Here is a 72,089-nt window from a genome sequence, read left to right as displayed (position 1 = left end):
TATAAATAGAGTAGGAAATTTATAAAAGTATCATGTCTCCCCCAAGTCCTTTAGCTGGCTAAATTCCATGTCCGCAGAGAGGGTTTCTTCTTTCGTCTTTGACTCTTTCAGTATGGAGCTGAAATTTAGCTCTTTCACTCTTTGTTCACATCAGCTGACAAGCTCACAGTTGGCTAGAGCCAACTTGATCATATTTTGCTAAAAAAGCTTCCTCTCCACAGCAGTCAGGATGCTGATCACCTCATGAGTTCATCTTGGTAGGCCAGAGGTGTCACAACTGCACTTCCCATCTATTTAACTGTTCCTTCCCAAATAGAAAATTTTATTGTGCCTGGAAGTATTTTGCCTATTCTTTCTGGTAAACCTCCAAAACTCAAAGCTCTTCAGTCCTGTGAAGGCCTCTGCCTCAGTACTAGCCTTAACTACTTTTGCAAAGCTCCAGGTCATTCACATGCCGTTTCCTTCCTTTAGATCTTCATTGATTGCTGCAATCAGTCCCATTTTTTGTTCCACCTCATCTCAACAGGAATATCCCAAGAATATTCTAGTTCAATTTCTTTGCCACCTGTCTCCCCATCAATTTTCCTTAGCTGCCCCTTTCTCCTTGTTCCCTTGGCCATTGTCCCATTGGGCAGGTGTTGTGGGCTGCTGCTTACCAAGACCATCTTCAGACACAGCAATTGCTCCCTCCTGTGCTTCCCATCTCTTGGTGACAAAGATGAAGCCTGCACTGGGACCTGTCCAACCTTTCTGTACTGTGCTTGGAAAGCGTATATTCATGCACATTTTCCAGGGAATCAAAGACAGCTCTTGGAGTCAGACTTCTCAGCAACAGGGCTGTGTGAGGAAGGGCATGCACAGGTCTGCACATTCTGCCCAACATATTTGCATGTGCAACCAAGTGAGGGAAGAGGAAAATGGCTCTGTAGCCAAAGCACTGCAGGCCAGCTATTCTGAATCCCAAATCAAACCAATCCCAAACCAAATCTTTTCTCCTCCCAGGTCATGTCCCAGTCTCTCAGAGGCTGCCTGCTTCCTACACAAACTACGTTTTTGCCCTTGGACATGTGGATCTGCTGCCCATGCAAAGGCTGAATGCAGATGAGTTGAACACGTTGCAGTCCATAGACAATAAGGGTATAACACACCTAAACATAGGACACTCACCCTAGAGAACAGATACATATTCTAAAACACAAAAATACCTAACTGCTGACTGCTGCAAACACCTTTTTATGTTGCCAAATTAAAGCAGCTGTGGGAGCCTTGCATAGAGGCTGCTGGCAAGGCACGAGTCCAGACAGTCACTCCACGCTTCAAAATACTGTGGGGACTGCCTGCCTCAGAAACCAGGATGCAAATGATCAGAGGACACAGGTCAGCCCTTGCACCAGGGCTGGTGGTGAGGAGTTGGCATGGAGTCCTTGGCTACAGCCACACTTATTCGCCAAAGCCAGCTCAGATTAGATGCAAACTTAAACAGTGAGATGATGTCTATACAGCTGGGCATATATGCTCACAGCCAGCTGCACATTCTCTACTGGCCAAAAGAAACTAGGTAGAGCCTATCCCATGGGTACACTCTTCTAGACAGACCACTCCCACACTGCTAAGGCCACCTGGAACCCCTCTGAGTCTGTAAGGCTTCAAGGATATCCATACAAGATGAGACTAGGGCAGATAACCCAGAGAAGGACAGCCTATGTGGTGATCTGGCCTTTAAGGCAATAACCAAAAAGGGTTAGTGTCTTAGCCCTGAGGTGCTCTGCAGAATTTGCAGCACACAGAAATGAGCACCAGTCCCCCAGACTCACTGCGCACCTCCTTGAAAGTCTCTGTCATCACAACATGTACAATTTTAGCTGCAACAGCCTACGCCACAAAGGCAAAAGCAAAGGAAAAATAAATCACTGCCAGAATCCCCTCTCAACCTCCATATCTAGTAGCTTCCTCATTACCCAGATCCACCATTGCCAAGGGATTTCCCTGGGAGATAGCTCTCCATAAAGGCTGAGAATATTATAGATATTTCCTCATCCATCCACCAAAGGTTTCTATCTGTCGGGACACCTTAGGAGATGATGAAATCAGGCAGTAAGAAGCCCAGCATACCCAGATGCTTGGCAGAGATGTGGGGATCATCAGTTTGGTAGCTGGCAACCCCACTGCACGCACAAGCTGCTGAGTGCACTGACCCAATGCCAGGCACGCTGCTCTGCAGACACCCCCGAGGATCCCCATTCCCATTTTCTTTCCAGGCAGCAGCCATCTTGACTCCCTTCTGCTGCAGGAGTTCCCAGTATTGCAGATATGCCATCTGCTCCTCTGCCCCATTCCCCAGGCACATGCAGGAGGTAATGGGTAGCTTACTGCCCTCCTCCATGGGGAAGCAGTGAAGAGAGCTTCGCTGTCCAACAGAGACCATCCACTCTGATCTGATAGCATAAAGGTGGGCTTACAAGTAGGAACAGGTAGTTTCTGTATGCAACCTGAGCCCCATGCACAGATTACAAGTGCTATGTCTTTAAGCAAAAGGGTTCATGCTAAGAAAAGAGGTTAGTACAAGCTTAGGAACAAAACCTGGTCCTAGCAGCGTGCCCTGGGTTTGCCTCCATCCTGCTTGGGTGGCCAAAGGGCAGCACTGTGTTTCAGTGAGACCCTCTAAAAACATCGTTCCTCTTTTCTTCAGGTCTAGGAAATCCCAGTATTGATTCAGAAAAACAACTCATTGTGTCAGGTCTTCCTCTGACAACATGAGTTTCTAGGAGCACATCACCCACAAAATCCCTGCCGTGTGTCATGCTAGCTGGTCTGGCAAAGAGAGACAACAGGGCTGACCAGCAGGCCACAGCACCATCCCTGCACACAGCAGTGGCAGCCTGGGACATGCTCATGAAGGTGTCTTAAAGAACAAACACCAGACATGGCCTCTAATTCCTGCTCTGGTGCTCCCACCAGTGCTGGGACACTGATGAAACTGCACCTCACGGACAAACTGAGGACTGAGTTAAAATAACACTTGATTTAAGTGTTTGTAGAAACTAAGTCTCCACATGCATTTAGATGATACAATATACGTTCTTCTGCAGAATCAAAGAAAGATTTAAGTTTTAAAGAAGAGTTAAAATCTTGAAATAAACTTTACGATATTCATTTTGGCCAGAAGATGAGTTGCCGTAAGTTATTCAAAATGAACATGTGTGAGGAAAGGGAGCATATGCACCCAGGAAAAAAAAAAAGGCATAGACAAAATCTTCATGATCTCATTTGGACCATCTTATGTGAATTACTGCCCTGGAAAAGCAGAGAGTCTTTGCTACTGAATATAGGAGGAAAACATAATTTGCCAAAAAAACCTATTGAAAGATGAAATAAAATTTCTTAAGTTAAAATTATTCAGATGTTAGAGAATTTTAATCCATTGCCTATTTTGGTAATAACTATATAGCTGACTAAAGCTTAAACAAACACTGAAGAAAACAGAATATTTCTTTAAATATTCTCTTTCATGAAAAAAGGGGATTTGTTTCTGTTTGGATCCCCAAATAAACATTTGCCATTGCTTAGCAAACATCTTTTCAGCTGCTTTTGAACAGCTAGGCTTATCCGAGGAATTTATGTCAAGTTATACTTGTCCAAGTTTGCCTATGAAATATCTTCCCTCTTCATATGCCTAGACACAAGAACTGCAATTTGCTTACATGTCCTCCACATTTTCTCACAGGACTAGCTTACCTGCAGAGGTTAGTTTGGTTGTAGGCTCCCAGAATCTGTCCCCTGCACTGAGACATTGATGATTGCCACAGCATATGCAAAGAAAAGCATTGTAGACTCTAGTCCTTGGGAACAGGAGATTAAGTCCATTGCCAGCACAGCCAAATCAGAGAAACAGCACAAGTCACAGCAGGCAGGCCCTTGATGGGCATCAGAGTCTAAGTGGGGACTGGTAGATGGTTAAGGTCACTTATGAGATGGGATCAATGTCCTATTTTTTTCCAAAGTGATTTCACCAAATATAAACAGGAGTATCTCCTCCTCTCAGTCTCAGACATTCTATGGAAGAAAGAAGGTTGTCAGTCTTTAGCTGTTGTATTTCAGTCACATATGACTCTTGAATGATCTCACAGCCTGAATCATTTTTGGTGACTATAGCAGACTTTGTGATAGAGAAATTAAAAAAAAAAAAAAAAAAAAAAGAAAAAAGTTAAAATTTAAAATTCCAGAAAATACTATATTCTCATTTAATTTCATGTTGCAAGATTGGTGAAGGAAGGATTTTCTTTTTTTTTTTCCACATTGTGATGATCATTTAAAATAATCGATCCAACAAACAAGGAATCATCAAAATACTATTAATGTGGAATTCTCTTGCTTTGGGAGCCACTATGATATCTCAGTGATTTTGCTAACTTACTTCACTCTCTACTCCACATGTGGCATGAGCATGTCAAATTTCAGCCCCACTAAAATTTTATACAGCAAAGAACCCCATCTAGGCAACATTGCCTATATCATACTATACCATCCTAAATGAAACCTGAATTACAGATTGCTAAATGTTTCACTTTTCTGGGTAAGGATTTTCCCATTTCATCTCTTCCCTCATCACAGAGGTCATTTATGTCTTCCTGGTGTCTCCTTTGCAAGACTGGAAAATAACTAACTCCTCAATCAGTTCATTTTCTTTATGCTCTGTGAATGGAGACTCCTGAGGGCTGCCAACAAGCCAATGTATCTGCTCCCAGCAGAGGCACTCCTGAAGGGGGCATTTCTGGCCATGCTCATATCCTTCAGGTCTTTCTGCACAGTACCCTTCCATAATGATGTCCTGTCTCCCTTCAGCCACAGTCTCACCCCTTATTTTCTGGTGTTCACCCTTCCAACCCAAAACCAAAACCTCTGTGGAGAGATGGCATAGACAGAAACAGCAGAAGTTCCTTTGCTCACTCTCCAGGCTAGAGCTGACCCAAACTTGGCTACTAACCTCCATCCCTCCTGGGGGATGTGATTAAAGCCAGATACCCTGCCAAGCACAGTTGCCTACCTTGAACTGCACTACCCACTTCCTGTCTGCTTTCCTCTGCCCTCTTTCCAGTCAGCAACAGGACCCTGCCATGGGCTTTCTCAGGAGGGATTTGCTGGCAAGGTACAGCTTGCATGGATAATTTAGGTACTTCTTTAATTAAAAGGGCTCGCAAGTCCACTGACTTCCAGAACAGGCTCCCTCTGGGGAGCACAGTACAGCCTGGGAGCCTGTGGGTTGATGAGTTATTTCTGGGCTTCAGCTTTCCAGCAATTCACTTTCATTCAGAGTCTGTGGTCGTGATGAACTCTGCATTTTGCTTTCTCTTCTGCTGTTTATACTGGGTTTTGTGCTATCCAAAGAATCAGTGACCTGATTTTTGAGAGACAGTGACCTCTCACGGCACTTGTGTTGCCTAGCACCAAAGAAAACGTAGCCACTGAAGTCTGTGAGTTTTATTTACAAAAAATGTGTTCAATCTAAAAGTATACATAATAACTACTTCTGGAGTTCTCTGGCATCCATGTGGCTATGAACTGCTTCTTGCACCTGGAACATGTGAAAATCTGATTTCAAAAGTTACTACTCACGTATGGAGTAGGTTGCTGGTAACAGACTGCCCAATGAATTGCTTCCAGTCCACGCTTCAGCTAAAAATAAAAGATGTCTGGAACAAATTTTTCTTCCACTTGATGTAGATCACTAAGTAGATGTGCTGAGGAATTATGCCTCTCTCTACAGGACCCACCTGAGCCCAGGTGGAGCATATTTTAAATCTTGAGAATGACACCAAAGATTTAAATAGTGTATTATTCCTTAATTTGTTGTAGGACCTCTGAAGACCACCTAACTACATCACTCCCTCCTATTCTGGGACGCCTGTCTCCAGGTGAGACAGGTTCAGAGCCTTTGGATGCTAAGTAGAGAGATAATCAATATAGAATTAGAAGAGACAGGAAACTTCTGAGTGTGAAGTTTACTTATCCTTATCAAAAATGCCTTACATAAACCAGACCTTTGCCCAGAGCTGTGTCTCAATTCATAGTAAGCCCTTAAGAAAAGATATGTGCAGCTAATGGGAAACAAATGTCTGTTTTGGCAGGGCCTGCGGCTAATGTCAGTTATTTTCCCCCCTTTGCTAGAGAAATAAAAAAATCGTCAAAATGAAACAGGCTGACTGAAATGTTCTGGTTTTCTCTTAACCATTTGAGTGCTTCTCTGAGACACAACATATGTGACAGAACTTATCTTTGTGGTTCATGAAGAGGAAAAAGATGCTGAAGGAATCATGTTCATTTTCATTAAAACATATAATGTCCTCGGGAAGGAAGTTCAAAGTTGAAAACACAGATATGCTTCATGGCTTGATAGATCTCAATAAGGACTGTTTTAATTAGAGTGTAACTTCTAGACTTTGTTTTGCTGGAGTTTGGCCAAAAGCAGAACAAGAGCACCAAACAATCTTTAAACTGTTTTCTAAAGAAAACAAAAGCCTAGAGAGGGCAGAATTATTAGCTGTGGCCTAATACCTCAAAGCAAATTAATATGAAGTATAGTTATTGTTCATTTCTCAGGAAAGAGCATTACTGTCAACACAAGCATAGAAACCACCAGAAAATAATTCATCATCAGGATTATGGTCACTAACTCATATAAACCATACCAAACCACAACCCAGAACACAATTAAGAGTCTGACTTTAACTCAGTAATGACATGAATTCCAGGTCACTAAACAGTCTACAGAATGTTGGCTCATACCATGGTTGAGAAATCAGTAATATGGAAATACCAGGGCTGGTAGGATATTCCATGAATTTCACTTAGGCCTGAAGGGTCTGATTCCCCAAAGCTTTGGCTCACCTGAGACAGCAGACTCCAAAGGCTGCAAAGGTGTACAGGAGAAGAATTACTCCACTACCATGCTCCCTTTCTTTAGGCAGCTGCTTGAAACATGATTACAGGGAGACCAGACCAGACCAGACTTGGTTTCATCCAGTGTGGCGATTGTAGTCTTCAGCTTTTCCCCAAATAACTGAGGAGGCTCACGTAATCATAAAAAGGCTCAGTGGTGCAATGGATAGATGCTGCTGAGTAAATCCATTCTCTCGTGTCTTTATGTCATGACTGTGTCTTGTGATGATGTTGAAGGCGGTTATAGCATCTTGTCATTTAGACAGAAAGCACTGTTTCTGGAAATAAGTAGTCAATAGAGGTTGCCTGAAGTCTGAGCACGTATTCTCCTGCCCATGTAATGACACAGGAGATGCTAGTCCAAAATCTGAAATGTGGATATAGGGTCTTGGCATTACCAGTGTGTTAACATCAGTAAAAGAAGCACAGAGAAAGGGTGCAACCATAATCATAGAATCATAGAATCGTAGAATGGCTTGTGTTGGAACAGACTTTAAAACCGTCTAGTTCCAACACCCCTGCTGTGGACAGGGACATCTTTCACTGGACCAAGTTGCTCAGACATCCATCCAACATGGCTGTATACACCTTCAGAAATGGGGCAACCACAACCTCTCTGGGCAACCCGTTCCAGTGCCTCACCACCCTCACAGTAAAGAATTTTTTCCCGATATCTCATCTAAACCTATTCCCTTTCAGTTTGAAACCATTTCCCCTTGTCCTGTCACTACATGGTCTTATAAATAGTCTTTCTCCATCTTTCTTGTAGGCTCCCTTCAGGTACTGGAAGGCCACAGTTAGGTCACTCCCTTCTCTTCTCCAGGCTGAACTAACCCAAGTCTCTCAGCCTTCCCTCACAGAAGAGGTGCTCCATCTCTCTGATCATCCTGGTGGCCCTTCTCTGGAGTTGATCCAACAGATCAATGTCCTTTCTGTGCTGGGGACCCCAGAGCTGGATACAGCACTCGGGGTCTAACCAGAGTGGAGTAGAGGGGTAGAATCAACTGCCATGACCTGCTGCAGCTCAGAACACAATTGGCTTTCTGGACTACAAGTGTACATTGCCAGCTCATGTCCAGCCTCTCATCCACCAGCATCCCCAAGTCCTTCTCATCAGCCTGCTCTTGATCTGTCTGTTCCCTAGCCAATATTGATGATACTGGGGGTTGACCTGACCCAGTTGCAGCACCTTGCACTCAGTCTTGTCAGACTTCATGAGATTCCCATGGGCCCGTTTCTCAAGCTTGGCCAGGGTAATGCAGGCACAGTCACAGAACCACTGGTTTGTAACACTGGGAGAAAGCCACCAGAGATTTTTCTAGGGTAGGTGCTGGGAAATGTGGTTTGCTACTGTAAGAAAAGAAATAGTCATCTGGTTTTTGACTACTTTCATGTTAAAACCAATGAGCCTTGTTGGCTCATTAAACATAAGAGGATTTCACCTGAGAAAGCGGTAAGGCAAGTAGGCATTGTAACTTTCCGCATTCTGTTTCCAAGAAACAGAAGCAGCCAGGAGCTTCTAAGTTGATACGGAAGTTGCTAACATGAGTCTTGCTGGAGTGACTGATACCTCAGGCAGCCATTCCTCTACCTTTAATACAAGGAGTGATCCTCTGCAAAATAATAGCTCACAGCCAACAGTGGCCAAATGAATTTTCTTGAAATCTCTCTGTCTGCTCAGACCTTGTCTCTTTGCTTTGCCCTTCTACCTTTTTCCTTCAGCCCAAATGCCTTTGTGCATCAGACTTTCCTGACTCCATGGACTGAGGCTTTGTTTACCCTTTACTGCAAAGTCTAACACCCTCATCTTCAGGCTTAATGGCCACCACCTCCTTGCTCTGTCCCTGAGCTCATGTCTCTCCTGGTCTCCCTGCTTCTGTCTTCATTACAAATTGAACCTCAGCCTATCTGTCTGCTGGGCTTCCCTGCACATATGCCAGAGAAGAACTGCCAATAAACGATGGAGGTAAGAGGCATTACTTCCTGAATTTCTACAGGTTGCAAAAAGGTTGCAAAATTCCTTTTGTAGCGAAGTTTTCTGGTGGGTCCAATTCATTCTCAGGTGGTGGCCTTTGACTGAGGTCTTTAGTTTCTTTGTGGATGTAAGTTCAGATTGTCTCAGCTCAAATAAGGAAGACATCTGCTGGTTTAAGAGGATTGTTTGCTAAGAGGTTTATTTCTCTCAGTTAGTTATCCAGCCACATAAATTGTCGTGAAGATTAACAGAAGAGTGTTTCCATCTTGAAGATGCTAACAATAGAAGATATAAAAACATAAAGAATATTTCAGGCTAGGAGCTCTCTGCATTTAGATTCAGTTTGTCTCAGTATAGTGTGGGGTGGATCTTTAATACCTTCAACACAGCTTGAAGATAGGTTTTGTTTAGGAACTGTCCTTATCTCAGATATTATCAATCATAGAGCATCAGTCCAGAAAAGGCTGATGCAGAGAGAAAGAGGCTCAATAAACCACCACGTCGCCATTTGGTAATTGCAAAGGACACAATCATCTTACAAGCCATTAAAGACTGTTCCAAGAGCCTGTCGCCATCCTGTAGCAAAGAACAAAGACAACAGAGACCATCTAGGGGCTGGCCATGGAAAAGTAAGCAAAGTCACTGTGAAGGAATCGTATCCTGTACGACACACAGATGCTACCCTTGGGTACAGGAGTGGACCCACTTATTTTTCCTTGCTGGATTTTAAAAGCAAGCAATGACAAGTGAACCCAGGAGATAGGGGAAAGCCTATAGCACAGGGTCTGAGTCAATAGAAAAGACTGTGGTTGCAACAGCTTGTAGAACACAGAGATCATCTTGGAATAGGTGAGAGATCTCTCTAACCATCTTTGCTGCATCTAAATTGCAATGTGTTGTGTGATAAAAAAAAAACCAAAAACAAACAACAGAGAAGCATAATCAGCAAGGATCGGATTTCCATCAACAAAAGTAAAATAAGACTGTGCAAAACCAGATGTGCAGGCTTTTGTAGTGCTCTGCCATGACAAGAAGTTCATTTGCAGCTTTTACAGGATCCTGGAAAAACTGCGTACAGTTAGTGGAAACAGGAGAGCATTTCTCTGGTCACCTGAATGCAATGAAACTTTTCTGGAATTTTAAAAGTCCCTCATGGCCCCTCCTGTTTTCCTCTTTTTGTATCTCAAAACTCCTGCATGTGGTTTGGGGACCACATTATGACAAAAGAACACAAAAAAGACTCCACAAAAAAACCATGAAAGAATGGTGGTCTGGTACGATAAAAATCTAAGACCTCACATATAAATAACTACGTCACTGGTGAGAAGCATCTGAATATAGATTACCTTGGCACAGATTTCTTACGGCAGTCTTACATTCAGGACAGAGTTTCTTTCCCTGCTAGTGTTCTATATCTTCAGGGGTACTAAGGGACAATTTGCTACCTTCTCTAGAAAAGCTGCAGCACTTTGATTTTAGAGTCATATAAAGATTTTGGCATGAGCAGAAGCAGCCAGATAGCATTGTTAAGAGCTAAAGGTGTTTTTGTAGGAAGAAAGGAACCAATAGATTTGAGAAGAAATGGTCCTTCCTTCCCCTGACGTTATTTGTAGAACCAGAAATTACTCCTGCCAATTGCTCCTCTGGTGTTTTCTAGCAATCATTGGCTACTTAATAAAAAAGCCCCAAACACAGAAATTGGGAAATAGAGACCCTAACAGCCATTGAAACTCTCATGAGTTAATGCTGTACCTATCCCAGGGTCTTCCATGCATTCTCCCTTAGACTGGGCATATGCTTTGCATTAAATAGGACTGTAGAACTTAGTGATTCAGAAAACTTCATGATTTCTTTTTCCACTAATCATTTTGCCTTGGAAACCAAACAATATATCCATAATCCAATGGGAAGTAATTGGATTTCAAATTGGAGTTTTAACTTCTTGCAATAACGTTTTTCAGGGATTTAGCTCTCCAACCAACATCTCTATTCAGCTGGCTTGCAATGGATTTGCAAAGTGGTAACACCAAGACCTCTTCTGGCTCAGCAATGACCAAAAATCTGATCACCTCAATGATTTGATTTTCCTGGAAACTGCTGGAGCTTCTTAGGAAACAACAAGATTCATAGGATCTTATGCTCTCCAGTGACCATCTTCCTGAGCTTCTGTGAGTCTTCCTGAAGTACCTGGCAAGTCAGTGCTTTCAGAAGGTGTTCTGCAGGGTTCAAGGCTGTAAGCAGTGTAACCCCACCATGCAGTACATAGTAGTGTGGGCACAAGGCAAAACTGACTCCAACCCTGACTGACAGGACTGCTAAGAGCAGTGCCCTCAGTAGCACTTGTGGCTACATCAGACTACCTCTTCTGTTTACAACAGCCAAGTTTGTCAGTGGTAAACACTGGGGGTGGCAGAGCTTTTGCTCAGAGAAGAAAAATAATGGGAAGGAATAAGTTAGTAAGTGTTTTGACTAAGCTAGCAACTCTATTCTTGTCAAAGATAAGACACGGGAACTTTTTCTAGAGGGAAAGCAGATGACAAAAAACCTGCACACTTCTTCATTCTTATAATCTGGAAAGTTTTATGGAAAAGACAAAAATCATTTTTTTCATGTCACTGAAACCAAAAAGTCTTTGTTCTTTTACTCCCCTCTCAAAGAGAGGACAGAATATGTCAAAAGATCTTTCTGTGTTGTCTTCTGTTTACCACATCTTTCCCTGCCTTTCTGTCTGTGGCCATATGGAATCCTGCTAATCCATCTTTTTGCATGGAGGTTAAGAGATCATTTATAATGGTGCACTTAGAGCAGATCTCTTGCTCTTTCAGAATTTTTCCAGCAGACCATTCACTATAGTCCTCTGAAAAAGATGTATGAAGTAATCTCTCCATGTTAGTATTACATTATTTATGCTTCATTCCAGCTATCTCCGTGTTTCCTGTGGACAACATGTTGATTTATTCCTGCCGTCAGACACTCTCCACTGACTGTGTTTCCAGTAAAAACTGAAAGGGAGATTTAGCCGCCTACTCCCCAGATGTGCAGTGGCTCCAGCTCTATGGTATCTGTGTAAACATAAGCAATAAACTTCAAACTTTGAGATTAAATATGGAGAGTCTTCCTTTTACCCCATATTCAGGTGCCTTGCATCAAAATCTTTTAGAGGTATCACTGGCATTTTTTGTTATGAAAGCATTTTTCATACTATTCATCAAGAAAATATGTCCCCAGGAACCCATCCAGTACTGGGAGACATCAAACCATAGGACAACCCCAACATTAAGGCTGTGATGTTCCCATCAGGGAATATGCCAAGGAAGAGCACAGCTCTGAGCTGCTCAGGTATTAAATAGAGCTGACAAGGTCTTCTTGAGCTGTGGATGTGTTGCTGCTGCAACATAAATGAGGATGTTATAAGAGGCATTATCCTAGGTTATTTAATAATGGCAAGTTAAGCATGCTATTTAACTAATGGAGATTACTTATACGCAGGAAAAAAAATAAAAAAAAGAAGTATCACCAACTTGCTGCTTATCAACATAGTAATTAATTCCCTGAAATCAGTGATCTGTTTGAGTATTTTATAGGAGTCAAAGCAATGCTTCTGTTTACCAATATACTACAGAAATGGCCTAACAGAAGGGTACCAGTAGAGCATAGTTGCCTTTAGTGAGAAGGAAGTGCATAGTCTGGACAGCTCCTTTTCACATGAAACATATTAAGTTCATTGGCCCAAGGAAATTTTTTTGTTCTGCTCACTCAGCTTGTACAAAACACACCAGTGAACTTCGGCCCACAACCTGCTGAGGGGTAGGAGAGGGTCTGCCAGAACAGAAGTGATCAGCACTTCTCTGTGTCTGCCAGCAGGGCCGGACGAGGGCAGATCAGCCTGGTTCACACTGATCTCATCCTTTTCTTAATTGTGGTTCACTGCAATAGTAGATTTTGACCTGCAGGACTCTGACAAGGAAAGGGCCTCTGTTATCTCCCACATCATTCACTTTTGACTAGGTTTACAACTGCAGGCAAAGGGGGCTTTGGCTGGGGGCTGCACTGGTTTTCCTGATGCTTGAGTGCTTGACTTCTCAAACATGGCAACATTTTAAATATATTTTAGTATAAGAGCTGGAGCAGTTTCTCATTAAAATCCGCTGAAATTGCCCCTTTTCAATGATGAATTTAATCCATGATTATTAATACCCACCAACGAAATGTAGAAGATTGATGTTATTTCTCCAAGTTAGTAAAGCTGCTTGAAGAAGAAAGCACTAGGCTAACAGACAACAGACAGACTGTAGACTTAGTTCATGTGGCTGTTTTTTCAGTTCAGCAACAGCTGATTTCAATCACTTCTAAACAAACTTCTGAAGTATTTTGTACAACCAGCTAATGTCTCTATAAATATCTTCTGTTAAACTATGAACAAATTAATTTCCAGACTGAAAAGCTAACCAGGGTTTGTTGAGGGGGCTGTTCCCGTCATCTGTCTATGACAAATAGTTATCAATAAGAGACAAAATGTTGTTTTGGAGCTCACCCAGCTGAATCCTACCATGTGTTCTCTGTAGCTATAGAATACAGAACCACAGTGTCCTATATAGATTTGTAGCTCTGGAAAACTCTAGCAGCTTTACAATTAAACTGCCTGCCTTGTCAGGGCTTACTTTCTGAGTCAAACCTTGAAACCAAGAATGCCCCAAACTTCAAGTTAAGAAGAGGAGAGTCTTTTGACCTTACTTCCCTTAGAGTGGAGCCCAAGATCCCAGGTAGTGCATGTCTCCTTGGGCCAGAACATGTCCTTGGCCAGTGGACTGTCCTACAGAAGGAGATGCTCCCCATCTTCATCTCATCAAAATCCATTGGAAATCACACAGGATAATGCCCTTCTGAGTGTGGAGCACTCAGCTTTGTGGAGCAGCCCAGAGAGCTTCTGGTCTAAAGCACAGGCTTCTGGGAGAACTGGACATGCTCGTCCCTCAGATGTTTTCCACCTGTCTGTGTGCCCATCCCACGTGTCACCCCAGCACCAGCTGAGCTGTGGGCAGGAGTTTCCCCTCAAAGCACAAAACAGGCAACCCAAGGAAGATAGGGAGTCAGGACTTAGGTGGCTGATGCAGGGCAAGGCTCAGAGCCCAGCTCAGTGGCAAACAGCCATGGTCAGGGATCTGTCACCTTTCACAGCCTGAAACCTGATGCTTGTATAATCCCCACAGGAAGATTACCACTGGGAAAGAGAAAATGATGTAACACAGGCAACATCCTCCTGCAACCCCTTCACATTTCACCCTGGCTGTCTCTCTCCCCTCCTGTGGCAACAGACATAACAGAATAGGTTGGGCTTTCTGACTCAAATACATATTTCTTGACAGCTTTTTTTGTAAACAGGACCTTTAAAATTATTTTCATAAAAGCTGATGTGACTGTGAGTGTCATTATATGTTATATTTGAATGAAAGCTATGTCTTTCTTTGGTAAACAAAAACCTCCTTACAAATCCTGATGTGAACTACTGCAAGGAAGCTGGTGCATTGCACATATCAACCAAGGTGGAGAAAGCCTGCAAAACCCCAGCTCTGAACAAATGCCTCCTTTCATATTTTTGCCTAGGAACTGTGGGTTTGCCATAGAACATGGCTCCTGACAAAGGAATTCATCCTTTAAAAAAAACCAAACCACCACTGGTTTAGGTATAAGACAAAATGAAAGCATTTATATTTCTGTCTATCATAAATTCAAACTACATGGTATTTTGAAAGTGCCATATCAAAATAGAAAGGAATTGTTGAAATCTTGATTTATGCTACAGTTAAACCCAGCTTTGGAACATCTGCCTGTCAATGACTGGATCATTATAAGCAGATGCTGTCTTCAAAGACTTAAACAATGTAGGGGGAGGAGATATTTCTTTTTCTCTCTCTCCTTTGTGTTTGTGTATGTACACCCATATACAGCAATCCAGAGAAATTGCATTTGAAGAAAAATATGGAGCTATGCTACAGCACACTGGCATAATAAATATATATATGTCTACAGCCATCCATTACACGTGAGCACTATGGCATAATTTCGTAACTTTATCACCATGCAATTCTCCTTGATTATACTGACAGACCTTGTAAGTTCCAAAGAGTTTGGCCTCCATTATATCCTGCAGCTGAAAAATCTTGGCAAGCAATAACTGAGCAGTAAGTTTCAATTTTCTCCTATATATACCTTACTTAAAAAAAAAAATTGGCATAATATCCAGATATAAAAAAATAGCATAGCAGCAGTGAAAGCTACATTTTGCTGGCAATTAGAGAGAGGCAGCAAAAATACAGTCTATGTATTTATCACCTTCTGTTTTCTTTTGTAAGACAATCCTCCTAGTAAGATAATAAATAAAATATATCCCTGAACCTCCTTCTTTTCAAGCAGAAAATTATTGTACACTTGAAAGCTGTTGTGCACTGCTAATAACTAGAATTTGGTAGTATTATCATTATCACAGAGTTATCTGAGGAATGCAATGACTACCAAGCAGCAAGGAACACATCTGGAGTATGTCTACATAAGGAGTCCAAAAATCACATACCTTGATGCTCTATGTCCAGAAGAAACCTTAACTGTTGTTCACTAACCAACCTTTTATGAAAGGCACAGTTAAATGCTTCCCTTATGAGGTCCTCACCAGGCTGTGATTTGTGGGTGACACCTAGCACCCAGGTGGTATTTACATCACCACAAGTAGTTAGGGGCCCTGATAAAGACTGCTGGCACCACATGCAAGAAAACTGAGTTTGGAGTTTGATATTGTGACTCAGATTTGGTACAATGGGAAAGTAGAAGACTATTTACACAAGAAGGGAAAAAAACTACCCAGACAGGATCTCAAAATCACCTACTAAAGAGACAAAGAAATAATTGCTATTGCTGGCAAGGGGCAAACTGACTCACACTTCATTCATGTGGCTGCACTCTCTTCTGCAGGATCAGGGTTTCCCGTGAGAAGTAACTGAGTAAAGGAATACCTAAATACAGGCCAAGAGTTTCTGGTTTTATCAATTTGATATGGTGAATTATTATGTCTCTCTCCTTCATTAATGAACCTGCTCTCTCTGAGTGATGTAGATACACTTTTTTCAATGTAACCTGATTTCGTATTATTACTGTATTTTTCACTATGCTGCCATTAGGCAAGGCATTTGGTTTAAAAAAAAAGCCACTTCCTCAGTTGTACAGAGAACTTGAATACTCATCATTAATACAAGTGCACAGGCAAAATTATTAATTTATCATTGAAAGGCAATTTAAAGATTGACTCGATTACTTTCTGTATAATAGTACATAAAATGTGCTTTTTTGTTTCCTCTCACAGAAAGGAAGGGTAAGGGTCAGTGGAGTCTTCTGTGAAGCCAGGTGCATATGCATGTGGAATATTCTCCTCTGCAGCCATTTTTATGGATTTCCTACCCAACCAACATTTTGCAAATGAAACCCTTAATATATTGAGTGTCACTCTTCCAACATTCCTGGAAAACGGCTTTTCTCTTCGTATAGACTTTTCATCTATAGGCTTTTTGCACTCCATGAGCCTGCATGACACAAAATTCAGTGTACAGATGTAAAAATGTCTTCTGCTGTCTGAACTGCCCTAGCCTCTTGAGCAACAGGAAGGCACCAGAAGCCAGGATGGTGTTGAGCTAAGAGAAGCTAGTCCCTGTTGAGACTCTTCAAATATTGACCAAATTTATGCATAACCAAGCACTACAATTTTAATAATCATTTCCTAGAAAAGCATTTCCATTTTATTCCAATCCAGTGCAACAGGCACCATTAAACCCCCTAAAAGTCTATGCAATAAAACAGTAACATTATTGCTTCTGTCTGAGTAATTTTTCCTGTCCATAGTCTTGCTATAAAGCCATCCAAAAGGTTCCAATTACTTCATCATCTACACAGAAAGGTTTAAAAACCACCTACCAAATTCTGATGTTTTTCAGCCAGCTATTACTATCGCTTTGTCTGTTTGTAACACCAACGTAAAAAAACAGAAATTCCTGTTTCTGAGACTCACTGTGACACCTATAAAACTGGACAGACTGAAAGATTAAAATGAAAGCCTAAAAAAAATGCAGTATAAATGGTCTATCCAAAAATACTTTAAAGGTGGTTTCATAAATTGTCAACACATCTACATTTTTAAAAAATGATGAAAAGGTTAGTATCTAAAAGAATTTGATTTATACTGCATTGTATTATTCTGATGCCAAAAATGGATATTACTCATAAAAACAAGAATAAAAGGCATTTCCATACTTTTAAAGTAGTGTTTTATCTATAGTCATCCATCCTTCCAAAAGCAAGTTATACTGTAACCCATTGTGCTAAGAGACATTAAACCTAGAAAACCTATCAAATGGCTACAATGTATTTTTTCTAAAATCAGTTATTATGCTCTGCAGAGAGCAGTGAAAAATAATGACTTCAAATCGAATACCTGGCCCATGCAGTTAATGACATTTGTCTGTGTACTGGCTTTGTACAAAGTAAAGAGAACAAACAAAAAGAATAAAACAAACAGCAACACAAAAATACCCCCCCAAAAAATTCTCAATTGAACAGATCCTGAAGCAAAATTGCAGATCTGAACACCGTGAGAGTCTGCAAAAAAACCCTGGTCTATTCAACACCGATCAAGTAAAATTTCATCTTTCAGTCAGTGCAAGTCACTAAAAAACAAAAAAAATGACGTTTATATCAGTTTTACATCCACCCAAAACACTCTATGGCTATGAAACATGACCATGTAGGAGACGATGCAAATCCATGTCTTGATTTTGTTACTGCTTTCCATGGGAGATGTTCTCCTGCATCCTGTGCCACATGGACCTCAAATACCACTGAATCTCAACAGTTCAGTTTGATGTGTTCTGCACAACTGACAGGTGTATGCTTGTGGGACAAGAATTAAAAAAATATTGGTCTGCTGGAGCCCAAGCTTGTCTGGAGTCAGACAAAGCAACTTTTCCCTAGGGTCAGACATTTCCTTCCAAATCACCGGGAGACAGCAAAGGGGCGATGTCAAAACCCCCACATCAATAATCACCCCTTAGACAAGATCAATGTTGGAAGGAATTTCAGCCAATGAGCTGGAATCTCTCCTCTAGAGAAATTGCAAAAGGTAGTTGCAAATAATGTGGAATTTTTAGGCAAAAGCAACCATCATTACCCTAAAATCACTAAGACAATACAGAAAGGGCTAAATTGTGGCTTCAGCATGGAAGAGCTGATCTTTATTGAGTGGCAAAAGGTTTAAGGAAACCAGGTGGACCATACTATACACACTGTGGCCAATGCTGGCTGTCTGCTAACAGGTAAGATTTTCAGTCATACAGTAGGTGAACCGAGAAACTGGAAACACTGAAATCTAAATTAGACAGAAAAAACTCACAGTCTAAAGCTTCTTGATGTCTCTCCAGCTTCAGACAAACTTAATATCTTTGTTAGAAGGGGAACGCTAAACAAAGTTACACCTCCTGGATGGCAGATGATTTTACTATTTCTCCAGATTGGCCCAGTCCTGCAGATTTCCTTCCCCTTCCTCCTTGTTTTGGGCAGAATGCCTTCTGCTTGCAGTCCCTCACCAACAGGTCCAGACCAAAGGTACATCCCTGCTTTATCAGTTCAGTGCCTCTTTTCACATTTCACTTGAAAATGAGCATGCCAGATAAGGAGTAATTTCTTCCAGATGTCAGGAACTGAGCATGAACACATCCTTGTACAGAGAGAGGTGATATGATGTGATGGGAATACTGTGGGACAATTAGAAATAGAAAAAAGTCTTCTTTTAGAGGGCAGTGTTTAACTCGCTGTCAAGAAACTGTAAGTATTTAATGTCTCTGCAAAATTCTCTGCCCTAACTATAACACCCAGAATTTATCAAGATAAAGAAAGTCTTGTGAACATTTCAGAAATATGGTCTGTGTGTTGAACAATGAGTTTGTCCTTCCAGCTCAAAGGGAAGGACTGCAGCTTCCCATAAAGGAACTGGTTGCACTCACCTCAAGAGGTATCAACTCAGCATTCCCACCTGTGGAGACAGAAGTGAAGAGGCACCCTTTGTGTTGTAGCTACAAACTCCAAGTTACCCATGTAGGGATTTTTTAGATGCAAGGCGTGTTTACTCGTCTCCTTGCCACCACAACTTTCCTCATACAATGGGAACAAAACAAATGCACCCTTTGTTTCAAAATCCAGGTGTGGTACATGCACGTGATTGAATGATTGCTCCATAGTAGTGGTTTATGACTTACTACATTTAGTCTGGTTCTTTGTAGCTACGTTAATACATATTATTCTACTTCGCATGAGAGGTAAGTCTGGTTTTGATTAGGCTTGTAGAAAGCTGTCAGAAAGTCAGACTTGAGCAAATAAGCCCCTGTAGGTTTACTTGGAAAAGCCCATAAAATATCTGCTGTTCATTTAAATTAGGCTCAGAAAGACACACAAACCTGAAGGTTGTCAGTGCTTATACATTTTTTAAGAATTTTTTTTTTCTTGTGAGGCAGAGAAGGCTGCGAGAGGAGTTATTCTGGGAATGAGCCTAGTCAGAGTGCGGCTGTGGACCCAGACCCTCGTTCCTGCACACAAAGCAAAGGAAAAATGGGCTTGTGCAAGTCCCCTGAGCTGTAATACAGTCAGTATTAATCCCTCCCTCGAAAACAAAGCCCAGCAGTAGAGCAGCAGCACAACTACTTTGCAGTCATTTCTGAAACCATTAGGTTGTGGCAGTGGTTAGAGCAAGTTCTGAGAATACTTGTATGTAGCTTGCTTAATTGCAGTTTTTCTACACATCTCTGAGCCTCAGTTGAGGAACTCTGCCTGGGCTGCCGCCCAAACAGCAAGGCAAAATTTCTCATGGAACTTGAGCTCCTCCAGGTGTGGCTCAGATCTTCCCACAGGGCTGCCATCCCCAGAACATGGTCCCTGTCTTACACTCAGATGCCCCTATATGCAGTAGCATTTTGCCCTGCTTGGAATGTATATGCCAACCAGCCTCTTTATCTTGTACTGTACTTTTATCTTCTTAAGTGCTCACTGGTTTATATATCCATGCTTTAGCTGTCAGGGGTGAGTTCTGCAGCCCCAGCCTAGATGATGACATTGCTCTGTCACCTTCAACTCTCACTTTGTGCTGTTTGAAACACTACTTAAAGTTGGGTTTACTTAGGAGGTATTGCCTGGGTCCCCTGTGTCTGTTGTTTCTGAGCCAAGCAGGCTGGCTACTCCCTGCCCCTCTCCCTTTCATGCATGCACATGTGGATCTTCAGAGCTCCCACACCCACTCACTCATTCTCCATATGTAGTTAATAGGTTCAAAACTTCACATTGCTCCATCTCATCTGGATCCCACAGGCTGCAGTGCATCCCTTCCCCATATGTGGATTCACACCTGTCCTCCAGAGCCTTCATCCAGGCACTTGCCTGAGTGTTTTCACACACAGCACTTTCTCTCAGGTTTTGGGGTCATATCTCCCAATGCTGGACTGCCATAAATCCAGCATTGCCTCCCAAAGCCTCTGGCTGCATGTTTTTTCCTGGGTGATTCACTCAAGCACTGCACACATGCACACAGGTGTTTTGTCTGCTGCTTCTGCTCAGTGCTTTCTCAACACGCTTTTGGCCTTCCAAGCTGCAACATAGGACAGGCACATCCTCTGAGGTCCCTGAGGGTGCAGACCCTCCCCCAGGACCTCCACCTGCTAGTCCCCACCTCTCCAGGGAAGAGTGTGCCCCATCCTGCCCAATTGTCCTGGCCTTGAGGTTGCCACTCCAGGAGGCAGAAAGGACAGACTTCCTCAGGATTTTCACAACTTCTAATTCTTTAACAGACTGAGAAATAAGTAGATATAAACACAGCTTGGAGGCCCTGCACATCTGTGTCTTCAACTACTCTGGATCAGTATTTAAGCTTCCAGCAGGGAAATTGGTACCTTGGACCCCAGAGGGAGGGAATTTCTCTTTCCTTTCTCTTTTTTCTGTCTGGCCCTACACTCAAATACTTACAGAGATTCATCTAAGCTACCAGAAAAACGTCCCTTGATGCCCACTGCAGGGTCCTGGGGACAGTTTCGAAGTCTCTCAGTATTGAAACTTTCTATCAGTTGTTGTTATCACTGCCAGCAGGAAGGTCGGAAAGCACTGGCCTGCTCAGCAGAGCAAGCAACAGGTGCTGTCCTCGTTTCAATCTGAACCCTCCTTCCTACCATACCAGGGTCAGGCTGCATTTGGCTGAACACACTCATGCTAATTGAGGCACAAAGAATTATGTGTATCTTATCTAGTGCTGGCATTTTATTAATTGTTCCCAAAGACTGAAGCTTTTCAGACTTTCATTTTAATTAGAAGGAACGGTTGCCAAAAGCAATTTCTCTCAGGCAACTTTCACCATTAGTTGAAGTATTAATTTATCTGATATTATTACAAGGACGGGTGAAAAAAATAAATAAACTATAAGAACAGCTCATCTATTCAGGTTCTGGGAAGTCTCCTAGACAGTAGCTGGAGGGGAAGAGCTTGCCTTGTGAGAAACCTCCCGTCCTTGGCCCAGCTGAATCTCCCAAGCAGTTTTGTTTCCTGCATGCACTCCATGCTTCAGGGAGATAAGGAGGAAGCTCCCTTTAAGCCTGTTCAAAAATCAGAGGAAAGTGTACGATTACCTTCAGGAACATTTAAAGGTCCACTTACATTTCCAGGGTGACTTAGGGAGACTTTTAGTGTAAGAGGCAATCTACCTTTTGATCATATTCCCTCTAATCCTCCCTCCCTGCTTTTATTGCTCACAGGTATTTGTGCATGTAAACACTCATCCAGATGCCTGGGTTCTTTTTATTTATACTAGGTGACAGAGCTGTTCAAACTGCACAATACTTACACAGAGATAGTAATTGATGCTATGCAACAGGAAGGTGGATGGATCCACAGCCATCTCATGGGACTAGAGAAGTACATTGTACCTAGCAGTGATAATGGTAAGGCTGCATCTGCTTTACAGACACATCATCCATGAAATCCAGCCCTGCTGCACATGAAGAGGTAAGAAACTGTCCCTGACCCAAAGATTTTAGTCTGCAAGAGGCAAGGAGCTGTACAGTAGATGAAATATGGAGGAAGAACCATGGGGACAATCACCACATCCTGTGGGTGCACAGAGATTTAGATACATTAACAGGACCTTTCAATGGCAGAGGCAGCCCCATACATGTTGACTGCTTGGCACTTACTGGTTGCATGATTCAGACAAGAAGCAATGGCACCAAATCCTCCCTAGCCTGGGGAAAGCCTCACCCAATGAAGGGAACAGATTTCAAAGCTCTGGGGGACCTGGGACTTACAGATAAACAGCACAAATCCAGAAGTATGGCAGAATGTACTTTCCCAGGGGTGTTTTGTCTTTTACAAGTGCCATACATGTATTGTGGAAATGCCTATGGGTATTTTGTCTTTAACAAGTGCCATACTTGTATTGTGGAGATGCCTATTATGGCCCTTGGCAAATTTAAAAGGTGGGAAAATATGACTGAGAAAAAAAAGTATTTCTCAAGAAATGGGAGCTGTGTTATTAATCATTCAAAAGCTAAGGAGTTAGACAACTTATAAAATATTTTCGATTCTATTTAAAGCTCTTGCTGCAAACCGTCATGTACACAAATTCCATTTTTTTCATGAAAATTTCTAGTATCTCATTCTGCTAATACTGACAGACCTGTCCATTGAATGGTACCCTATACTTCAACAAGTTTATAGTGGTACTCTTAGCATCTATTTCTTCTCTTGACAAAGTGGACATAAATAAAGCTAAGATATTTTCCTTTGTATCATCAAGCTCCAGGCAGCTCCTTTGAAACTCTGTAAGGGTGGTTATTAAACTCTGCTCAAACAGCTTAACACAAGGTAGCACCCTGCAGTAAGTTTTAGCAATAGAGGAACACACCACGATGCACTACGGCATTCACAGACATCATTGTCATGTTATGTGTACAAATGGATGTCCAAAGTTCAGAATTTCTACAACAACCATGCCACTCATACGAAAAGCATTTAGATCTGGTAAATCAAGAGCCCACAAACAATGTGTTGATGAATTGTGTTCTAGGGGAAAAAAGACTTGTTAGTTTGAAACCACTGAGGACAATAAAGCTTATTAATTGATTACAGATATTGATCCACTTCCCATAGAGAAAATACAATGGTACAATGAAATTGATAAATGTATGAAATGAAATTGATAAATGTATGATACAAAGATCTTGTCAGGCCTTCTCATGAATACTGTGCATTATTTCTAGTCATCTGTGCTCAAGAAAGACGGACTGAAACAGAAACATACCCAGAGCCACCCAAACAGGATAATCAAGGGAATGAAAAGCCTCTCTTCAGAGGAGATGGAAAGATTTGGTGGTTTTAATCAAGAGAAACAAAAACTAAGAGAAAATATCATGCTCTCATCAGTAGCACAAATATCAAAGGGGGTAACAAGGACTTCTAAAGATAAAGAATCATACTGGCAGAAGAACAAAGAGATACAGCCTGGAAACAAATACTCTTGGGATGGGATTCAAAAGAGAAGCGAAATTCTGGAACAACTCTGCAATACAAGATAGAGTGTGGTGCCAAAGAAACTTGCTTTTAAGACAGTAATTAATAAAATTAAGAACATGATTATCCAAACCAATGGCTGTGACAACAGGGTTCCATCCAGCTGTACCCTGAAGGTTCAGCAGGTGCAATTGACTGTCTTTGAATAGAAAATGAACAGAAAGTGCAGCTAAAAGCAAGGAGTATGTTCCTGACTCACAGACTTTGCAGAATGTATTAAGAAAACATCCATCTCAGTCAGAGACAAAGGGAGTAGTGGAGCAGCTTGTCAGTCAGCCATCCCAACTGATCAATCACACAAAATATAACAATTTTGCAAGCTGACATTTTCTTGAACTAGATAAGAACTAGAAATAATTTTAAAAGAACAAATATTAAGAGTAGCTAATTCTCAATGTGACTTTCAGTTAGGGATGTGTTTTTATAATCGTAAAAGTTCTTCAAGAAGATCAGTCAGAATATAAGTACCATCCACTTTGAAGAGACTCATGAATTTTGAAAAATTGACCCCAAAACCTGAATCCAAACCAACTTCTCCAATAATGGATTGATAGTGATGTTCATCTTAAACCCCATACGTCAGGATTTTCATGTCCTTATCAGGAAGCAACCTTTAAAAGATCAATCAGCAAACCAATTTTCCATTTAGCATTTGTTGATACTGCTCGGATCTGTGACTTTCATACATTTATTTGGAAACCTCGCTTTGGTAATCAGGTTTTAAGACTGCAATTGAAGCAAACACCTTCTTTCTCTATTCTTAAGACAATAGCGCCATCTCGTGAAAACATTCTGCTTCGTGCAAAGGAACCCGAAGCCTCTCTTCACCCAAACGCCTCAGAAAACATAGAGGATTTTTTTTCTTTTTTTTTAAGTTGGTTCCCTCAGATTAACAAATAAGCTTTCAATTAAAATGCCTACTTTTCTGGGCACTGGGGAAAGGTTTTGTAAGGTTTTTGCTCTGCTCCAAGGTGTTGTCCTACAACACATGGTCCGAGCATCCTATTTGGGTACACCCTAGAGGAGCCCAAGTCCTGCATCCTGACAGAAAGGTCCAATGGCCAGGAGGGAGAGCGTGAAGCCCAACTCCAACTCTGCAGACAGAGCAATGCTACTCTGTATTTCTGCGTCATCCAGCAAGATGTCCAAGATCACTGTCCAAGTCCATGCCATGAGTCCTCAGTTCTGTTGCACATGCACTACACACACATTCAGTTGCCAGTCACATCTTAGCCCTGCTTCTCCTGTCAACATTTTCTGACCATTTAATATGATTTTGTGCCTCTTTACTTTTGTAATGGTTTTTTCCTTCAGTCTCTGCAGAGCCAAAACACAAAAAGCATCTCACACACCAGAGAACACCATAATCCTTTTTACATTCAAAATGCCATCTGTCTTACAGAGGCAAAACAATGAGGATGCATCTGTTTCTTCCACAAGCAGTGGTAGAAGTGTGCCAGAAACAAGGCCCCTTTACCTAGCAAACTCCACATGCATGGCTCCTTGCTGAAGATGAAAACTAATTGACCCAAATCACCTTCCTTTTGCACAAGGCAGGTTTAAACAGAAACAGGTTGCCTGCTTCACACTCCAGGTTTTTCTGCAAAGCTTCTCCTCCTACCACCATGATGGTGTTCTGTGACTCCTCAAAGGCTTTAAGGGCTCTCTCATCAAAATCACAGGAGGCTGTAAGCCCATCTGAGCTCTAGTCAATCCTCTTCTTTGTAAGTAAATAAAGGTAAATCTCAGCACAGTTCTTTTTGCTAGATCCCTGATAAAGGTGGTGAGTTATGGAGCCATCAGATAGATATTAACCAGAAACAGGAATTATATAGGATCCTGTATTCACAGCAAGTTTCCTTTTGCAATCTGCACTCACTGTTCAAGATATGCTGAAGAATGAATGTCAGGCTGGTACTTCCATCACGCTTTTTGTTCAACATCACAGAATCACAGAATCACAGAGTCACAGAATAAGCCGAGTTGGAGGGGATCCACAAGGATCAAGTCCAACTCCTGGCCCTGCACAGCAGCATCCCTAAGAAAGACACCATGTGCCCAAGAGTATCATCCAAATATTTCTTGAATTCTCTCAGGTTGGGTGCTGTGACCACTTCCCTGAGGAGCCTGTTCCAGTCCTCAATGACCCTCTGCGTGAAGAACCTTTTTCTGATCTCCAATCTAAACCCTCCCTGACACAACTTCAGACCATTCCTCTTGGATCCTGTCACAGGTCACCACAGAGAAGAGATCAGTACCTGTCCCTCCTCTTTCCCTCACAAGGAAGTTGTGACTGCAATGAGGTCTCCCCTCGGTCTCCTCTTCTCCAGGTTGAACAGACAAAGTGCCCTCAGCCACTCCTCATACGGTTTCCCCTCAAGGCCCTTCACCATCTTTGTTGCCCTCCTTTGGACACTCTCTAATAGTTTGCTATCTTTCTTATATTGTGGTTCCCAAAACTGCACACAATATTCAAGGTGAGGCTGCACCAGTGCAGAGCAGAGCAGGACAATCACCTCACAACCGGTTGGTGATGCTTTGCCTGATGCCCCCAGGACATGGTTGGCCCTCCTGGCTGCCAGGGCACTGCTGACTCATATTCAACTTGCCATTGACCAGGACCTCCAGGTCCCTTTTCACAGCACTGCTTTCCAGTTTTGAAGTACTAGTTTAAAATACACTGTTTATTCAGTCTAATCAAAATGGACACATTATTTATACTGCAGTTAGTCATTCCTGAAGTTTGCATCTGAGCAAGAAAAATATATGCTACTAGCTGGTATTAATCAACTGAAAACCGTTACATTCAAAATTTCATACACATTTCGTTCATTTAATAGCTGAATTATTTGAAAATAGTACTACTTTAAATCACAAGTTCTTTGGGTCGAGCAATACACCGTACAGTGTCTGGAAATGAAAATAATAATCATATTTCTATCTTAAAGGACTGGGACAGCTCTATCTGTGTCTGGTTTTAGTTGGGTAGATTTCTACCCAAATTATAGCAGCATGAAGAAATAATTGGGTTTCCTTTTCTGAGCACAGGTGTGATGTTCAGGATAGAGTTGAAGGTCTCACAGTGTGCCTTGGGGAGGACTTTACACTGAACCAGCTAATAGTTCACATGCCCTCATGTGAGAAACTCACCTCAGCCTGAAGAGCAAATCACACACTTGTGATGTGTAAAGACTTTTAAAGAGCACAACATTCAATTTCTGATTGAGACATACAATCATGCATAAAGGTTTGCGAAGAGGCACAGATTTTCATTTATTTAATACAAATCTAAACTATTTAATGGTACAGTAAGAAAATCATTGTGTACTTAACACCAATCAAAAATGGCTGATAAAGCTGAAAGACAGGATTTAATTCTGATGGCACTTTTATGGGATGATAAACTTTTGCAGTACATAGATGTAATATAAAAGTAAAGTTAGAAGGATCCAATCCTGGAAGATGTACAGGCATATATCTTCCAGGGAGCACTTTAGTAATTTTTGTCTTTCATGTTTACTTTCTTCAGGCTGTGGAGTATTTTTGCTCTAACTTACCACTCATCTCCAAAGCCTCCTACAAGACTGAACCAGCATCACATCTCACTGCCAGCAAGATTAGCTGAGAGGACTCCACCAAGCTGCTGCTCTCAACTTTGTCTCCTATGCTGGGAGAATCTAGTTAAGACAATTTCTGTACTTAAATCTTCAATGTGCAGTAGCAAATCTAGCTGAGCCATTTATCCTCTTTATCTGCTAACTCTGCACAATGTTTGAGCTGCAAACATTGAAGAGCAAAGACGGAAGATATTTTGATTACATTGTATTTTCCCTAAAATAGGGGATAAAATATCCCCATGTTTAGACTGACTCTGGGACTGCTTTGAATTGAGACAGACAACATCAGCCTTCAAAGGGCTGACATGCAAGAGAAATTCTCCAGCAATCTCAAAATCTCTCACAAACATGTTCTACATTAACACCTTAGCCCAAAGGCGGTGCTTTTTTACATCCATGCAGTCTCACTTCTGCCAGTCCAATCTGAAAAGAGTTTAAATTGGCTCAAAATCTAGCCTTCTTTTTCCTAGTATTAACACTCTGACCATGATCATACTGTTCTAAAACTATTTTGTAGCAGAAGTCTTACTGGTTTTTTGACATCTATTAGAATTCACCCTTATTGTTTCTACTTTGCTGTATTTACAAGTGTGGCATTATCCAGGCTTGTGATTTAGAGGGGAAGAAAAATGTTACTTAAGATAAAATAGCAAGTCATTGATTTCACATTCATGATCTGTTCTTTTATAGGGTCTTACAAGCAATTGCAGAAGTCCCTTTTTAATAAGTTATTTTGTATTTTCAGGTTAATCCATGTAATCTTTATTGGTATGTATTCTCTGCACTGCTGAGAATAAAAAGCAGCATAGGAGCTGTTACTGTCTAACTTGACACCAAAAGCAATCTTCTATCTGACCTATAGATTTAATTGGCTATAAATAAGCAGTGCAGGCAACAAGTACAAAACAGTATATTGCAAAAAAAAAACCAGACTATGGACTGCAGAGCACAACTGAGAGGAGTAAGGTTTGTTTAACTGTTACCATGCTATGGACTGAGCTTCTATATTTCTGAAAATGGTTTGCTCTGCTTTGAAACATTATGGAAAAAAATAATCCTAGAGCTGTTTTCTCATTGCCAAAACTAGTCACTGGCTGTCGTTTCATTGGTTTTTTCTTTTACTTTGAGACTAACTCATTCTCTGTTTACTTGCTGGTAAGAGATGAGATGGTTCACCAAGCACTGCAAATTTGTATTACAGCAATTTTAGGTCTTTGAGAATACTAGTTCCTAGTGGCATCACAGGTGTGTGCAAATCTGGAACTACCCTGCCTCTCATGCTTGCCAAGAAAAACATATACCCTTCATGTAGTCTGAGCTTTCTCACAGTTGGTATGGAAACAGTTTTTCCATAACACAGACATGTCTTAGTAATTATATGCAGAAGACAAATATACACCATTTTTTTTTAAAAAACTACATCTCTTTGGTCCTTGGTAATTACAAGGTTTAGAGAAAATCTTCCATTTTTTCTCAAAACCATACTTGGGACATCTAATTGTCTTCTGTTACCACACAAGTTGCAGTTGCTCAGTTTTTCCAGAACTGTGGTGGTTTGTTTTAGTCATGAGATCAGTGCTGAAATATGGAGGTGTACTTCAAGATCCATAGCTGTGACCAACAGACTCTTAAAAGAGGAAATATATTGATTTTTATTTTCTCTTGTGACTTTCTTAGATAAAAACAAAGTATACCACATATATGCATGTGCCATTGTGCCCCCTTAGTTCAGTCACAGTAGGTCTGTGAATAACTCCCTATGCACAGGATCTCTTTTTGCCCTTTTTGGTTACTAATGGGCCTAATTCCAATGAAAATATATCTGTAGAACTGGAGTCAACTCATGGGAACCAATGCTAAAGTCTACCTGAAGTCTGATCCTGTGCCAAAGAGCCGTATGCCAAAATCTTAAGCCACACAAGTAGAGAAGAAGTGTATGGATGTGTAAATCTGTGTAAGATCCCTGGAAAGGGATCACAAAATCTGCTTCTGTAACTTAATTTCAAGGACTAAAAAGTGTCAGAACTAATAAAAATATTTTTGCTCATGTTATTACAGTAGTAGTAATGAGACGTCCTGTTCCAGGGCATAGTCTGAATAAATGGATGCAGAAAGGAACTTTTCCTCTTTATATTCCAAAATTGTAGAGATGAATCTGTGGAAAGCTCCACATACCTTTGAACCATCTCACTGGAATGAGACAGTGGAGTTGGTGAATCACATATCAGCTCTGTTATGGGAAATCCTATGTTTCTGTGTAAAAACACAAACTCCCAAGAAGTTGCTTGTGTGGCTTATACTTAAGGTTGGTCCTACACATCTGGTTCTGAGAGAAAGACATTATCAGTTCCCTCAAAAACAAAAATACTGATATTAAAATAAACATTTATAATGGAAACAAACTATTTAAAGTGCCAGAATAAAATCACAGAATCATAGAATGATTTAGGTTGGAAGAGACCTTAAAGATCATCTCATTCCAATGCCCCTGCCATGGGCAGGGACACCTTTCACCAGACCAGGTTGCTCAGAGTTCCATCCAACCTGGCCTTAAACATTTCCAGGGATGGGATGTCAACAACTTCTCTGAACAACCTGTTTCAGTGCCTCACTACCCTCACAGGAAAGAACTTTTTCCTAAAACTTAATCGAAACCTGTCCTCCTTCAGCTTAAGGTCATTTTACCTTGTCATATCATTACACGCCCTTATAAAAAGTCCCTCTCCAGCCCTCTTGTATGCCCCTTCTAGGTACTGAAAGGCCACAGTGAGGTCTCCCCAGAGCCTTCCTTCTCTTCTCCAGGCTGAACAACTGCAACTCTCTCAGTTTGTCTTCACAGAGGAGGTGCTGCAGCCCTCTAATCATCTTGGTGGCCCTCCTCTGGACTCGTTACAACATGTCAATGTCCTTCTTGTGTTGGGGTCCCCAGAGCTGGATGCAGTACTCCAAGTGGGGTCTCAAGAGCAGAGTAGAGGGGGAAAATCACCTCACTCAACCTGCTGGTCATGCTTCTTTTGATGCAGCCCAGGATGTGGTTTGCTTTCTTTCTTCAATATGACACTGCAAGCGCATTGCTGAGTTATACTGAGCTTTTTGTCCATAAACACCTCCAAGTCCTTCTCCCCAGGGTTAGTCTTGATCCATTCTCCACTCAGCCTGTATTTGTGCTTGGGATTGCCCCAACGCAGGTGCAGGACTTTGGACTTCGCCTTGTTGAACTTCAAGAGATTCACAGAGGCCTACTTTTCAAGCCTGTCAAGGTCTCTCTGAAAGGCATCCTTTCCCTCCAGCCTGTCAACTGCACCACACAGCTTGGTGTCATTGGCAAACTTGCTGAGTGTGCACTCAATCCCACTTGTCCATGTCACAAAGATACTAAGAAGTGCCAGTTCCAATACCAACCCCTAAGGAACACCACTCATCACTGGTCTCCAAGTGGACATTGAGCTATTGACCACAACTCTGAGTGCAACAATCCAGTCAATTTTTTGTCCACTGATTAGTTCATCCCTCAAATCCATGTCTCTCCAGTTTAAAGACAGGGGTGCCATGCAGGACACTGTCAAATGCTTTGCACAAGTCCAGGTAGATGACATCTGTTGCCCTTCCCTCATCTACCACTGGTGTAACCCCATCGTAGAAGGTCACCAGATTTCTCGGGCATGATATGCCTTTAGTGAAGTCATGTTGGCTGTCACCAATCACCTCATTATTTTCCATGTGCCTTAGCATAGTTTCTAGGAGGATCTGCTCCATGATCTTGCTGGGCACTGAGGTGAGACTGACCAGGCCGTAGTTTCCCAGGTCTTCTTTATTTCCCTTTTTTTTTAAAATGGGGGTTATGTTTCCCCTTTCCCAGTCAGTGGGAACTTCACTGGACTGCCATGACTTCTTAGATATGGTGGATAGTGGCTTAGCCATATCCTCAGCCAGTTCCCGTGGATGTATCTCAGCAGGTCTAACAGACTTGTGCACCTTCAGATTCCTTAGATGTTCTCAAACCCATTCTTCTCCTACAGTAGGCAGTTCTTCATTATGCCAGTCCTTGCTTTCACCTTCTGCAACTTTGGCAATGTGGTTGGAGCACTTGCTGATGAAGACCGAGGCAAAAAAGTCATTGAATACCTCAGTCTTCTCCATGTCATGGGCAACCAGGTCTTCTGTGTCCTTCCTGAGAGGACCCACATTTTCCCTAGTCTTTCTTTCAGCACTGATGCACCTAACGGAGTTTTTTTGCTTATCCATTATGTTCTTGGCCAGATTTACTTCTGGTAGTGGTTTAGCTTTGGCTTTAGCTTTCCTAATCAGATCACTGGCTCTTGGGACAATTGCTCTGTATTCATCCTAGGTTACCTTTACCTGCTTCCATCCTCTATAAGTTACCTGTTTAAGTTTGTCCAGGAGCTCCTTGTTCATCCATGCAGGTCTCCTGGCGTTGTTCCTCGATTTCCTCTTTGTAGGGATATATTACTCTTGAGCCTGGAGGAGACAATCCTTGACTATCATCCAGCTCCCTTGGACTCCTCTTCCCTCCAGGGCTCCATCCCACAGCACTCTACCAAGGAGATCCTTGAAGAGACCAAAGTTTGCTCTTCTGAAGCCCAGGGTAGCGAGATTGCTTCTCACCCTTCTTGTTGCCCCAAGGATCTCAAACTCTACCCTGTCATGGTCACTGCAGTCCAGGACCAGGGCTTGGCAACACGAGGCTGCTCCTGTCTGTCTGTAGCAGGTTTCATCGGCTTGGTCTTCCTGCTCAGGTGCCCTGGGCATCTCTTGCTGGCTCGGACATCCAACTGGTATGAGTGGGATGACATGTTGTCCCACATCTCATCACTGTTAAATCTCTTCAGGTCTAATTTTTACACTTGAAGTTTAATAAATGCCCATAGTAAGAGATAACTGGACAGGATTTTTTCACTGTATTTTCAACAATGACTAATCTGTCAGTATGGTATGAAAGCCCATTAACTCTGACACTGAAAAGGCCTCAAGCAAATATTTCAAGCCTACAACTACTCCGTGGAACACTTTAGATATACTTTTAGTGCCAAACTATATTTTTTTTACTATATTCATTTCTAAGTAACAGTGGACACAAGAACTGTTACGGTCTTGCTAAAGCATGCACATATGCGATAATACACGTCAATAAAGTCCTGGGGATTGGTGGAGTAGTGGTAGTTTATGAGTGCTGTCACGTGAAAACAGGAGAGTTCCTCGACCCTTAACAATTTATTTGTCTGTCAGTGCCCCAGGAAAGCCGAGACCCTTGTGCCCAATCAATCTGTCAGCATCCTGTTATGGGGACCCTTCACCAAACAGTCCCACTGGATCAGAGCGTGATTCAACTGTCCTTTTCAGGGGTCTAAGCCAACAGCATAAGGAAGTCCCCTCAGTGAGTCTTCCCATTTTATTTGAATGTGTTACCCGCTGCTGGCACCTGCCAGCACCTGTGAAGGAGTTATTCAGCTTACAGAACAACACCTTTTATTAATACAAAATTGTGACAGGTTAAGGTTCAAAGATTGCCAGTCATAATATCTGACTGCAAAAATGTATTTAATGCAATACACGAGCAAGCTCTAATCCAAATAAAAGTATTCAGCACACGTATAGTTCTTACCCAAAGGCATCCCAATGGGGGAGAAGACAGGTTCAGCCCGTCGACTGATCTCAGCAGTCATGATGGAGTCTTCCCTGATTTTCTTCCCATTCTCAACTTACTTTTATACTATTTCTTTATGTTTAGGTGGAGCTTGAGTGACTTTAAAAGCTTTGCTTTTAAAGATACAGTAAAAAAAATATAGGGTACACATTCAGAGCAGGATAGTCGTACCTTGGAGGTGGATAAATTTGGGATAGAGGTGTGTATTAATATTATGATTATGCTTTAATGAAACAAGTTCATCCGAGGAGAGAGATTTCGCCACAAGGCTTGGCTCAGCAGCAGGACATCTCCTTTTATCTCTCTGGCTTGACAGGTGTTATGTGGTCCTATCAACTACAAAGTACCACCATGTTCCTCTCTCTGCAAGGATTTCCATGAAGGGAGGTCATGGCATCTCCACTCCGCTCAACGCTCCGTTCCAGCCCTCGTAGCAAGTACTTTTTGCTGTATGGAGAGTTATCATGGAGCATGTTCACCACATTCCATCCAGCAATTAGCAGCTCCATTTTACCATATAATTTCTGTACCATTGTAACTTCTTTTAAGATGTGAATATAACTTCTTAGTTTCCTCTAATTTTTACCCCCAGTGACTTTCCCACAACTGTTCTGTGCAACTTTTGCATTGTAGTTAGAAAATGCAGTTTACCCCATGGACATATTTAAAAGGTTGATGTGTGAGACCTGCACATCCTTAGATTATTGCTATTTTCTAAAATTGTAAAGAAGCCCCAAATAATTACATCATTTTCAAGTAACAGCTTACCTCAACATTCTGCAAAATTCCCCATTTAGGTTATATTAAACATCAGGTTTAATCAAAATTATCACGATAAACTGCAACATTTGGAATCTGTGGACAACCTTCTAGATACAATAATTCAATCTCCACCTGCAGGATTACATCACGGGTTCCTCAGTGCTTTGCAAATTTTGCCAAATGATCATGATCTTGTATTGCCTGCACCTTTTTTTTTTAATTGAAAGGTTCAAATTAGTTTGTCAAATTATAAATAAGCCTTCCATAATTCTAAAAAACACACTGAACACAAACTCCATTTGAAATGACAATTGCCATTCATATTATTGAGAGATTTGAGGTATTCCTGAAGAGAATAGGCACCAGTGAAGTTGTTGGATCCAGATGTACCGAACCACAGGAACATATTTAGTTAACACCCTATGGAAGAAAAAGGTACATTTCAGTACAACTATATTTTCTAAATCTCTAAATTGGCTTGGCTTCAAGATAGGTACACATTCATACTGTCTGAAATCCATCACTTCAATGTCACCACTTAGCAATCTCTTTGGAATTTGAAAGGCATGTAGCCAGCAGGTGTGCAGCAAACTGTCTCTTGTGTAGGGAAGGGAGCAAGTTTTACTTACTATAGAACTGGCCACAATGAAGGCAACCAGCAGAGAGAACTCATGACAGTGGTCTGAGTAGAGTGAAAAAACAAGCTCTCCTCCAAGTCAGAAATTTCAGCCTTTTTCCACACGCACAAAAGAAAGGGACTACCCATTTTAAAAATAAGACTTAGACAAGTATTTTAGAGTTCAAGACCTTCAGCATGTTATTTTGTCTCTTTGCTTAATCATTTAAAGACTTAATGTGAAAACCATGAGTCCTTATGAACTAATATGCCCACTTACTTCTGCTCCTCAGTGGTGAAAAACTGCGGCTTCGAAACGACTGCAACACAAAGAGAAAGGACACTCAGGTATGCTAAAAAACTGCACCCAAGAAAACTACCTGGGGGCCCATCAACATTCAGAAAACTTGCACATGTCTATCAGTGCAGCTCCACAGCTACAAAGTCAAGTTTGACAACTTTCTAGTTTTCTTCACACCCCACATACACACAAAAAAAGTGAGCCATACCCAAAGCCTCTCATATTTTCAATATTCATATTTTAAGTTGAGGGCACCCATGTCAATTTAATAAGATGGGCTAACAATTAGAAAAATATATGTGTTTTTTACAGAAATAATTAAAACTGTTGTATAACTATACCATACACAGAACTCTGCTAAGTTTTCACATATCTTATCAGTACCACCTCAGGTCTTCCCCTTTTACTCACTCTGCAGTTATTTCTGTTCCACTCTGGCATTGGAGAGTAAATTTAGGTTACTAATGCTGGGAGGCACAAATTATGTGTTGTATATGTACTGCAAGATGACTAAAACATTTCCAAATGATGCAATCAGTTATTCTGAAGGGTACTGAAGCAAGGGGGAGTAGGGGCAAATCATTCTAAGATGCTGTATGAGAAGTAGATCACAGTTAAATTCTCACAAGTATCAACTGTGTATCTCCACTGATCAACATCTATCAGTTCAGCTATCTGTCAGTTCAGCTTCACCTCATTCAAGACCTTCAAGCAAAGGCATTTATTCCCAATGTTAAAATGTACATGTGGCACATCAGCATTTTTAATAGGTTGCCTACATTCCTAGTTAAAATACTTGATGTTAATACTATAAGCATTCAGCTGAGGCTTACATGACTAGATAGGAGACGACGGGTGCTACAGCTGCAGCTTCTGCTTCTGATTTTACTTCTGCGAAAGCACTACAAGAGAAGAGTTTGACAAACTCCTTTTGAGAGAGAGGGTTTAATAAAGACAGACTCTGCAAGCAGACTTGCCATGCTGGAGACAAGGTTTGAGGACAGAGAGGAAACACAGTAAACTTTCTCCTTAGAACAGGCTCTGCCAATAATCATACATCTGCATAATTAATACATTAAGGAAAATGGAACTATTCATCCTAAATAAAGGATGAGGCACTAAAACCTAACTGATACTTGACATACAACTCCACCCACATGGGGAACAGTTAAGAACTTATCTTTTTAAATTTTAAAAACAGTGCTGAAATCCAGTGACTTCCCTTAACATAATCCTTAACAAAATACGTACCAGAGATACCCTTTTAGTGACTACCTCTCCCTTCACAATTACAACACCATCTTCCACCAGAGCAGGCCATACGTGATAGGCCACAAAGGCAGCTGTGAAATCTGAGTCAGGACTACGATAGTACCTGTTGAAACACAGAGTACAAGAAATGTCTGCATATAAGTGCCAAAAGATAAATATGTTTCAAATCATAAATGCTGATAAAAAGCAGAATACTAGCTATCTTTCTTGACAATTTTTCCATATGTCAAAAATAAGTATTCTTTAAGTGATCCTGTAAAGGAAATGCAGTTGTAAGATAGATTTATCAGGACCTACTGTTTACTTATACTGACAGGCACTCCAGTAAAGCCACCTCACACTTCACAAGACCAGCAGACCATATTTTTGCATAAGCCAAATACAAGCCAGGGTCCCTGTGTCCACTGACATACCAAATGTTCTGAGCAGCAATTTGGCAGGCATAGTCATCCCATCTTCCTGAAATATCTTGTTAAAACAAGACTCCTATAAAGGATATTATAGAAATACTCTATATCAACTATAAAGGTACATCTTAGTATCTTATGAGACATGAGGCAACTTTATTAGCAAGATCCTCAGATACTGATAATGAAACGGTGACATTTTAGCTAAGAAAAATTAATTCAAGGGCCTATGTTAACATACCAGATATATATTACCTCAATAAGTCTGGAATATTGGCTAAATAATGAAGTCTCTGGCTTTGTGGATTCAAGCTCAAAACAAATACAAAATAGCAGAAGTAAAAAATAGCAATGCATCTACACTTCAGCAATGTATTACAAAGCAAGTTATATTAAAACAATATTGTTAACATAGGCATGAAGCAAGACATAGAGTGTGATGAGGTTTGGGCAGCCCTTTATAGAATGGTATCACACATAACTAACAGAGATATTTTAATTTCTACAAGTTTTGCTCCATCTCTGTGTACCACATATACACACTATACATGTAAACATATATATGCCACATTTATCTATATAGATGGATAGATGAGAGTATGTGTCTCCTGCAGCAGCACATAAAAACATATTACACTTGTTTTTTGAAGGCCACACACAGCATGTAGGTGGAGAAAGCATCCCCAGACTATACCATTGCTTTGTTGCCTTCTTAATTCAGCCAATAGCTTTGGGTATCAAGAAGCTAACTGCCCAGTATTCGGACAGGATCATTGAGCAGTCCTGTATGACTTTGCACTTTCCTGTTGAAAGGCTACTTTCATCTTCTCTATTTCTTTCATTGGTTTCTCAAGCACTTCCCCACCTGTGTTCCATTCTATTTTAAATTATTATTAGAAACCTTTTTATTGATCTAGGGGATTTTTTTTTGCTTTTGAGAGCATTTTTTGTTTGAGTTATCAATCCTATTAATTTTCTAGAAGGCATGGAAGCATCCTATAGTTCTCTGGCAGCTAACAAAGACCTGACCCTATAGAAAAACCAATGTTATGGTGTGATTTTTTTTTAAAAACGAAATTCTCCTTCTTAAAAGTCATTCTTCTTTCTGCTCAGCTGTAAACCAGAAGAGATGGGAGCATATTAGCATTCATATGCTGTACAGCAGCCACAGCCTGGAGGTTGCAGCAAACACATTGATGATCTTGGTAGCAGGCACCAATTGCCAGATCTCAGTAAACATGACTTTTACACAATAGGCCAGAAAGGAGGAACAAAGATGCAAATATTTGTTAAAAGGCAGGTAGAGACTAAACAGGAAAAGGAAACCTGATAATAATTTTTCTCTTAAATGATAAATTAAATACGCTCTAGAGACTGAAGTTTATCCAGAAAATCGCTCTGCTGTTCATTAAAAAAAAAAACTGTTAACACTTGTCTACATCCTGGCATTTACACACTGTCAGAAAACCTTAAAGACATACCAAATTAACTATAGATCAGGGATATTTGCCCAAAATTCAGGATTAGCAATCTTAAACATTTATATTAATTAAGGAACAAGTAGACCATACAACCTGATGGATTCTTTTAATAATAAGAAACTAACTGAATTTTAAGAGTTCTTACTTGGTCTCATTGAAAAGTTCTCCATCAATACCAAAGGCAACATCAAGAGGAGGAATGAGTGTCTGCATTGAAAAAGCCAAACAGCACAACTCTTGAATCAAAGTGCTGAGCACAATGAAATCAATTTCTGGTGGAAATGAAATCTTTGGGTTGATGTTCATGGAGCGAATTACTTCCTGAAAATAAACATATTTGAGTAATTTTCACTCACTAACAATTTCATTCACAGGAAAGTATGGAAACCCATCCTAAATATGCCTCTCAGCTTTCTACATTTAAAAATCAGTATCAGAAGCTCACAGTAATTGCCTTAGACTATTTCAGAAAATAATAGCTTCAGAAAGAATGTACTGTTATTTCAGAAATTAAGTATGAGTTACATTATTGACATAAATCTTAGGAAGGAGATGCAGTTTTTCAACAGAAAACAAAATTCAAGAAAAATGTGAAATTTAGCTTACATTTATTTAAGAGTTACACTGTATCTTCAAAAATATTATTCTTGCAGACAGAGAAATTCCAGTCACAGAAAAATAGAACAAGCAATTACTAGCCCATACTTATACCACTCCTAGCAAGATTATTTTGGAAAGTACACTGCTACAAGGCAAAATCCATATGATAACTTTTTTCTTCTTCGGGTAACAGTGCATTTCTAGTTTACACATTCTGAATTTAACAGCTCCTGAAATAGATCAACATGTCGCTTCCCCACTGCCCTTGACCTACCTTGACACTGGCATGAACATCATACTCATCCTTGTGGCAAACTATATAATCCAGCACAGTGTCTTCAAGTGACTCAGGCCCCGAGTGACTTAGAGACAGAGCCTCTTTTACATGTATTTTGAACTTCCAGTAGGCCATCTTTGCTGCATAAAAAGATTCCTGCAAACATAAAGAACATCTAGTTAAATCCAGGAGACTGAAATTAATTTTTTATCAGTTATCTGAGAAAATGAACTTAACCCAGTATCACCATCATAAGGAGGAATAAAAAACACTGCTATAAAAGGGAAAGTTAACTCATCTGGAAGGAATTCTCTGATTGAGTGTAACTTCTTTGCAGAAGACAGGATTGAAAAGATTCTCATCTAACCATCTATATTTGCATAGGATTCCATCACACACCCATGATCAATACAACCACATTCAAAGATATCAAGAGTAATAGCATTTTACAAGCCACAGCCCAACACAGACAGGAACTCTTCTTGTTTGTCAGGAAAAAAGGTTGAATTAGAGAGTGTAAACTGAATGACAGTTGGAAAAAACCTCCAATAAGTTAAATGTGCTTGTGATCACACACATTAAGAGACACACTGTCTGTCTGACTCAGGTATGTACTACATCATTTTTATAGAAAAGAAGATCAAGTACAGAAAAGATGAAAACAAATTTCTTCAGACTGAGCTCATAGTAAATATGACGTATGTAGGTAGTTTCAAGGGACCCAACAAAACTAGAAAAGCACACAGCTACAGGCAAAAAGAAAGCATGCTATGGAAAAATTTTTATCTTTGTACTGTTGTAGTATATAATGTAGTATTCCCAAAAGAATTCATCTAAATAAAGCAGTGTTGATCAGTGCAGGAATCAGCTTCTTTTCAGAGCCATTCAGTCTTCTTATACACTCCTTTTAGCATCCATACTACAGATCACTGACCCTGTTCCAGTGTTGGGACAGGTCAGTCAGGACACTAACTTGGGAGTTCAATATAGAAGTGTGAGGGGAAGAAAGAAAAATCAACAAGAAAAAAGGACGAAAAGTTTTCTTCTCTGTACTTCAATGTACTAGAAATGCTAATTTACCCACAATTTAGTCCAGTGCAGACATAATATTTTATAAAACACTTCAGGCCTGTAAAATAAGAAATATTATTTCTTTCTTACCACAGCTGCAGTGTATATTATCCTCTGCACCATCTCCACGTCACTGATGTAAGTCCTCAAAAGGGTCTCTGCATCGAAGCGTTCCTGAGCATAAATGAAACCGAAGCGAGCCACCAGGCAGGCGCGCCGGGAAGCGTTGATGTGCCTGGTTCGGCCGGGTGACCAGCTCTTGGGGCGAAGGGAACGCTCTGACTTGGCCCCGCTGCGCCTGTAAGGAGAGCGGCTCCGTGCCAGCCTACAACAGACATGTAAAGAAGCTTGAGGTCAATTCACCGTCTTCAGATGTTTTTCCCTAGCATAGAGTTTTGAGTCAATTTAATTTTTATCAAATTGAGCTAAGATTTTGAGCCAATGCAATTAGAGAAGCTGCAGCTGTTTAGTCTAATATGAAGGCATTTGTGTCAATATATTTTAAGGGCTAAAGCATAAACAGTAAAAATAAAGTATTTCCTAAAGTGTGTACAGACAAGCACTTTGTTCTGGGGAAACACACTTCTAACAACTAATAATTTCGAGATTTGTTCCTCTTTCCTCACTTTGACTGAAGTCAAACAAGTGAGAATATAACAAGTTCTGCCCTGTAATGGTACAGTGTTCAGAGGACTCATAAAAAAACCCCTAACTATTTCTTTTTATTCCATACAGTTGCTGTCAATGTATTTTTCAAAGTTGCACTATTTGCTGTTTTGTCTAAAACTTAACTGCTTTAAAATATTTGGGCAGTAGGAGAAATCAGCCAGAGTTTATGTTCCCTCATAACAAAGTGCAAAAGCTCAACTTTTGTTTATTCTTCAGTTTCAAACGAGGAGGGAATTCATGCTACCTAACATGAACAATTTCTATAATTCAGTGACTTCTCTAATAATGCCTCTACCTGCTCTGAAGAACAGACTTTTGGGCATCCAGGATAGTAATCTCATCCCGCAGCGTTTGAATTTGCTGCTCATAGTCATCCAGACGCTCTAACTTCTTCAGGGCATCCTCCTCTTCAGCACGGGAAGTGTTCAGACTTAATCACACAGAATAAAGTCAGTCACAAGATGCCCTTCTATGAATGTAAACCATCTATCAATTAATCCTCATCATCAAAAAAAAAGGAGCAGAAAAAGAGGAACATTTTTGAGCAAACTCCTTATGCTGAAATACAGGAAAAATCAAGAATTCAAAAAAGCATACTCCAAAGCAGACTCTTAAAAATGTAAAAGTGTACTGTAGCAGGAGAGTGGATACACTACACTGTTACAGGAGAAATCACTGGTTAACATTTGATGTCCTTATGCTAGCTCAGATGATGAGGTCTAAAAGAGACTGTTTTCTTTCTCATATTTAAAATTTTAATTAAACCAGCTCAGTTTTCCTTCCAAAGGAAGATTAAGAACCTAAGTATTTTCTCCATGGGGTACTAGGGCTCTTTCCTTTGCTGGAATATAGTAGTCAGTCAAAGGGTATCACCAATGAAGTTATTCAAGTAATATCAAAAGCTAATGATTCCTCTCCTGCTGCCCCCAAGAGAAGCACTGTTTCTTAAACATCAGCAGACAACCAGTTAAGCAAGTTTATCTTCTGTCCTTTACTCTTACTTAGTAGTAAAAAGTATCTCAATGTCTCTGCTTTCTCTCCCAACCCAGGTATTACTGTTGTTTCCTCTTTCCAAAAGTGTAGGGAGGAAAAGGATGCTTTCTATTTACTTTGAAGGTATTCAGTCTGTCCTTTTCTTTGCCAAAGGATCCTGGTGAGATTTTTGAGGAGCTGAACCAATGAAAGCTGTAACACTTATCAGTCAACAAGCTTCCTCTTCCAGCTTTTTAAGGAGCAGGTAGACTGAGAGGACCACAGTAATAAGACGAGCAACATCTGCTAAGAGGAAAGACTGTCCAGTCCCATGGACACCCTTAGTCAGCTCCTTCAGGAAGGACTTCTAGCTGAGTACTAGTAAAAGAGGGCTAAAGAATTCTACTATAAAGAACAATTCAGACAGAAAAGTAGATTTTGAAAGAAGAGTTCTAAAGGTAGGTATGGGGAAAATTCAAACTGATAGTCTTGGAAACATTTCATAAGGACATGAAATTACATCACCTATTGTACTGATCCAAGACCTGTGAACATTTATTGTTCTCATGCTAATAGGATGCACAAGAAGCCACTTGGAGCTATCTCTAAAATGGCCCTGGAACTGGCATTAACTGCACAAATTTGTATCTGAAGCAATTTAGTAATTTTGAGACTATAGTGCTCCACAAAATACATTTTATGCAATCAGGCAAAAACTGTTCAGTCCTAGTCACTTAGCAAAACCTACCAAGTCAATTTATAAATATGTGTATGACTGTAGCATTTGTAGCCCACTTTGGATACCTATAAACACAATATACAGCCTAGATACATTTTGAAGCTCTGATTGTAAGCCAGACATGAAACATTTTACAAATCTCCATCAGTATTTAGATGTCAAGAGAAAAATGTGGCTTGTTGAAAAACAAAAAGCAAATAAAAGAAACACAGTTAATTTCCCTACTCTTGTTCCATCTGGTTGATCTGCAGACGAGTTGAAGACAGTTTTTCCTCCAGGTCTTGCAGTGGACAAGTCTCAGGTGTGGTGTCCAGTTCCCTCAGCTGCATCTCACTCCCAACTGAATCCTACCAGGAAACACGAAGTCACACTGTTTGAATGTACTACCTTACAGAATCCCTCAGCAATATACTAGAGAATTATTAGCAGATGTATTTCTAAAGATTTCAGTAATGACCATTTCTAAAGAAACTGAGAAGAAAAGCAATCGCATACCATCTAGAGACATAAGCAATCCCTTCCAGGTACACCAAACAGAGACTCAATTATGTTAAGAAAAATATTCACTTCTTTTTTACCTCATGATAGAACTTATGGAAGGTCTGCATATGCAGATTTACTGCTTGTATACACATCATCAGAACAAAGCATTTTGCAGATGTGTTGCACAGTTAGTCAACTTCTGATTGGCTATATCACCAACTCAAGTAAACTTTTTGGTAATTCATGTACACAAAGGAACAGAAAAAGTTATTAGAGAAGGCAAGTATTGTCACTCCAGAAAGCACACTACTACACATGCAGTTCTGTCTTTAACAACCTATAAAGTTGCCTGATACTATTGGAATTAAATAAGTAATTGTGTAGCAGGCTCTTCTTTAAATTTTGAATGTCACATGCAATGACAAACCTGTAACTGGCACACCTGGTGTACTGTCATTTAATAACATCATTATTTTATATTTTGTGGGGTTTGGGCAGAATCCTGCTCCTGCATTATACAAGAATCTGACTCTTATGGGATATCACTTTTCATTTGTCCTCATTTTAACTGTGAAATATTTTGACAGAGGAGGTATAAAAAATGAGAAATTAGAAAACATGGAGACATCACTGTCAAACCTCAGGATTCTGAGTATTTTCCCACAGTCTACATTGGCCAATGTTCCTATTTTCTTTCAAAGCAGAAAACCACAACAGATCTATCTTTTCTGCCAAACTGTTAGTACTACAATCCTTTCAGTAAATATCAAATACATACTAACTCCAAATATCCCAGCAGGAATGTGGTGGTATCATGAAGGACATGAGCGCTTTTTATTTAACCCTTCTGGAAATAATGTTAAGATAGTCCAAGACTTTCTCCTTCAAAAAAAAATAAAGAGAGTTCACAGACTAATGTATGCACACCTTCAGCTTACATGTGTATTTTCACACAGTGTTAGGTTTTTCTAATACAGATATGGCCTAAATATTTCTGTGATGTCTCTGCATATGTAAACATAGCAAATCTTTACTGAGGAAAGGAAAGCAGTACAATAACACAGACTTTTTTTACAATGCAAATTCCTATATAATAGCATGCATGTCTCCAAAGATGTCTCCATGAGCAACTAAGAATGTATTACACTAAGCAAAATCTGCTAGGGAGGTTATTATTAACAGAAGTCATTAAAGTTCTTCTGCAGGTATAAATTCACATGGTAATATACATACCTGAGTGATGGAGAAGTTGTTCTCAAAGCTCTTTCCTGAAGTAGCACAGTTAAAACAAGTCCCTAGCTGTGGCAAGAGACGTTTTTTTATTGTTTCTGCACCTTCATTATTACCATCTAAGAAAATACATACATTAAGAAATTGTGAGAACACTTACAGAAAGAGCCAGAGTTTGAAAAAATGTCACATGTGAAAAGTGTTAGTAATTAAACAAGGCACTGATTTACCTTCTCGAGATGTTTCATTGAGAATTGTGAAGAGCTGTTTTTGAATCGCAGTGTTCAGTTCTAACATTTCACAGCATCGGTTCAGATTCTCACCAGAGGAATTAATCTGTAAAGTAATGTGTATTACTATATCTGTGGGGGTTTTCTTACTTCAAGTTATTCCTGTTACGATCATGACATTTTTTCCCCTATAATTGCATCTTCACAACCTTTTCTTACTACATCCTCTAGAATACTCATCTGTTTTAAGGTTCACATTGTTAACAAGCAAACAAACAACATCAAACTTCTATCACTATCAGGACTTCTATCACCCAGTTAATTCACTACCTGAGAAAACTTCTTTATGAATGGGGAAGGAAGCAAGTTGCAATCGCAAATGCCTCTAAAAGAAGAATCATTATAATTGTCAATCTGAGTTGAAACCGTTCAACAGTTATTAAAATAACAATATAGTAGATTGTTGGATGAAAAATAAAACATATTAGTCCAAAATCTGGTTTTCCATATTAGCTAAAATAATACATATAAGGCTATTATCTTGCTTTGTCAGCAGTCACATGAGGCTTCCAGGCAATTTCATCTGATTTTTAAGAGTTACGAACTGAAAAACCACTGAAGTAGGGACAAAATCCAGCACTATGTCTAGGAAACAGCAAAATGACACCACTTTCGGGAAATGCAATTTTGAAAAGGACTAGGATACTACTGCACCTGCCAGGAGAGCACATACTTTGTACCTGCTTCCTTAACCTTTATCTGTAACCTGCATAGCACCTTCCACACAGATCACCCTGTAGGTTTTCAGGCTCTAATGACTCCATATGGGTTTTACAAGCTTCCAAAACAGCTGAAATTCTCACTCATGCCTCTGTCAGCTTGCATTTTGATTGCTGCAACATGCTTTCCTCTGGCCTTGGGGAGCACAGTCAACCTGCTCATCTCCACCAGAACGTGGCTGCAAAGTGCATTTTTCCAGTTCATTACAGTCACATAACACCCGTGGTGCTTCCATCTGCCACCTCCTCTTTTTCTGCACCAGCAGCCTGAAGCTGTTCATGTTCATTGCCCAAGACCTCAGACACTACCCGCAACTCACTTAACACAGAGAATTCAGCTCCCACTAGTCCTCAGCCCTCCCAAGGTCTACCTGCACCACCCATTTGCAAGATTGTAAAACGCATGCCACTGCTCTTCCTGCTCTGGCATTCTCTGTGGTAGCTTTATCAGCTACTCTCAAAATACTTAAAACTCTTCTTTGCCACGAATCCCGCAGAGGGTTACACTGGCTATTAACATCCTGTAACTCCTACCTACCACAAAGTAAAAAGAATATTTGATTTCCCTTGAAAAGGCTACATCTCTGCTCAGCACCTTTTCTTACCAACCATAGTACCCAGTAGGTGGTTAAAGGCTCGTGACCAAATCAACTATCTGTCTCCTGAAGCTAATGAAACCTAGGGTTGCACGAGTGAGAACTCTGACAAGATTTTTTCCACTGAGAAAAGTCACAGTTGTGAAGTCTGGGGGTCCTTCAACTCACCTTTCCCTAAGTTTACATCTTCTCTACTGCTTCTACTGTTGCACCTCCTCAGTCCCCTGTTACCGCTGACTCCTCCGTGGAGGAGCCACCTACAGCCTTCTCCTCACCCACACCCGAAACTCTTCCCTCACGCCCACTTCCCCCCTTCAGAAGCCCTTTGGCAGCCGTGCTGTCTTGCAGCAGCCTCTCAGCTCTAATAGGTTTCCCATCCAGAACAGCCGGATGCCGGATAACCCGTTCTCACTTTCAGCACCCTTTTTCCTCACGTCCTCCTGACTGTTCCCAGGCTACGAGCGATTCCTTTCGCACACACCCTGACCCGCGGTCCTTCCTCCTGCCGGTCTGCACCACGACGCTCAGCTATGCTCCGACACAGCCAGTGCCGCTCAAACCTTGCTTTTAACCTCCAGCTCTTGCTTTCACGGAACCTTGTCACGGGCAAAAAGCCAAACAGCTGAAGCTGGAAGTGCTTAAGAAGTGTTGGAACCGTGGTAACCAGGAGCGCGTGCGGGGCAGCGCTCCCAAACCGGCCCCTCGGCCACCGAGCGTCCGGCGCGGCTCCCCGCTCCGCGTCCCGCCGTCATCGCAGAACCCGGCCCCAGGAGCGGCAGACCCACCTTCAAACGTCCTGCTGCCAGCCTCTCCAGCTTCTCCTGCAGCGCCCCGGCGCTCCCCGTGGCCCACCAGATTCCTTAAGTCCTCGGCCATGGGCCGGCGGTTCAGCTCGCTCCTGGAGGTGGGCGGGATGCTGCTGCGCTGATTTTTCTGTCCTCCGGGAGACGCTCCTCGGGCGGGCGGGTGGAACGAAGATGTTACAGCCGGCCCGACCTCTGCCCTGGGCTGGGCCGCGGTGGTGACTCGCGAAGAAAGGGGACGGCCCGTGCGCGGCGGCGGGTGCCACGGCAACGCTGCGGTAGCGCAGGGGGGCGGCGGCCGCCCGTGGAGCGGGGCCGGCCCGCGGCCGCCGGGCGGCGCCGCCGGGTAACGCTCTGAGGGCGCGGCTCTGGACCCGCCCGCTCGCCGGCAACCAGGGGCGCCGCGGGCCTCTCTGCAGCATGGCGCGCAGCAGCGGGGGAGATGGCGGCGGGCCGCCCCCGAGCAAGGGTCCGTCCGCGCCGGGACACGCCCGGGGAGGCGGCGGCGCCGCTCCCGGCGTGAGCAGGGGGAGCGGGACGCGGGTGACGGCCGGTCCGGCCCGGAGGGTGCCTGCTTAGCGCACGGGGCCTCTGGCGAGGGCGCCAATTTTCGCGGTCATAGGTCGCGCCGTGTGTTGAGCTGGCTGCGGTTGCCGGAGCCCGCCAGCCCCGCCGCCCTGCCCGGGCCGGGGAGGTTCAGTGGCGCTTGGGGGGCGCTCCCGCCCCGTGCCCGGGGCTTTGCGGGGCAGGACGGGCTCGGCCATGCGGGGCCCGGAGCGGTGCCGTCCTGGCCGCAGGCGCGGGTCTGTGACAAACAAAAATACTTTCTGCCTTGGGAATAAAGCGGGTGGCATTTCTGCACTGCAGGAATGGCGCTGCCTTGCGTGAAGGAGGCGCTTGGCACTAAGGAGCGGGGCGGGAGGCGGCGGTGGGTGCGTACGCGGCCGCACGGCTTGTGCTGGGTCGGAGTGGTTCCGAACATCGCCGAGGCACCTCTCCATAAACTTGTCTAGGTCAAGCACCTTTCTCAGCACCATTTCTTTGTGCTTCGGCAACAGAAGAAAACAAGATATTTTTACCCGTTACATCGATATAGACACGAGCAAGCGCAGTAAGCTTAGGGATTCATTTCAGGTGAACAAAATAACATCAGAAATATCAAGTCCTTTCTGTGAAGATTTGAATCCTTAAATAGCAATCTGTTCAGTTCAAGGGAGATGGAACAAAATTTTGGACAGCTAGAAAAAAACATCAAGAGTTTATTTTCTCTAGGAATACCTACCAGAGTTTTCTCTAATAATTTGTTACATTGACAGGATATCCTTTGCAAACTAGTAACTTAAGATTATTAAATTTAATTAGGCAGGCCAAGTTTCCCATGACAAGTTCGAAGCCTCACAGTATTTTTCTCAGTGCAAGCAATGTAAGTTCAATACAAACCCTATGCTATCAAACTAACTTAAAAACTGTATTCACCACACACCTTTTGAATAGACTAATTGAGAGTCTGGCATATGTGAGCATATATTGGCAAATGACCTGCAGGATTATCTCCTCTGTCTTCCCTGAGAGGTAAAAACTTGATGGAGTTCTTTTACAGCTGCTTTGGGGTTTTTTACTGCAGCAGTGTCATTAATAATTTCTATCTGCCATAATAAAATTGAGATATAAAACCATATATTGTCTGAAAATACCTGGATTTTAAACTTAGTCATTGTGTTAGCAGAGATTGCTGTGGTTCTAAGCATGTATGCTAAGTACAGAGTGGCAGACTGAAATCTAACATTGAATGTAACATCTACTATGTTACACTAGTCAATTCAGATTTATATTTTTGGCATACATATACATGTGTCATTTTGGTGAATTGACCTGCCTTTTAAAACTAATCCATGCTTTGTTTTACAGCAAAGTTCTAATGGCCCGGTGAAGAAGTCTATGCGAGAGAAGGCTGTGGAACGCAGGAATGTTAATAAGGAGCACAACAGTAACTTCAAAGCAGGATACATTCCAATTGATGAAGACCGTCTCCATAAGACAGGGTTACGTGGCAGGAAAGGCAACTTGGCCATATGTGTGATTGTTGTTCTTTTTATTTTGGCCGTCATCAATCTGATTGTGAGTATAATACTTACACTGTAAGCAACATTAGGTCATATTTCATTGTGATGGTTTATTAGAGAAATAAAACTTTTCTAGTATGGCTGAGGGCTTAAAATGTACTGAAGGAGATTCTCATTTTTCTCATTCCTTTCTTGTTCTTTTGTAGCCTGAACAAGATTAGATGGAAGAATCTTGTAAATTCAGCCATGTAAATTCAGTTACCAAGATCTCAGCAAGGAACTTACTGTTTATGCAAGAAAGAATTAGAAACCTCCAAAGTGTCACTCCATGCAAAGTATTATTAGTACAAATGCATTCAGGATATATGTCAGGAACATTTTACATAACAGAGCTGCAGTGAGCATTCAGAAGTAACCAGCAACTGCAATCTAAAGCTTCATTGTTGTAATTACCACCTCCTTATTGCTTGGTCAAGGAGAAGTAATTAATTGTTTTTTGTAACTGCATGACCACCTGGGAGGGTGCATTCTTCTAGTTCAGGATTAAGTATGTACTGAGCTGAGCTGTTCAGGAAATTTGCTTAGCCAATACTACCATGATTACCATTAAACAGAAAAAAAGATATAATTCTGGATTTAATATTTTCATATATATATAAAAATCATTTTAGTTACTGTTCCAGATAAGTCTAAAATTAATGTAAAATGCTTTTCATAATTAAATGTGTTATGATGGAATTAAACAGGCTAAAGTAAATTCACACCTAAAGCTCACTTCAACACTAGCATTAATAATTGTTTCAAATAAAACACATAGTTAATACCATACTTCTTGTGGGAAGATACAAACAATCAACTTAATCTTTTAAAATATGTTTCTCTTTCAGATTACCCTGGTTATCTGGGCAGTAATTCGAATTGGTCCCAATGGTTGTGACAGTATGGAATTCCATGAGAGTGGCTTGTTGCGGTTTAAGCAAGTGTCTGACATGGGTGTTATACATCCCTTATATAAAAGCACTGTAGGAGGGAGACGGAATGAAGACTTGGTGATCACTGGGAATAATCAGCCTGTAAGTTTTACCATGAATTGAAAGTCTATGAGCAACACTAGGGAATTACACTTACCTCACTAATAAATGTTATATTTGAAACTTTATTAACCTAGTGACTTTTTTTCTGAAGATTGTATTTCAGCAAGGAACAACCAAGCTTAGTGTGGAAAAAGACAAAACTTCTATAACCAGTGATATTGGCATGGAATTTGTTGACCCACGGACACAAAATACCTTGTTCAGCACAGACTATGAAACTCATGAGTTTCATCTGCCAAATGGAGTTAAAATCTTGAATGTACAAAAGGCCTCTACAGAGAGGGTATGTCTCTCTTAACTTGCTTTTTATAATTAATGAGAATACAGTGCATACTTCGTTTGTATAACAGGAGAGTAGCACTAGTTATTTTTAGAGGGTTAAGTGTGCCTTAGGAAGCATTGAGCAGCCCTGTTCCAGAAAAAAATAAACCCAAACCTATAAATACATAGAAGGAACAGATTAAGTGAAAACAGAGGGATAAGTTTACATAATCAGTCCTAAAAGGAAGCATGTATTTGCTACAAGTGTTAGCCATGTATGCCATGAAATTGTCATATGAATTGTTATTTTTACCACAAAAATAAACTATTTTACATGCCTTACAAAATTAAGTAATTCTGGTTTTAAATGTGAATGTGGAAAATAATAAATAGGCAGAAGGTCTGCAGGCATAATAGCAGAAGGGCAAGAAGTACCTTGACATTTTTTATTAAATTGTGTAGCAATACTTTTAAGGTAATTAAGCTACTCAGACAAATAGAGGTGACACATTTTCATTGTTCTGTAATACACTTTTTTTGTGTGTTATATTCTTAGATTACCAGCAATGCAACCAGTGATCTGAACATAAAGGTGGATGGCCGTGCTATTGTCCGTGGAAATGAAGGTGTTTTCATTACAGGCAAGACCATTGAGTTTCGAATGGGTGGTAACATGGAACTTAAAGCAGTAAGTATTTCAAATCAGCATTTTTTGAATAGTTTAGTTTCAAATTCAGGCTGATAGTAAACTGATGTAGCTTTATATGATTTCAGATTTTATATTAAGTAGTTATGCATAAAAGTTTAGTCAGTATACCTGGCAGGATTTAAATAGGTGCCTTATTACTTTGCTGTTAAGTAGTGGTTCAGTAGTTTTCAGGTAACAGTGATTTTCTACTGTTAAGACACAAAAAACCCATAATACAATTAAAGCCAAGCTATTGGCCTCTGCCCTGGAAAAAATACCAAAGGGAATTAATTTTCTCTTCTGGAAGCTTTTCGGGGGTCAGTAACCTTTGCCAGTTAGAAGCACTACCCTCTGTGCTGCCACAGTAAGACTCATTAGCATTCCTTTAAGATTTTTTGAGACTGCAGGGCGTATGGAATTATGAAAAAGGTTAAAGGAGGATAAAAACCAGAGGTATAGGCACTTTCATTTCAAGTGCAAACGAATTTCCTACATGAATTCAAACACTGATTACCATTTCACATCCATATTTTTAGATTTACTACATTTGCTAATAGGTCTGTAAAGTGAAAAGCCACACTTCTGCTGTCTCAGTAATGATCTACCACTGGAACAGCAAAGTACATTGCTTTGCATAGTTGAGAAATATGTGAGAAAAGCACAGTTGCTTTGCATAGTTGAGAAATCCATGAGCATTATTATAATTTCCATTAAAAAATTAAACCTTTTCATACATACCTATTTTACTATGTTGGTTCTGCAGCTGTCCTAAAGATGTCATTTATTTGTTAAACCAGCTTGTCCTTCTCAAAAATAACCTGCCTTGTTTGAATTAGAAATTGTACCTTTTTTTTCTTTCCTCCTTAATAGGAAAACAGCATTATCCTGAATGGAACTGTGATGGTCAGCCCGTCACGACTGCCAAGCTCTTCCTATGGGGAACAGTTCAATAATGGCAACTGGCTGCGTTTCAAGCTCTGTATGTGTGCGGATGGGACACTGTTCAAGGTTCAGGTGACAGGTTATAACATGGGCTGTCAGACCTCTGTCAATCCATGTGGAGCCACACACTAAAGCAAACCACTGCCAGGAGAGTTCTCTTTGGTGTTTACATGTATTTGTATGAAATAATTGCATGCCTTCAAGGATTTCTGTTTTTACAGCAGTTTATACTAACATTTCTTACATAACATTTTTTAGGAAAGGCTGTTACGGTCAGAAGTATTATGTTTTCATCTTGCTGGCTGCAAGAGTGGCACTGATTCAGTAAGCTTTCAGGGTACATGCACACTGAAGTACCTTCTTGAATATATTTAAAGAACATGATCTTAGCAACAACATTTACTGCCTTCAGTTGCCTTTAGAGGTTTTTGTCCTACGTCCCAAGACCTCGAGGACTGCTGACAACATGACTGTGATCTGAAGTACTTCAAGAGGAATGTCAACTTGTTGCTGGAAGTGAGTTTGCCTAGGATGGCTGAAGTGGCAGATTTTTGTCTTCTCTCCATTTCCTGTTGATACAATGATTTCCCCCAAACTTACATGGTTTACCAGATGCATACTAAGTGAGGGGTAATGGCAGATTCACTGTAAAATATCGTATTATTTCTGCCATTTATTCTCACGTGATTAAAAAAAATCATAAATCATATTTGCAAAGTAATACCAAGAGTGCAAATGTCACTTGAATTTTGAAATAGTCTTGCAGTTATTCAAGTGTTGCTTGAGCTCCCATTCTCTCTGTACTGTTAAGGCATTCTGCAGGTGCTTAATTTATGTGAAGTATTTATAAAACATGTTTATATTAGAAATACATTTTTAAAGATATAACTTGCTCACTACCCAAAAATAGTGTTTTCCTGGGTGCTTTAATGTGAACAGTGTCTTGAGTAATAACCTAAAGCATCACTGTTGCAGCAAGTGTCTGAGATCATCTCTCTTTCCCCATAAAGGTCATTACTGATGCATTACTCAAAACCTCAGAATTACATTCTGAAGTTAAACTGCAGGTCTGTAATTCTAAATGTGATGGTATGACAGCAGAGTATATACGTGTGTATTGGAATCTGTCAGCAGTGGAAATGTGGTGAACTGGGGCCTATTGCAGCCTTGTAACCACTTTTGCAGCAGTAAGGTGTTTTGTGCTAAAAAATAGACCAGCTATTTATAAGACTTCTCCTTTTCCCATCCCACATATTTCTTCAGTTTAAAATAGCTTTTTAATGTTTTGCAGCAGCATCAAATAACCTTAATAATGGAGGCCACAAAGGTGACTTTGCAACAAGCTCTTCTAGATAAGAACACACTTCTTTTCCTAAATGTTGTGCGAATGTTACAAGTTAACTTCAGAACTGGTCATTTGTTTTGGGAAGATAAACTATCTACCCTTGTTTTACAGCACTCAAAGTACATAGAATTCCATAAAATACGAACCAGCTTCTGCTGTAACAGGAACTTCACATCTAAGGTCCCAATTCCCAAATTTACTGGGAGTCAGCAAGTCTTCAGGCAGGATGTGTATGGGAGAAATTGATTTCTGGAGAGGGATCCTTAAGTCAGTTATTATACCACACAGGAAGTCAGAGGGGTTGTGTTTCCGTCACTGCTCAAAGGCAAAGCTGGATTTTGATGCTCAGTAATTGTTGGGGTTTTGAGGCTGCACAGCACTGGAACTGTTCTGACAAAATCAGAATAAGCAGAATAAAATGTAGCAAAAGACACTGAGTTGCTCACATTAAAGATTATGGGAAAGTACTAACATCTTGCATAATGCCTTCATGAACTTCATAGTTTTACTAGAGTTAATAGTTATTAAACACTTCACACCCATTTTGCTGAAAACGTGCACTTATCTTTACTGCTAAGCAGTGCCTCATTTAGCATTTAGTTACAGTTAAGAGGAAGAAATAAACATTTTTATAATTCTCACTCTCATGCTAATGGAAGTTTGTCACTTTATTTTTATATATATATACATATATATATAAATACATTTTAAAAAGATCAGTATCCTCAAAGCTGAAATAGATCTTGCAAATGACAGATACTGCCTCAGTCAAGTAGGTTACACACAAAGAGCATACTTAAGCTCTTCCCTGGTTAATACTAACATGCCTATATGCTAGTATTGGATTCTTGTAATTATCAAGAGTTCATTTTAAAAGACTGTATGCAGTGTAGCTTAAAGATTTGTCACAAAGGTACTCTTAAATCATGGTCTGGAGAATTGTTTTTGAAGTGTGAATATTTTTGGTTAAAATGTAGCAAAAACAATAATATAAGTAACAAATGAAATAAATTATCTATTTGCTACCCACTGTTTATGTATTGCTAATATGTTTTATATTTATATTACATAGTTTGAGAAATGTTGGCAACACACGCCTTGTGTTGTGCATTTACTTGTACGTCTTCTAACTAACTGCCTAAGGTACATTTTTTTATATGTATTTAAAACATATTGTGTGGCACATTATTTCACTCCCACAGATGCGCTCAAGATTCTGTGTGTTTAAAGTGCATTCTACATGCCTCTGTAAAATGCCATACTGGGTATGCTGAAACAACTTGCATGTGAAGAGTTCTCAGCATATGTAAACGTGGTAGTTGTTTCAATGGGTGAAAGACAAGAGAATTTCTAATCTTTGTTTTGAAATGAAACAATAAATTCTAAGATGCAGCTGTGCTTCAGAGTTCTTATTTCTAAGAATATAGTTTTTCATTAAAAATACACTGTTGTGTTATTGACAGGGAAACTGGTATTTTATTAACTGTAATTATGAAAGTCAATCCACACCTATTTGTCATGGATTGTATCCAGTGGACTTTGTTCAATGGTAATTGTGTATGATACCTGAAGCAGAGTTCAAAAGTCTCCACTGTTGTTAGTTCACAAGCTCCTGAGAAGTTGTGTTTCTTGAACAGAGGGTTGGAAAAGAAAGAAAAGGTTCTAATTGTTTTTTGGGAGAGGTGGAGGGAGGGGGAAGGTTACCAGTTTATGAATGTTCTTTTTGAAAAATACGTAAGACTCCAAGACTGAATGTTTAAGGCAGAATGTTGGTAATGCTTTGGTCATTTGCTGTTGATTTCGCTTTCTATTGAATTCTTGTTGTGCTGAATTTAACTATAATTTTACGTTTTACATATAGATACTATGGATAACCGTCACTTGAGTGTCATAGCTGTGGTCCTTTATTTTAATCTTCCTGGATCAGTGGGAACCAAGTCACAGCAGATTCTTCTTTCTACACATCACCATTCACGATGCCAGTGGGATGGGGAGTTCCTACTGAATTGTTCTTTTACCAGAACATCTGCTATTCCAGAAGATATATCACGAACAACAATAGTGGCTGATTTTAGTTACAATAATATTAAAACTTTTCTGTGCACTGATGGAAGAAATGAAGAATGGAGGCTGAAACACCTGAACCTCAGTAACAACCTGATTTCTGAACTCTTAACTTCTTGTACAAATTTACCTGTTTTAGAAACTCTGAACCTCAATGGTAATGCCATCCACACCCTCACACTGGACACACCTGTGCCTGCACCTGGGTCTAAAACGTACAGAACTGTTGATCGCGTCCTGCCTGCTTTGAAACTATTGTCAGTTGAAAGAAATAATCTTAATACAGTTCCAAGAGGTAAGAATTTCAAAAATCTTTAAGGACCTGACTTCCCAGGGGTAAGTTGGTTTTGGATATAATTCACACATTTTACTGAATTCAGGATGTGACTTTCTCATTTAGTTATACTTAAGGTGAGGGAAAGTTCCACCTGCAAATACAGAGGAAATGGATTGTTCCAGTTTAGGTTGGGGATTTTTTTTTATACAATCTTTGCAACTCTAATGCCTTAATATCAGTCAAATATAACCAAGTTTATCCCGTAAGAGCCCAAGCAGTATTTTTGCTTTTTGTATAGAAAGGGAAGTAAGGATCTTTGGAAAAACACCAGCCTCGCCAGTCATGAACCGTAACATTAAGAAAATGGCGGATAATGAATTTTATATTGCCCTTCAGAAGAAAGTCAACACTCCTAAATAAAACTTGCTCCAATTTTAGTATTTTAGGAAGACAGGAAAACATATTTTGTTCAGTCAAAACAATTTTGCTCTATGCCATCTGACACCCAATGAAAGTGACACCTGGGTGTAACAGGAGAGGGCTGTAAAGTTTTGACAGAGTTTTAGAAAGGCTTTGCTGGTCACTGAGCTGTGTGGGGCATCTTAGCCTTTATCCTCATAAAGGGATGATTCTCATTGTCCTGACTCTTTAAATGAAGCGGAAGGTGCTGAATGAGCACCTCTATCCTTTATAATGTGTTGAATTTATTGATCTCTGATAACATCATCAGATTCATTAGCTCTAGAGTTTGAAAATACAGGAGGATGTAGGATGACAAAAACCCCACTTATCCCATAATGTCAGACAAAGGCAATAAATGTGCACCTACACAGGGTCCTGAAAGTTCTGGCTTCTCCTTTTATGGTATTAATTCTCTGCCATGCAGGAAATCCATTTCACTTAATCATGTTGTAGTATTTGTAGGGTCATACAAACAATATAGAAAAGCTTACTTTATAAAATACATTGATGCAAATTTAGATAGATATAACTACACATTAGAGGATGCCTCAGTGGGTCAGACAGATCAACCTTTTCTATAAGAGACTCAGTTTTTAGGTGTTAAAGGTCAAATTGCTATGCATGGTACCACAATAATTCAAGTTATACTTAAATCCCATATTCATTTAAATACATGTTTAGAACTTTATTTTCCTCATCCAAAATACTTCACTAACATTCTTGTTTTTAAGCTCAGGTACGAAAACACAAACTGCAGTTCTAAAGCAAAGATTTCCCACAGAAACCCTTCTCACAGGTGCCACCCCAGGAGTCAGGCTGCTGCCCACTGCTACCCTACCAGTGTATACTTTTAGCACAAGTTTAGCTTCAGGGAAGCATCCAAAGTACAATTCTTCATGCAGGTGCAAGGAAGTATTTATGAACTGCCAGAACTTCTGAACACCTTTCCTATCAGCTACCTCTAGTTTTACTGCAGGAATGAATCATTCCCTCTGCTTTTCACAATAAAACCAAAGATCAATTGCTTGGCAAACAGAACTGCAAACTGAGAAAAGAGATTTCCAGTAAAGCAGCTGACACCAAGGGCAAAATTTTTAATTTTTAAGAACAAGTAGCTCTCAACAATGCTGTATGATCAAAAATCAATTCAGGGTGACGGTCAGGTGTTCCACACTGTGGTGATGCTGAGTGTTCAGGTGTCTGCCTTCCCACTGGAACTTGCAGGCTGAACTCAGGGGCTGCCTATACAGCACCTGAGAAAAATGAGGTATCTCCAGCATTCAAAAAGCTCCTTGTGCAAGACAGATGTTATCATAAGTAGGATACACTGAAGAATATACTGCCATGCTGGATAATTCACAGGCAGACAAGCGTAAGCAACACATTTTTGTTTTCAGTCAGATTTTACATCCTATGAATATGATTCAAATAATTCCACGTATTAAAAACTCCCATGAAATTGCAGATGGCAATGGATAGGAGATACTGTATCACCTTTTGTATCTCCATCTTTTACCTAAAATTAACATATTTAGATCTTGTAAACTGAATATATTCCACCCTTTTCACGCTCCTCCTTTCCTACCTCCAGTTCTTCAGAGAAGTATGCTTAAAGTACAGAGATCACAGGAATGTTACTGCTTTTATGGAAGTGTCAATTTTTAAAGCATGCATTGACAGTGACTGTATTAATGTGCTTGCTGTTGATCCTATGCAACTTTTAGAATAGGACAACCACTGACTAGGAAAGGCATAATAACACAAAGGCTGCAGCCACTCATTGCAATAGACAGGAATGGAAGGAATTTTGTTGCAAAGAATTTTATAAAGACACTTGATGCAACTGGGAAAACAAGAACACGAAATGTAACATAGTTTTGTTCTTCCTAGGACTAGGCCTGCTGCAATCTTTACAAACTGTCCATATGTCATCCAATAGCATACAACAGATTGACCCAAAGGATTTTCAAAACTGTTCACAGCTGAAGGACATTGACCTGCAAAACAACAAGATAACTAAAATTCATCCAGACGCCTTCAGGGATCTCAACAAATTACAGGTTGTAAAGCAATATTACAACTGCTTCAATGTGTTATGTTAATCATCATTAAAGATATTAATTATCAACTCTTCAGCATGATTATATTGCTCTGATTATAATATTAGTGTACGATTATAAAAACCAAAGCAAATGGTGACAATAATATTTTTATATATTTGCTTTTCATGTATAGGAAAACGCACAAAAATACACAAAATATAACCATCAATTCGCTATTTATCTATGCCACAAATCAATCCATAATTGCCTTAAACACACTTTTCTACCCCCAATTCCTTCCATGGCAAGAGCCCTGCAGTTTCTCATTCACACAGAGGTAGGTCTACAATGGAAGAATTCTAAATGTACCACAATTTATCATTTTCATGTACATTAAAAACCTTAGAACAATATTACTGAAATCCTAAATAGATGTATTGTTTGCATAACTACAGAAGTGCTTATATACTAAAAGAAACATTGTAGATGTTGCAATAAGGATTCCATTGTAAGACTAATCAAATTAATTATGAATTATTTCCAAATAGGTTGTGGATCTCCGTGAAAATCCTCTGACAATCCCTCTGCCACACATACTGATCAATCTGAACTTCTTTCAACTTGAAGTGTATTTGTCAAATAATGCCTGGATATTTAACTGCAGGCTAAACGCTTTTAAACATTTCATTCATTTTCCTTTTGACTCCACAAGGAAAAAATGGAGCCTTTCATACAATAATTTTGCCAACTCACAGAAACCTCTGCTGTATCTTTCAAGTTTCCATTTAAACTGCAAGGACAGTGTTTTGCTCAAGAGGGCTACAATCCCAACAGGGAACACAGCAGTGCTGAACTGTAACTTGGACAACACAAGGGGTATGTACATCAGGGACTCCATCTAAATCCTCTAAAATCCCAATGCATGCAGAATGATCAAAGAAATCTGGGTTTAAAAGTGGGGTTTTAAAGATAGTGTTTAAAAATAACTGAACAACAATTTAACATGCAATTAATATACTGGTTAGAATATCTGAAAGTCATGTTTTCCAAAAAAGGCTTCATCTCCTTCCTTACATTAAACTAATAAGGATGCCAAGTCATATACAAACAAATTTCAGAAAGTAGTATGTTGCAAATGTATCAGTTCATTTTGGACTGAAACAAAGTACCAAACAGTGAGATGGCACTTGCAGGGCATGCAGAAAACTGAGAAGGATGCAATAGTTTTCAGTATTCAGCTAATTGCAAAAGGAAATGAAAGTTTATTTGCAAGGGAAAGGATTTCTATTCCTTCTTAAAAAGTACAGCTACTGTAGCGAACTTCACTTACATTTACAATTAATACAGAGCACTGAAAGTACAAGAGACAAAACCTACAGGGCCAAGACTTTCCATGCAGATGGAAAACGAAGACCAGACTTAGAGTAGAAGGTGTATGTGTCATATGCAGTGAGGCAAAGTGGTTTAACTCTAGTGGAATAACAGCACTTGGGGTGGTAAGGCTTGCCCCTGGGAACACTTCATCCCCAAATGAAAATATGTTGGCTATATTGGAAATGCCACCTACTTTGTCTATTTACAAGAAAAGTCACAGAAACTTGGATTAAAATCAACACACTGAATTGCACCAAAATTCAACTGGGAACAAAACCTAAGGCAAAGGTGAACATATGACCTTGAAACATATTCCAAAAGCCAACAACCAGCCATGGCCCACACTAGGTAAAGTTTGGAACAATTGCTCAATCAATACAAATATACTTGATTTAAGACCTTTTTGCTGGAGTCAAACCAGTAACAGGAAAATCACAGTGACTGAAACTCTGACAGTCAACAGGTGAAGTTTTATCCCACAGCTGCATTCGGTGACCATGGCCACGCTGGAAAGCAGCTGGTTGTTAGTATGTCTCTTCCACAAGGAAGATCAGCAGCTGTTTCTAGTACAACCCAGAACATACTTAAGATGATTTCAGTGACCTCCTCCCTCACCCATACTATTTTTCTTGTTTTTAAGAAAGACTGAGTTTGTATTTTCTTTTATTTCAGATAATGGAATCTCTTGGTGGACACCTAAAGGTAGAATTTCAAAAAATCACAGTCTTCCTCATATGACACTGAATAAAAGGAATAATTTAGTGATATACAATGCTGAGAAAACTGCTGAAGGATTATATTTCTGTATTTTTAATACAACAAAGGAGAAATATCTCATTTACAATATAGAGGTGAAAGAAAAGGTTTCAACATTTTTGGCTAGAAAAGCCCGGGACACTAACACTGTTTTTAGACAAGAAAAAGCGGAGTCAGACCTTACACTGGCTGTCTCCCTCTCAGTGCTCGTTACATTTGTTTGTGCTTTTTGTCTGGGTGCTTTTGCCAGACCCTACCTGGTGAGCCTGTGGAGACACATGCACAGGAATAAAAATTCAAGTTCAGAACATACATATTCTAATCAAGCTTTTTCAGATGAAACCTTGAGCAGAGAGTTTTCTGCAAGCAAACCAACAAATACACAGCGTAATGTGTTAATTTGTGATGAGAATTCTTCAAGAAACACACGCATTTTTCCTATAGAAACTTCTACTTCATATGAAAATGTCACTGGTAATGGTGCAGAATACCAGAAACAAAGCAATGCTGAGATCAACATGAAGAAAAAACCAGTATTTTCAGAAATTCAAACTAGTATTGACAGTTATGAAAGTGTAGATGTTTATGATAATGGACTATTTTCTGTAAGGACAGAGTACCAGAACATCAATGAAGTAACACCAAGACAATTAATGAGTAATACCACTGCATTTTGGAAAGATTCAACATATACAAACAACCAAGACTCAGAGAAGAGCAGGGTCCCTCCCATACCCAGGAGACTGAATGCTGACCCTTACTCAAATCACGACTCTTCAAATTCAGAGAAGGGAGAAACTGACTTTCCATTTTCCACAGTACAAACACATTCAGTTGCACAAGACTCTAGAAACAGCAAAGTAAGCAACAACTCTGGTCTGTTGTATTCTGAGATCACAAAGGCTACACCAGATTCTCCAGAAAGAAAAGGTATAGTTTCGCATAATGAACCCACACACGCTACAGAATTTATGCATGGAAAGCAAGGCTGTGATGAACAACTTGGTCTAAACAGCAACTTAAATATACCTAGTGATGTGGGAGATTTTACTTTACCCAATGTCTCCAAAAGTGATACAGATATTGAGAATTTAAGCAGCTGTGAAACAACAGAGAACTTTCCTGTTACAGAGTATGACTGTAAAAGGATATGTTCAAATGAAAAAGATGCTTCAGCAGATATATTTGGTGATAGTTCTTCAGATGAAGGGACTCCATTCTCACTGAGTGACTGTAGTTCTTTAGAAGACTTTGAACTGGAACAACCTGATGTCAGTGATGATGTCAGTGACAACCTGCCAGTTTGTCAGTCGTCACTAGAGGAAGCCAATACAAACAGTGGAACAGAGAAGCTCCCAACACTGCCAGAGTCTCCAAACATTACTGCTGAAGTTCAGCATATTGGAAAAAATGAAGATGAGAACACTGCATATTTTGAAACCACTATTAATTATGGATCAGATACCACCACGTGTGAAACAACATCCCCTTACACTGATAAACGTGGTGGCCACGTAAGCATGTCAGACCCAGATACAATTAGTTCTTCAAGTCAAGAAGTTACAGGGGCATTCGATTATTTTACTAATGCAGAGTCGACAGTACAAAACTCTATTTCTGATTCTCTCCACAGTCAAAGTATGGATTTTGGTAACACGGTACTTTCACTAAAACATTCTCCCACGTATGACACAGAGCACACTCCTAAAGAGGCTGAATTGCAGCTGTATCCGCTTCCCACTGGACTACAGCATTCCCTCAGCTTCAGTCCCATTGAACAAAAAGAAAATGCACCAGAGGGAAGTACAGATGAGAGCATAGCCAGGAACTCCCCTGAAAAGAATCATGGAGAAGCAGATATTACATTAAGAAGAGACATGCATACATCTGAGGACAATGACTTTATTTTTGCTCCCATTGATATTGGTTTGAATGAAACTGTTAGAAAAACATCGCTGCTGCATTCCAGCAATGAACCATCTCTTCAGTCGCTGTCTGAACATAGAGCTGAAAAACATTTCATGGTCATTACACAGCAAGAAGACTTGCTACCACAGGGGAAGCAGGAAAACACAACTAAGGCTTGGGCAGATAAAATGGAAAGAGGTTTTGATGAAAAAAACTGTGATGGATACACAGAACTACAGGATACCAGCAACTGCAGTCTGCCTGAAGAAACACAATCTTATAATCTTACAGCAGATCTGCTGCATCTTCCTACTTCTGGGAAAACACAGTCAGTGTTCACAACACATGGTCATTTCCAACTGGATCAGAGTGACAAGGATGCATATTCCTTCTCAGTCCCACAAGGTTTCTTCAATGAAAGCACACAATACAGTTCACATTCATTCCCACAAAAGCTTACAGGAAATATAATGTCTAAAAGCGCTGATTCCAGCAAGATGGAGGATGACACCACTTTGACAGAACTGGGAAATAATTCTACAACAACTGTAGAACACCTCCAAATTTCCAGTGAAAATCTCAGTCAAGAAAGTCAGACAAATATAGGACAGGAGCAGTTTTTTGTTAAGAAGAAAAGAGCGTTCGATGGATTCTCTAATATTTTGCAAAGCAGGAAAACAAACTTCAATAGTTGAGACATAGAATTGTAATACTAAGCTCCCACAGTGTTTATGTCATTACAGCAAGTGCAAAAATTATTTTGTTTCAAAGTGAAGTGGCTTTTGTTTAGAAAGGTACTTGCAAAAAAAAAAAAAGTAAAGATTTTATGAAAAACAACTTTAGAACATTAGATAATAAAGTTTTTGCTGAGTTATAGTATATATTTACTTTCTCATTGTTGATAGTTCTAATACATTGTTTTCCATTGGAATTTGCTTAAGATATGCACTGTTTTGTCTCTCTTTGTCTAAAATAAATGTAAACATTGAAATTATCGTGACATCATTACTACTACTGTGTTTTCCTGTGGGACTCACCCTATACAGTGAAATAGTACATATTACTGTCTTCTGCTTTTTGAGCCAAATTTGTGGATTGTCTATGAATTCCCACAATTTTGCAAAGATAGGGAAGTCCAAGCAGTATTCGATTACATTTAAAAAATTACTTTTTAACTTGGCAAGACATAAAGAATAATGAAAATCACTTTTCTCAAAGAAACACTATAGAATTCAATCCTTGCAGAAAAGTCAGTTATGGAGATGTAGCTATGACAGGACATCACTTGTAGTCTGCAGATGAGATGATATGGGCAGGGTAATTTAAAAAAAAGACAAAGGATCCTATACCCACTTCAGAATTTTACTTAAGAGGGGCAAATCAAGAGCAGTTCCAAAACTGCTGTATTAGAATATTAGTAGCTTGATATAGAGTAACTTAATCTAAGCCAAAAGATAACAACTGTAAAGTAAAATTTTCTCTGAATATGGCACAAAGCCCTTTCAACATACACAGTACCCCTGACACAGTCCTTGAAGGGAAATGTCACCATGAGGGGGAGCAGACCCAAGTTAGGAGAAAATGCAAGAGGCTGGCTAGCAACTCTGGGGAAGACACAACTCACTGAAAACACCAAAACAAGGAACAACGTTTCAATTCCATCCAATGAGGAGCAAGTTCAATGGCATGCTACGTCATTGAAACTTTAAAGAGAAAACTAGGCAAGAACAAAGAGATGCTGACAGAAGCTAGTGATTTTTGTTAGCTTCACATGCTTGGAACTAAAAAGAAAGCTATTGCACAAACCTTATGAGGCAAGTAAAAGCAACTGAAGACGACCAGTACTTATACTATTTGACCTTTTGAAAAGTATTTTCTTTAGAGCCTTGAGTTCCTTTTAAATAATTATTTTACATATCCAGCATTACAATTATCTGTTATAGAATTACTGAGCCAAATCATCTATGCTTAAATCTCCTGTTGATTTCTTTTGGGTTTTTTTGCTGGCCAATTTACTCAAAATCTCTCATATGGCAATTTCAGGTAGGTATTTTGCAGATTTGATTTAGGTCACTACAATATTTGCAAATAACTGCAGTCAGTAACATCTGTAATTCAATTACAAGCAATGAATCTGCTGTCATTCACACAGATGAACTTGTTTTCCAATTAGTTCCTGAAGGATTTCTTTATGCTCCAGTATTCAGTGATATGTAAACTGGTAACTAATAAGTTTATTTAGAGTAGGTACCATTCCTTTTGTAGGAGTCTGCTCAGGAACCATGGACAAAATCATCTTCTGAAAAAAACTGATAATTCATTATCGAATTATTCATTATTTTAAAGGGTCTGATTTTGTTTTCTGTTTTTCAAACACGAGGAAAAGTTTTACACATTTAACTGTCCCAGAAAGGTTAAAAATACAGTAAATCTGAAATAAAGTATGTTTCCCAATACAACACATTCCTTGATTAAGTGTCTGTAAATGCTACTGTTCTGCAATTTTTCTCTCCTAATCCCCACATAATCGCAACAGTCATGTAATGCCTTGGCTTCTACTAAATTTATGGCTGCTGTTCTCTGAGAACAGTGTGTGACATAAAATCCAATTGTTTTTACAGGCTGTCTAGAAGTGAAGAACTGGTTAATTTAAGACCAGTTCCTTGTAGAAACAGCTACAGAACCACTAGAAGCAGAAAACAGAACAGTATTTCCTCATGACCAGCACTTTTCTTCGCACCCACAGCCAGCTTTCAGTAAAGCTCATTATCCACACAAGCTACTTGTGGCCAAAGCAACTTTAAAAAGTTGAAAAAAACACTGACTTGCTCTTTATGGTATTTATGAGTCTTCAAACACTGTGTTGACACCTCTCATGGTCAGCCACCTTTTGGCTGTACCAGCTGCTAACAATTAAAGAAATCTAACTACACAAGCAAGGCAACTTTGTGGATCATGGGGGATAAAATACTTGAGTGGCTCCATTGATGTACAATACATAGCAACGTTTTGTCATTTGTTTCTGCTCCAGTCTGGCAGGCTTTCAGGATATATATTGGAAAATTATTTTCTCATCTTTTTTCTGACCAAGGGAACGCTGCAGTGGCAATGCAGACAGTACACTACTTGTTAGAAGCTGCAAGTTTTCTAAGCCTCCCTTTATGCCATAAAGTCACAGAAAAAGTTGATCTGTACTCATCAGAGAAAATATATTGGCTCCTTCATCATGAGATTTTAACACATGACCAAGTACTTCATTCTACATCACAATATTGTTGATGTTCCATCTCAAACTTACCTTCAGATTTCTGCCTAATCTTGCCAGTCATTCGCTACTGATTTCTCCACTTTTATTATTCATTCAAATCCAAACACTCATCTGCTTCTCCTTCATATTAGTTCATTTCATTAGCAATTGCTCTTTCAGTTAATACAAAACCTTTATACTTTCTGTGACTTTCATGTAGTAGGTCTTCATACTCTGCTCCTGCCTACCCACTCTATTTTGCTGTGCCCTTCTGTATATGTTACACAGTGCCACACATACTGACCCTGAGATTGTGTCCACTCACTTTTTACATTTCAGTTGGTAGCAATCCACTGTCTTGTGTCCACATTGAAAGCTCCACCAATTCAGTTTGTTTGGTCACTGAATATTTTCTAGGATACCTGTACTAGTAGAAAACCGGTTGCTGTTACTATCCCAACTGATGGGGGGTAACCAGACAAAGTCACAGAACAGGCTTGATATAAAAGGTGCTTGAGTGTATGAATTTGTAAATGAAGCATGAGGAAACAGCCAAGAGGATGTTGGAAATAGTCTGGGCACACCCTTCTCACAGGGCAATGGAGTGCTGTCAACAGGACACAGTATCTCTCATACAGTGAATCAGCACAGGAAAAAAACCTGAAGTCTTAAGGGCAGATCTTCAGATACGGTAACCAGAATGAAACAAAGCTCTCCTTTTCAAACATGTACCTGTAACAGTTTGATAATTATCACATTGTTTACTTTAAGTACAAAGCATTTCAATCTCTCCTGACTATGCTGAAAACAGGGCTGGGAAAAAACCCTTGAACATAAGAAGAAGACATGCACATACAAATAATTAACATAAGAAACTTTTTGCATAGTAATATTAAATTTTTCATGGTACGGAAGACTGTGACTCACCCCATCCAATAAATACAAGCAACAGCCTACATTCTGAGAATTGGCAAAGGCAATCCTGGCCTTCATCAGCAACATGAATGTAAAGAAAAACTGCCCTAAGTTGGGCTCTGTAGTACAATATTCTAATTGTAACATAAATACATTCAGTTTCAAATAATACTTTAAGTCAGGAGCCTTTGGACTGGCAGCTCAAATTGTGTCAGTTGCCCAGGACCGTGTTCAGATGGCTTTTGAGTATTTCTGAGGGCAGAGCATTCCATAACCTCCCTGGGCAACCTGCGTCAGTGCAAAGTCACCCTCACAGTAAAAAAAAAGTGTTTCCTCATGTTCCTATGGAGCCTCCTGTGTTTCAGTTTGTTTCTATTGACTGTTGTCCTTTCCCTGAACACTGCTGAAAAGAGTTTGGCTTTGTCTTCTTTATGCCCTCCTCATTCAGATATTTAAATACATTAGTAAGACCTCCCACAGCACCTTCTCTTCTCCAGGCTAAACAGTCGTAGCTGTCACCTTTTCCTCATAGGAGAAAAGTTCCAGTCCCTTCATTATCTTCATAGCCCTTTGATGGATCCTCTCCAGTATGTCGCAGTGTCTCTGGTACTGGGAAGCCCAGAAGTGAACACAGTACTCAGGTGTGGCCTCACCAGTACTGAGTAGGAGGGAATAATCACCACTCTCAGCCTGCTGGCAATACTTTATCTAACACAGACCAGGATACCAATCGCCTTCTTCACAGCAAGGACTCGTTGCTGGCTCACCTTCAACTTGGTGTCCACCAGGACCAGGACTCCCTGTCCCTTTCCTGCCAATCTGCTGTCCAGCTGGGTAGTCCCCAGTATATACTGGTTCAGGGCGTTGTTCCTCCCCAGCTGCAGGACTTTGCACGTCTCCTGGTTGAAGTTCACGAAGTTCCTGTCCACCCATTTCTCCAGCCTCTTGAGGTCCCTCTGGATGGCAGCATGACCCTCTGGCTTACCATCCTTTACTTCCAGTTCTGTGTCATCAGCCAACTTGCTAAGTGTACACTCTGCCCCATTATCCAGGTCAGTAATAAAGATGTTGAACAGGACTGGACCCAGTACAGACCACTGGATACAGGGCTAGTTAGTGGTTTCCAACTAGACTTTGCTCTGCATATCACCACCCTCTAGGCCCTACAATTTTCACTTTTCAGGCTACCTTCTGCTCATCTAGTCCATAAACCAACAGTTTTTCTATGAGGACCTCATGGGTCGAAAGCCTGCATATCAAGATGAGGGGGTAATGATCATGCTTCTTGTAAAATTTCACCTCAAGAGACATTCCTGCTCAAATTGACTCACACAACTTTTTTGAAACACAACTTTTTTGAAACACAACTTTTTTGAAACACAACTTTTTTGAAACACAACTTTTTTGAAACACAACTTTTTTGAAACACAACTTTTTTGAAACACAACTTTTTTGAAACACAACTTTTTTGAAACACAACTTTTTTGAAACACAACTTTTTTGAAACACAACTTTTTTGAAACACAACTTTTTTGAACGCATACCTTTTCTCAACAGTTTTAAATACTAATTTACCCTGCTATTAGAAGTAAGGGCAACAAGATCTTACACACAAGTTCTCTGCTACTAAATAATAAAGGTTGCTCAATGACATGATGCATGTTCAGATATGAGAATTTCTGAAGTACGAATCACAGAAAAATCTGAAATCAGTTGCTGAAACCAACACGAATACTTTTTATTTGTGGGATGCCATTTTACATCAACACCAGCAAGGGACCTAAAAATCAACTGAATGAACTCATGTTAAGTGGCATAATAGTATTTTCATCAGATTGCGAGTCACAGGAGTGTAGCACATCTCATTTATGTAGTATCCAAATAACTAAGACGTAAAGCATTCACAGTTACAGGTTAACTGCTGTTCCTGCAACAGCAGTATGGGTAGGTACTATTTTGTGACAACACACGTACACGTGCACACATACACACAAAGAGGGGGATGGATTTAAAAAATAAAAACAAACAAAAAAATATCAAGCTGAGGTTTGGGTTCAATTACAGAAAACAAACTATTTAGTTTGTGGATAGATTCTGTACACTTTTACAACAATATGAAAGGACAAAATATAAGGCCTAGAAAGAGGTATTTTAGCAGTTATAATTAAAACCAGGGCACAAGCTAACCTTTAAAGCTGTCTATATGAATTCCAAGAGTATTAAACAATTTGTTAGACTTGTGATCAAGGGTCAACAGAAATCTGGGAAAAGCTTAACACAACTGAAGTACATTTCTTGCCCTTCAAAAAAAGTAACTTGGGAACATTAACCAAGTAGCAATAACCTATAACTGATTTTGATTGTGTGAGCATATTTGTGGTGAAATAAAATGCATGTCTTTGTGGTGAAATGGAAGAAAAGCCTCTACAATATTAGAAAAGGTTACACAAAGATAACTCAAGTATTAATTGTAGCTTAAAGACAACTGTAAACAGGCTTTAACTGAAAACTCAAGTACATAGAGGATTTTAATATACTCCACACTCTTCAGCTTGCTTTCCTTCAAAAAGATAAAAAGTCAAAAAACAACAGTAACACAGAATTATATTAATATTTTAAATACATAATATCACTTCATTGTAGAAGGAAATTTGATTTGTGGAATGTTTTGGTTACTAATATTAATAGAATCTTTTAGGTTGAAAAAGATCCTTAAGATTGAGTCCAAAGGGCTCCAAAAGTTTGTCATCTATCAAAGAATGTCAGTTGCTACAGTCTCTAGATGCTGTTTTCCTTTCACTAACTGTCTTTCCAATTTACATCTCCTAAATACCAAAAATGAATTGTACATTGATCATCAAGTTTCTGCTGAAAGTACAGTAATGGCACCTCAGAAAGATTAGCATATGACCTATGACACTTCCTCAGGAATGACCTCTCAGTGTCTTATCCAAGAAGTCAGCATATTCTGTACATTACTTTTCAAAAGGGGCAAAAAAACCACCAAACCACAACAACAAAAACCCCCTATCTACATCAACTATTTCATGGCATAATTAAAAAAAAACAAAATGCCGAACTTGTACTAAATGCAAGTTTAACTGAGTAGGTTAACTAACTTTCCACAATTATTTAAAAATGAGAGGGAATTTCTCCAAAGTACAGGAGCAGGCAATGTTCAGATCCTCTGCTTACCTGCATATATAGCAAAATGAGAAAAACGGATAATACAGGGAAGCTCATCGAGCCATGCAGGTCCATTTTAGTCTGTCTGTTCACCATAACTGTCAGCAAAGCTGTTTACTATCTGCAACTGAATCTGTGCTTTATTTCATGAAGATGCATGTTTATAAACCTGCTGAAGGCTACAGATTCACCCTGTTTGCAAGTGGAAGAAAAAAATTTGCAGCATCTATCTGATTCACTTCCAAACAAATCCTTCCTTTCCATCACTTCCAATTACTTTTACCCAAATTAAGAAAACAAGTTTGTTTACTTATACAGCATGAGTACCTCCTGAGGTTTCTTTTCCTCTGTTTTCTCTGCTTTCAATTAAATTTTGTATTCTGATAAACATTAACAAAACTCGGAAAAAAAGGACCTGGTTGAGCTGTACAGATTTCTGTTGACCCTGTTATATGAAAGCTATACCTGTAACAGTAATAGATTAGATGTGTCTTTGGCTCTTGCTTCCATTATTGGAAGCTCAACTAATTGTGACATACAAAATCTTTTATGCAAACTTGTATTTGTTGCAGGATTCATGCCAATTTGTGCTGATCAGTTTTCCAGAGTCAGTAACTAGCTTAATGTTTAAGAGCAATTACACTATTTCACTTAAAATCTTGGCAATCACAATTTAGCCTAATGTTAAAAGTTATATTGCTTCTAAATTCATTCTTTTAAGAACTAAACCAGCATCTCCACTGATACTTCCTTATGGTTATACTATGGTAATAAACATATTTACAACAGAAGTCTTAGTAAAATGTGTGTTTTTGTAAGAGGCTTATTGTAAACATTAAATACCACACTCCACTCAATTAATTTTTTGTGCAAACTGGCATCAAACATGGAATTAAGGTATGCATATTAGTAAATGAGAAAGCACTGACTGTGTATGTTTTACCACTACTAACCTTAAAGAGTGCTATTAAGTGTCACGGAAATACGAACAGAACTGTTTCATGGGAAAGGTAGTATTTTCTTCTTCGCATCATGAAATTCCAGGTTTTGTATATGCATACATATTGTATACTTATTTATATACAAATATACACAAACAGACACAAACGATTTTTGTCTTTGGCAGCTGAGTTTGAAAAACCAACGACAACAACAAACAGATCTGAACACAACTGACCACCTGTAGCACCACAATTACAACCTCCTGGTCCAGGGCAGCAAACTAATGTGCTTTTGCTAAACTGGGCTTAATCCTGAAAGGAGTCAAGTTCATGACAGTTGTTCCTGACTTGATGGCAAGAATAAAACCTTCAACACAGATGAAAATTTCACATTCAACCTAAAATGCTTCCTTCCTCTTCCCTTGGATTGCATTCTAGGGAGATAACAAAACTGTCAATACCTTGGAAAATATTTCTACAGAAAAGTAATGTTATTCTTTGTTCCAAAACATCCACTGGCCCTTTGTTGTTAAATGCTCCGTGAATCAATATGGAACATTTTAATAAATCCTTAGAGATCAAAGTTTAATAGCACCGGATACTTCAAGGACCTATTTATAAAAATCAACACTCATTACTTAATAAAGAAGGGTAAGGCAAAGACAATGTGACAAAATTACAGAACTTAAACATCATTCCATTCACCCATTTTTCCCCAAAAGAATCACTAGAACCATCCTATGCAGATAAAGAAATGAGTGAAATAGGCAGTGATCCCTACTAAAAAGTACTGTCATTTAATGCTGGTGTTTAAAATGCCCATTGCCTGCAATGGACATTCTGCCAGGAAACTAATCCCCAGCATGAAAGAAAAAGTAATGTTTTGACTATTCAAGATCATATTTTTTCCAATATCATATTTTTAATTACTTAGAAACATGAAGTTAGAGGCCCTTGGAAAGACTAAAGTTACAAACAAAAAAAAAACCCCAAATCTTTATTATCTATACGCTAGGGGTAAGCATACTTCATTACCCAAACCACGAATTTCAGCTAGAACTTTCTATTTCACTAGATCAGAACCTAGACCAAACACTCTTGGTACACCAAAAATTAAAAGGAGTATGCCAAAGGCAATTTACAAAAGTCTAAAACCCATTTTTAAAAGGTACTTTAATTTGTTCATTTGTACCTGTAATGACTACTGCAGTTTTAACATTAAAAAGTCAGTACTTTCTTCTTCAAATGGAAATCATCTGTGGCATGTACAACTACTATAGTGTTTTAATATTTATATGCATATTTATATTTTAAGACATCAATGTTTCATTCCTATAAAGCGTTAGGTCAGGTTTGGCTAATTCCGGTGAAGAAAGTCACAGCATGTCTTCTCTCAGAAACTGGTATCTCAAATAGTAACATCGAAATCGACAATAGTTCTTCACATAACTATGTCCAAGCAGTCTGAAATGCTACAATTGAGACCAAAAGAAAAACAAAATAACTAAAGTTTCAACAGACATGTAAGTGTTGACTAGAAATATGCCACAAAATTATTTTACAATACATTTCTGCAGAAATAATCCCTAGGTGAAGCTTTTTTTTATACACATATACAAAATTTAGACAGCAATATACACATCATCACAGTGAAGACGCTGGCAAGTTCACCAATCTGTAGTGTAAATACAAAATGCAAAGCAGCCTTCAAAGAGAACAATGCTAAAGAGCAAGCATAGCTAGCTTGTTAAATAGCAAACATCAAAAGTTCCCTGTCAAAGGGACGCAGTGCAAGAAAAGCAGCATGCACTTTGATACAAATAGCAGTTTATGGCTAATGGTTGACATAACTGTGGTAACAGTGATTCTTGAGTAGCTGTGCATAGTTAAACTCCTATGTCATCTGTTTTCCTTTATACCATTCCACAAACTCATCCAACAGCACTGGCCCTGTAGAGAGATCACATAACTGTATTTTACAAAGTTTCGTAAAAGCACACAGAATGATTATTAAGCTCAAAGAAATAAATTATTTTAGAGCACCAACACATGGTAGTACTTACAGGCTCCATCTTCATCATAGTTACTGAGGTCAAGGTTAATTGTTCTGCTGAATTCAAGAACGTTACACCATTGGTCCTTATTGATAACTTTGTATTTTGATTGCTGCTTGAGGCAAGAAACAGAAGTTACTAAAACATATTTTCAACTGTCTCAAACTCAGATTTTCTTAAAGAAAATTTAAACCTTGTAATGCATTATTATTTTAATCGGTATGTCATCTAAAACTAAAGAGTAAAGAAACCACCAAGTAGTCAAACTACTGTTGAATAATTCATGTTTTTGATTAAGACATCTTTTAGTGGTCAAAAATACAGCAATAAAATGCAAGTACAAAAGCAAATT

At 39.8% G+C, this 72,089-nt stretch overlaps 4 protein-coding genes across 8 annotated transcripts in view; 2 read left to right on the top strand and 2 right to left on the bottom strand.

The window, feature by feature from the left end:
* Window positions 1-33,830: 33,830 nt before the first annotated feature.
* On the bottom strand, window positions 33,831-46,067 carry SPATA18 (spermatogenesis associated 18). The gene is made up of 13 exons (XM_029962725.1): window positions 46,011-46,067; window positions 45,797-45,943; window positions 43,941-44,046; window positions 43,714-43,829; window positions 42,223-42,344; window positions 40,582-40,716; window positions 39,708-39,942; window positions 38,544-38,702; window positions 37,815-37,990; window positions 35,761-35,884; window positions 35,343-35,411; window positions 34,489-34,528; window positions 33,831-34,012 (listed from the first exon to the last, which is right to left on the bottom strand). Exons 1-13 carry the CDS (start codon window positions 46,065-46,067, stop codon window positions 34,005-34,007), a joined length of 1,494 nt encoding a protein of 497 aa, XP_029818585.1. The 3' UTR covers window positions 33,831-34,004.
* A 1,962-nt stretch (window positions 46,068-48,029) lies between these two features.
* On the top strand, window positions 48,030-53,903 carry SGCB (sarcoglycan beta). Its single transcript, XM_029959697.1, has 5 exons — window positions 48,030-48,236; window positions 49,069-49,254; window positions 49,367-49,558; window positions 50,093-50,224; window positions 51,095-53,903. The coding sequence occupies exons 1-5, from the start codon at window positions 48,057-48,059 to the stop codon at window positions 51,296-51,298; spliced, it is 894 nt and encodes a 297-aa protein (XP_029815557.1). The 5' UTR covers window positions 48,030-48,056; the 3' UTR covers window positions 51,299-53,903.
* Window positions 53,904-54,312: 409 nt separating this feature from the next.
* LRRC66 (leucine rich repeat containing 66) lies at window positions 54,313-62,702 on the top strand. Its single transcript, XM_018069106.2, has 4 exons — window positions 54,313-54,870; window positions 57,205-57,374; window positions 57,905-58,232; window positions 59,403-62,702. Exons 1-4 carry the CDS (start codon window positions 54,378-54,380, stop codon window positions 62,087-62,089), a joined length of 3,678 nt encoding a protein of 1,225 aa, XP_017924595.2. The 5' UTR covers window positions 54,313-54,377; the 3' UTR covers window positions 62,090-62,702.
* Window positions 62,703-67,273: 4,571 nt separating this feature from the next.
* The window catches only part of DCUN1D4 (defective in cullin neddylation 1 domain containing 4), a 31,455-nt gene continuing 26,639 nt past the window's right edge, over window positions 67,274-72,089 (bottom strand). For all 5 annotated transcript variants that reach the window (XM_008927442.3, XM_008927443.3, XM_018069071.1 and 2 more), the window contains 2 exons: window positions 71,747-71,849; window positions 67,274-71,633 (listed from right to left, as the gene is read on the bottom strand). In XM_008927442.3, the coding sequence (XP_008925690.1) occupies window positions 71,578-71,633; window positions 71,747-71,849 (159 nt within the window). In that variant the 3' untranslated portion in view covers window positions 67,274-71,577. The remainder of the gene's footprint in view (window positions 71,634-71,746; window positions 71,850-72,089) is intronic.

This window comes from Manacus vitellinus, unplaced genomic scaffold (assembly GCF_001715985.3).
Source record: "Manacus vitellinus isolate BGI_N305 unplaced genomic scaffold, ASM171598v3 scaffold_0_pilon, whole genome shotgun sequence".
NCBI lineage: Eukaryota > Metazoa > Chordata > Aves > Passeriformes > Pipridae > Manacus > Manacus vitellinus.
Note: the sequence above shows the minus strand (reverse complement) of the source record. Positions and strands in the feature narration are given on the sequence as shown.

Excerpts from the sequence above, each read along its gene's own strand:
- SPATA18 (XM_029962725.1), bottom strand. The coding sequence starts at position 46,067 with ATGACGGCGGGACGCGGAGCGGGGAGCCGCGCCGGACGCTCGGTGGCC. Across the intron at positions 43,830-43,940 it reads CAATGAAACATCTCGAGAAG|ATGGTAATAATGAAGGTGCA; the intron begins GTAAATCAGTGC and ends GTATTTTCTTAG. Across the intron at positions 40,717-42,222 it reads ATCAACCAGATGGAACAAGA|TCTGAACACTTCCCGTGCTG; the intron begins GTAGGGAAATTA and ends TGTGTGATTAAG.
- SGCB (XM_029959697.1), top strand. The coding sequence starts at position 48,057 with ATGCGAGAGAAGGCTGTGGAACGCAGGAATGTTAATAAGGAGCACAAC. Across the intron at positions 48,237-49,068 it reads TGGCCGTCATCAATCTGATT|ATTACCCTGGTTATCTGGGC; the intron begins GTGAGTATAATA and ends TTTCTCTTTCAG. Across the intron at positions 49,255-49,366 it reads TCACTGGGAATAATCAGCCT|ATTGTATTTCAGCAAGGAAC; the intron begins GTAAGTTTTACC and ends TTTTTTCTGAAG.
- LRRC66 (XM_018069106.2), top strand. The coding sequence starts at position 54,378 with ATGGATAACCGTCACTTGAGTGTCATAGCTGTGGTCCTTTATTTTAAT. Across the intron at positions 54,871-57,204 it reads TCTTAATACAGTTCCAAGAG|GACTAGGCCTGCTGCAATCT; the intron begins GTAAGAATTTCA and ends TGTTCTTCCTAG. Across the intron at positions 58,233-59,402 it reads TAACTTGGACAACACAAGGG|ATAATGGAATCTCTTGGTGG; the intron begins GTATGTACATCA and ends CTTTTATTTCAG.